Source organism: Carcharhinus amblyrhynchos, chromosome 34 (genome assembly GCF_965287045.1).
Source record: "Carcharhinus amblyrhynchos chromosome 34, sCarAmb.v2.hapA, whole genome shotgun sequence".
Taxonomy (NCBI): domain Eukaryota; kingdom Metazoa; phylum Chordata; class Chondrichthyes; order Carcharhiniformes; family Carcharhinidae; genus Carcharhinus; species Carcharhinus amblyrhynchos.
In genome coordinates, this window is record NC_137357.1 from 2,832,731 (window position 1) to 2,904,665 (window position 71,935).

Below are 71,935 nucleotides of genomic sequence, written 5' to 3' on the forward strand. Positions count from 1 at the left end.
GGTCGCAGTCTGAGGATTCGGGGTAGACCATTTAGGATGGAGATGAGGAGACATTTCTTCACCCGGTGAGCCTGTGGAATTCATTCCCACAGGAAGTAGTTGATGCCAAAACATTGAATGTATTGAAGAGGTGGCTGGATATAGCACTTGGGGTGAATGGGATCAAAGGTAATGGGGAGAAAGCAGGATTAGGCTATTGAGTTAGAAGATCAGCCATGATGGTGATGAATGGCGGAGCAGCCTCGAAGGGCCAAATGGCCTCCTCCTGCTGCTATCTTCCATCTTTCTATCAGTTCCCCTGAAGATCTTATATATGTTTCAGTAAGTATGGAGCAAGAGTCCTCTCAAGATTGTTGCACGATAGTGTTGAAGGCTGGATCAAATGAAGGGCCTGTAAGGCCTTTAAAAACAGTGCCAGCATCTGCCTCCAAATCCGGTGACACCAAGGGTAGTGCCTGTTCCTGCAGCCACCCCCCAACCCCCACATCTCCCTGATAATACTGCACGGGCCCTCAGCCTCCTATTCAGCTCTATAACTGGGGTCAAGGCGACCACATTGCTTCCATATGATGATGCACTACACACTGCACTATATACATTAAATTTCATTGTCTCAGATCCCAAGTGATTACATTTTCTACGCTTTTCTTCCCACTCCTTCTCCAAACGTCCGCAATTATCTTCAAACCGGATGGTCACATCCACCACAGCGATACATTGGTCTCTTTCCCTCTTGAAAATGATGTCAGGTTTCCAGAGGGAGCCATCTTTGGCAATGCGTTGCAGCTCAAGGTCCCAGCCGTATTTTCCGACATAATTGCGTAGTTGGTCCAAAATGTTATTGTGGCGCTTTATTCTTGACACGTGGGCAGAAGCCAGAAATATGTCCGATTGTTTCAGTACCTGCCTCAAATAGCGAGGGGGATTGAATATAAAAGTAGGGAGGTCTTGCTGCGGCTGTATAGGGCATTGGTGAGGCCGCAGCTGGAGTACTGTGTGCAGTTTTGGTCACCGTACTTACGCAAGGATACTTTGGCCTTGGAGGGAGTGCAGAGGAGGTTTACTAGGCTGATGCCAGAGTTGAGGGGGTTGAGCTATGAGGAGAGGCTGAATAAACTAGGCTTGTACTCGTTAGAGTTTAGAAGAATGAGGGGAGATCTCATTGAGACATATAAGATGATGAATGGGATGGATAGGATAGAGGTGGAGAGACTCTTCCCGCTCAGAAAGGACAGTAGGACTAGGGGGCACAGCCTCAAGATAAAGGGGGGGCGGTTTAGAACGGAGTTGAGGAAGAACTTCTTCACTCAAAGGGTGGTGAATCTCTGGAATTCTCTGCCCGTTGAAGTGGTGGAGGCTGCCTCGCTAAATATATTTAAGACGCGGGTTGATGGGTTTTTGATAAGAGAGGGGATTAAGGGTTATGGGGAGAGGGCAGGAATGTGGAACTGAGCCACGACAGATCAGCCATGATCTTATTGAATGGCGGGGCAGGCTCGAAGGGCTAGATGGCCTACTCCTGCTCCTATTTCTCATGTTCTTATGTTCTTATGTTAGGGTTACCCTTGTAGGATACAGATTGCAACGTAGCAGTAGGTTATTAATGAACCTGTTGGATTTCGACTGAAATGCAGTTTAATCCAGCTGTTAGATATTTTGTCATTACTGTAGTAGTGGATCCTGACACCTTGACATTGCAGTCGCTGGCATTTGTCAAACTCCCAGTCCCTCCCTCCTGCATCTTTATTCGGTGGCTTCTTGGGACCTGCCTCCTCCTCACCGAGTATCGGCATTACCGCCCTGATCATATACTGTAGTGTCATTGTTGCCCTCATCAGCATTGGGCAGAAAGTCATAAGAATATAAGAAATAGGAGCAGGAGGAGGACATCTAGCCCCTCCAGCCTGCCCCGCCATTCAATAAGATCATGGCTGATCTGAAGTGGATCAGTTCCACTTTCCCGCTCTCTCTCCCCTTGTCTATCAGAAACCTATCTACCCGTGACTTAAATATATTCAGCGAGGTAGCCCCCACCACTTCAACGGGCAGAGAATTCCAGAGATTCACCACCCTTTCAGTGAAGAAGTTCCTCCTCAACTCCGATCTAAACTGCCCCCCCCCCCCCCCCCCCCCGACTTATCTTGAGGCTGTGCCCTCTAGTCCTGCTATCCTTTCTAAGCAGGAAGAATCTCCCTACCTCTACCCTGTCTATCCCCTTCATTATCTTATACGTTTCTATAAGATCTCCTCCAGCCTTCTAAACTCCTACCAGGAGATTAGAATAGACCCAGTCTATTCAATCTCTCCTCATAGGCTAACCCCCTCATCTCCGGTATCAGCTGAGTGAACCTCCTCTGCACTCCCTCCAAGGCCAATATATCCTTCCGCAAATGCGACGACCAAAACTGCACACAGTACTCCAGCTGCGGCCTCACCAGTACCCTGTACAGTTGCAACAAGTCCTTGATTTCTCTCAAGCCAGTGAGAGATCTCAGTTCCTGGATGTTATCCCCGCTGTTCTGCTCACAATACTGAAAAGAAGCGCAAATGATCTGATCTGTGGAAGCAGATAATGATTCCCATTTACGAATAACTCTGATAAAGAAGTGCGAGTGTGTGTGCAGGAGTGTGGGTGTGAGTCCGTGTGTTCAGATGGAGCCGCATGGCATTTGCTGAGAGGATTAATTCTGGGCGCAATGCCAGGGCAGCTTCACATGACTTTGAGCTTGTGCACCAGTCTTCAGGGAAGGAGTATATTCTCTTCCTGCTCCCCAAGATCCGTCACACCCATTCCCTTCATTAGGGGAGGCGATGGCCTAGTGGTATTATCACTGGACCATTAATCCAGAAACTCAGCGAATGTTCTGGGGACCCGGGTTCGAATCCCGCCACGGCAGATGGTGGAATTTGAATTCAGTAAAAAAAATCTGGAATTAAGAATCTACTGATGACCATGAAACCATTGTTGGAAAAACCCACCTGGTTCCCTTTAGGGAAGGAAATCTGCTGTCCTTACCCGGTCTGGCCTACATGGGGTGTTAGCACTGCTGCCTCGCAGCACAAGGTTTAGTACCCTGCTTGGGTCACTGTACAGAGTCCGCACATTCTCCCCCATATCTGCATTGGTTTCTTCTGGATGTTCGGGTTTCCTCCCACAGTCCGAAAGATGTGCTGCTTAGGTAGACTGGCCATGTTAAATTCTCCCACGGGCGTACCTGAACAGGCGCTGGAGTGTGGCAACTAGGGGATTTTCACTTCATTGCAGTGTAAATGTAAGTCCTTGTGACATTAATAAATAAGCTTAGACTTAAGTTCAAACTTATGTGACTCCAGAGCCACAGCGATGTGATTGACTCTTAACTGCCCTCTGAAATGGCCTAGCAAGCCTCTCAGTTCAAGGGCAACTTGGGATGGGCAATAAGACCATAAGACATAGGAGCAGAACTAGGCCACTCGGTCCATCAAGTCTGCTCTGCCATTCGATCATGGCTGATATTTTTCTCACCCCCGTACTCCTGCCTTTTCTCCATAACCCCTGATCCCCTTATTAATCAAGATCCTATCTCTCTCTGTCTTAAATAGACACAGTGACCTGGCCTCCTCTGCAGCAAAGAGTTCCACAGATTCACCAAACCCTCTGGCTGAAGAAATTCCTCCTCATCTCTGTTTAAAAAGATCATCCCTTTAGCCTGAGGTTGTGCCCGGCCAGCAACACCCATGTCTCACAAATGAATATTAAAGAAAAACCTCTAATTTCCACCAAACACTTACTACCTTCCCCTGCCAGCCAGCTCTCCTATTCCAGTTGACTGCCCTCCAAAGACAATTAGGGATGGGCAATAAATGCTGGCCAGCCAGTGACACCCAAGTCCCACGAATGGGTAAAAAAAAAATCCATGTGCTAATGACTAAAGAAACCCTGAAAGTAAATAGAGACCTTAGCTGATTCCGGGAACACATGGTGTTGATCTTTACTGAGCCTCTAAGAGCCGCTCTGTATTTCCTCGGCAGTTAGAACATAGAACATAGAACATAGAACATTACAGCGCAGAACAGGCCCTTCGGCCCACGATGTTGCGCCGACCAGTTACAAAAACAATGACCCACTAGCCTATACCAATCCCTTTTCGTCCATAAACCTATCCAGAGATCTCTTAAACGCCCCCAAACTAGACGCATCTACAACTGCAGCAGGCAGGGCATTCCAATCCCTCACCACCCGCTGGGTAAAGAACCTACCCCTGACATCCGTCCTGTAGCTACCCCCCCTTAATTTAAAGTCATGCCCCCTCGTGCTAGCTTTCTCCATCCGAGGAAAAAGGCTATCACTATCCACCCTATCTAAACCTCTAATCATCTTATATGTTTCAATAAGATCCCCTCTTAGCCGCCTTCTTCCCAACGAAAACAACCCTAGATCCCTCAGTCTCTCCTCATAGGACCTCCCCACCATACCAGGCAACATCCTAGTAAACCTCCTCTGCACCCTCTCCAACGCCTCCACATCCTTCTTGTAATGCGGGGACCAGAACTGCACACAGTACTCCAAGTGCGGCCGCACTAGAGTAGTGTACAGTTGCAACATTACACTGCGACTCCTAAATTCAATCCCCCTACCAATAAACGCCAAGACACCGTACGCCTTCTTGACAACCTTATCTACTTGATTCCCAACTTTCAGGGATCTATGTACACACACACCTAGATCCCTCTGTTCATCCACACTATTCAAAGTCCTCCCGTTAGCCCTATACTCGACACATCTGTTGCTCCTACCAAAGTGAATTACCTCACACTTCTCCGCATTAAATTCCATCCGCCACCTCTCGGCCCAGCTCTGCAACCTATCTAAGTCTCCCTGCAGACTATGACACCCTTCCTCACAATCTACCACACCTCCAACTTTGGTGTCATCAGCAAATTTACTAATCCACCCAACTATACCCTCATCCAGATCATTAATAAAAATTACAAACAACAGTGGCCCCAAAACAGATCCCTGAGGCACACCACTCGTAACTGCACTCCATGATGAATATTTACCATCCACCACCACCCTCTGTCTCCTATCTGATAGCCAATTCCTGATCCAACTTCCTAGATTACCCACAATCCCATATATCTGCATTTTCTGCAGAAGCCTACCATGGTGAACCTTATCGAACGCCTTACTAAAATCCATGTATACCACGTCAACTGCCTTACCCCCATCCACCTCTTTGGTCACCTTCTCAAAAAACTCAATAAGGTTAGTAAGGCACGACCTACCTGCTACAAAACCATGCTGACTATTTCTAATCAATTCATTACACTCCAAATAACTATAAATCCTATCCCTAATAATTTTTTCTAAAACCTTGCCCACAACAGAAGTAAGACTCACCGGTCTATAATTCCCGGCAAAGTCTCTGTTCCCCTTCTTAAACAATGGGACAACATTCGCTATCCTCCAATCCTCCGGGACTACACCAGAGACCAATGACGACCTGAAGATCTGAGCCAGAGGCTCTGCAATCACCTCTCTAGCCTCCCAGAGAATCCTAGGGTAGATCCCATCCGGACCAGGGGACTTATCTATTTTCAGCCCCTCAAGAATTTCCAGCACATCCTCTTTATCAACCGTAATACTGTCTATTTTACACCCCTGCAACCCAATGTCCTCCTCAGCTATATTCATGTCCCCCTGCGTGAACACCGAAGAGAAATATTGGTTCAATACTTCTCCAATCTCCTCCGGTTCCACACACAACTTCCCCCTGCTGTCTGTAACTGGCCCTAATCTTGCCCTGACCAACCTTCTGTTCTTGACATACTTATAGAACGCCTTAGGATTCTCCTTAATCCTATCAGCCAAAGTCTTCTCATGTCCTCTTTTAGCCCTTCTCAACTCACTCTTCAACTCCCTCCTAGCCAATCTAAAGCTTTCTAGTGCACTATCTGAGCCCTCCAATCTCATCCGAACATAAGCCTCCTTTTTCTTTTTAACCATCGACTCAACTCTTTTAGTGCACCACGGTTCCCTAGATCTACCAAATCCACCATGCCTGACAGGGACATACCTATCAAGGACTCGCAGTAGCTGCTCCTTGAAAAAATTCCACATTTCAGATGTTCCCTGCCATTGATAAGCTCTGACAGACACTTGCAAGCCAGCGAGTCTCCCCTCTTCATCTGTCTCTCGGGCAGACCTGGCACAGAATTAATGGTTTTGTTTCAGAGCGCCAAGGCTGCGTGGCCAAGCAGCGGGGAGCAGTCATCACCATCCAGTGCACACAGCCCTCTCTTTATGTTGGTTACCCAGCCCAGTGAAGTTACTCACTTTACAGACAGCGACAGCAGCAGAAAGTCTGCCCCGCCGCAGACCACTGGGTTTGAGAAGGAAGTGAGATTTCTTTTTATTCATTCGTGGGACATGGGTGTCGCTGGCTGGGCCAGTATTTATTGCCCATCCCTCGCTGCCCGAGGGCAGTTGAGAGTCAACCACATTGCTGTGGCTCTGGAGTCACATGTAGACCAGACCGGGTAAGGACGGCAGATTTCCTTCCCTAAAGGGAACCAAAGGAGTTTTTCTGACAATGGTTTCATGGTCATCAGTAGATTCTTAATTTCAGTTTTTTTTTAATTCAGATTCCACCATCTGCTATGGCGGGATTCGAACCCGGGTCCCCAGAACATTAGCTGAGTTTCTGGATTAATAGTCTAGTGATAATACCACTGGGTCATCGCCTCCCCTTGATAAATCAGCAAGTTGTGCTGTATAGTGTGTGTTGTAAATTATGGAACAGAGAAATTCTGAGGCAGACAACAGATCCCACACCTTTGAACATTGGGGAGGTGTAAAATTCTATCCTTTGACTTTGGACAACTGACTGACTGACAAAAAAGTTTGAAGAGTGAAGAATATGGTGGTATTCTTTAAAGGGCCAGCTGGTGGAATGGACGGACAGCTGGAAGATTAAATTTAACACAAAAAAGTGATCTGTTTCTATTAGGAAGAATGGAGGGTGACAACTTAAATTTATTTCTTAGTGTCACAAGTTAGGCTTACACTAACGCTGCACTCCGGCGCCTGTTCGGGTTACACTGAGGGAGAATTTAGCACCTAACCAACACGTCTTTCTGATTGTAGGAGGAAACTGGAGCACCCGGAGGAAACCCACACAGACACGGGGAGAATGTGCAAACTCCACACAGTCAGTGACCCGAGCCAGGAATCGAACCAGAGATAGAGGTCTGAATTCTCCTACTCCGCCCGCCAATGCAATTGTAGTGGGCAGGTTGCAGACAGTGTGGAGGTCCATTGACAGGCTTTTAGACCAGCACGGCTGGAGAATTCCACCCTGAGAACCTGGTGAACTGGTGGTGATGACAATAATCTCTCCCTCAATGTCAGTAAAACAAAGGAGATTGTCATCGACTTCAGGAAACGTAGTGGAGAACATGTCCCTGTCTAGATCAACGGGGGTGAAGTGAAAATGGTTGAGAGGTTCAAGTCTCGAGGTTTCCAGATCAGCAACAACCTGTTCTGGTCCCCCCCATGCTGACACTATAGTTAAGAAAGTCCCACCAACACATCTACTTTCTCAGGAGGCTAAGGAAATTCGGCATGTCCCCTACAACTCTCACCAACTTTTACATATGCACCGAATGAAAGCATGGATGTATCACAGCTTGGTATGGCTCCTGCTCTGACTAAGATCGCAAGAAACTACGAAGTGAACTTAGCCCATGCAATCCAGCCTCCCATCCACTGACACCGTCTACACTTCCCACTGCCTCGGCAAAGCAGTCAGCATAATCAAGGACCCCACACACCCCAGACATTCTCTCTTCCACCTTCTTCCGTCAGGAAAAAGATACAAAAGTCTGAGGTCACGTACCGACTGACTCAAGAACAGCTTCTTCCCTGCTGCTGTCAGACTTTTGAATAGATCTTCCCTTATATTAAGTTGATCTTTCTCTACACCCTAGCTATGGCTGTAACACTACATTCTGCACCCCCTCCTTTCCTTCTCCCCTATGTACTCTATGAATGGTGTGCTTTGTCTGTAAAAACACACAAGAATGGGGCAATTCCTCAATCCCGCTGTGCTAATTTTTTAGTGCAGTCTATGCCGGGGGTTCAGGCTGGCGCTGCCAGGGTGTCAATACCCAGGGGGCCCCCGATACAATAAATCAAATCCTTTGAAGGATTACAGGGTCAATGCTTACCAGACCTCAGTGCGTGTGGGTCCTTCTAGCTTTCACTCTGAGACTCCTAGTGAGTACACGCAGAAAGAGTTTGGCAGGGACAGCTGTGGTGTATCCATGTCTGACTCTGCAATCCTCTCCAGGCTCAGCTGGGGAGGGCAGCTGCTGAATTCTGTGTCCAGCATTAAAGAGGATACTCGGAGAGGGACAGCAACGCTAACGGTCCTCCCACACACTTCCATCCGCTCCTGTGGATGGCGAGTCCAGCTTAAACATTGACTGACTCCGTACCATGCAACTCGAATTGTGGCAATCAAGTAAGTTACCCTAGGCCTGCACAGTACAAAATGGAGAAGTCTTTTGGGGTGGGGCCCCCTCATCAGCTTACGGTCGAAAACCCAGAAGCTGTTGGCCAAGACAGCTGTCGGAGAAGGGATCTGAGTAGCAAGTGTGGGTAAGGGGCAGTCACACCATGTAGCAGTGGTAGGAATGGGAAAAGGGTCACCCAGACTCGAAACACTAGCTCTATTCTCTCCCCACGGATGCTGAGAGACCTGCTGTGATTTCCAGCATTTTCTGTTTTTTGTGTGTTGAAAATACTTTGTTTTTCATGGATATGCACATTTTTGTGAAAATATTATGTCACCAAGCTCCCTTTTTGAAAATCAATTCACATAAAATGTATTCTGCCGTATTTCTGTGTTTCCCATTCTAGCTGATGACCGTGCAGACAAGAATAGATTTGGATTTATAAATGCCCCATAGAATGTATCCTTTCTGGATGTATCACAGCTCAGTATGGGCTCCTGCTCTGACCAAGACCGCAAGAAACTACAAAGGGTTGTGAATGTAGCCCAATCTATCATGCAAACCAGCCTCCAATCCATTGATTCCGCCTACACTTCCCGCTGCGTTCAAAAAGCAGCCAGTGTAATCAAGGACCCCATGCCCCCGGACATGCTTTTTCCAACAACTTCCATCGGGAAAAAGATATCCAGATTCAATTCACGGCTTGGGTCACTGTCTGTATGGAGTCTGCATGTTCTCCCCATGTCTGGGTGGGTTTCCTCCGAGTGCTCCGGTTTCCTCCAACAGTCCGAAATATGTGCCGGTTTGGCTGTGCTAAATTCTCAGTGTACACGAAACAGGCACTGGAGTGTGGCGACAATGCGATTTTCTCAGTAACTTCACTGCAGTGTTAATGTAAGCCGACTTGTGACACTAATAAATAAACTCAAACTTTAAAGTCTGAGAACACGCACCAGTCGACTCAAGAACAGCTTCTTCCCTGCTGCCATCAGACTTTTGAAAGGGCCGACCTTATATTAAGTTGATCTTTCTCTACACCCTAGCTGTGACTGTAACATTACAATCTGCACCCTCTCCTTTCCTTCTCTATATACTCATGAACGGTATGCTGTCTGTATAGCACGTAAAAAAACAATACTTTTCACTCTATCCCAGTACATGTGACAATAATAAATCAAACAATACTTTTCACTGTATCCCAGTACGTGACAATAATAAATCAAACAATACTTTTCACTGTATCCCAGTACATGTGACAATAATAAATCAAACAATACTTTTCACTGTATCCCATTACATAAGAACATAACATAAGAACATAAGAAATAGGAGCAGGAGTAGGCCATCTAGCCCTTCGAGCCTGCCCCGCCATTCAATAAGATCATGGCTGATCTGTCGTGGCTCAGTTCCACATTCCCACCCTCTCCCCATAACCCTTAATCCCCTCGCTTATCAAAAACCCATCAACCCGCGTCTTAAAAATATTTAGCGAGGCAGCCTCCACCACTTCAACGGGCAGAGAATTCCAGAGATTCACCACCCTTTGAGTGAAGAAGTTCCTCCTCAACTCCGTTCTAAACCGCCCCCCCCTTTATCTTGAGGCTGTGCCGCCTAGTCCTACTGTCCTTTCTGAGCGGGAAGAGTCTCTCCACCTCTATCCTATCCATCCCATTCATCATCTTATATGTCTCAATGAGATCTCCCCTCATTCTTCTAAACTCTAATGAGTACAAGCCTAGTTTATTCAGCCTCTCTCATAGCTCAACCCCCTCAACTCCGGTATCAGCCTAGTAAACCTCCTCTGCACTCCCTCCAAGGCCAAAATATCCTTGCGTAAGTGCGGCGACCAAAACTGCACACAGTACTCCAGCTGCGGCCTCACCAATGCCCTATACAGCTGCAGCAAGACCTCCCTACTTTTATATTCAATCCCTCTCGCTATGAAGGCCAGCATCCCATTAGCCTTCCTGACCACCTGCTGCACCTGCAAGCTGGGTTTTTGCGACTCATGCACAAGGAACCCGAGGTCCCTCTGCACCGTCGCCTGCTGCAGTTTTTCACCCCGCAAGTATTAGTCCTTCCTACCATTATTCCTACCAAAGTGGACCACCTCGCACTTGCCAACATTAAATTCCATTTGCCAGTTCCTGGCCCATTCACCCAGCCTATCTAGATGTGACAATAATAAATCAAACAATACTTTTCACTGCATCCCAGTACATGTGACAATAATAAATCAAATCCTTTCCTTCTCCCCTATGTACTCCATGAATGGTATGCTTTGTTTGTATAGCGCGCAAGAAACAATACTTTTCACTGAACCCCAATAATAATGTCAAATCAAATCAAAAGTTTTTCACACACAGGGTGTGGGTGCCTGGAACACACTGCCAGTGGAAGCAGGCATGTTCACAATGTTCAAGGTGTATCTTGATAGATTTGTGAATGGGAGGCTTTGTGCGTCGAATAGCTTGTTGCTACGCTGCTGTATTGTTCTTTGTTCTGTTTGCTCAGATAACCTTTGAGGCTCGGTATCACATATTGCTGCACATTAGCTAATAATAGCTGCTAATTGTTGTTACTTTGGCTGTACACAGTACTTGGTTGGATATAAACATTTGCTACAGGGTTTGTTCTGGCTCTTTGGGAGTTTGACTTATTTTTCCAGCAGATGTCAGAAGCGCCTGTTTGGATTCGTCGTCAGTGCAGCAAGCCCCTTTCTAACTGTCTTTCACAGGCACCTGTTCTACGAAGGCTTCCCAAAACAAACTTCCCCTTGTCTGAACGGACAAAGGTTGGCTCAGTGCTGCTCGATTAACCCCTTGAAAGCTTAAGTGAGAAATATTTGAATCTATTACACTGGGAAAATTGATCTTAAACCTGCAGGGTTGACAATAACTGCTGAGCAGAAAGCATTGATGACAATTTTGACTGGATGTCCTTGGTTAATATTTAAGGGATTGGAATTGTGTGCTTTTGCCTCGTGTTTTAAGTAGATAGCTTGACGTCTTTTGCTAATGGGGATTATAGCGAATTTGTCTTCACAGTTGTGCTGTACCTAGCTATGAAATTTCAGCTCAGTGCACCTGCCGACAGCTCAGTCATACATCAGAGCAAAGGAAAGTACAGAATAGGAGCTGCAGAACATTCGGCCCATTGAGCTCAATGAGAGATCATGACTGACCTGATTGTGGCCTCAACACTTTCCTGCCCGTCCCCCACAACCTGTGGCCTAGAATCATACAATCCCTACAGTGCAAAAGGAGGCCATTCAGCCATTGAGCCTGCAACAACAACAATCCCACCCAGGCCCTACCCTCACAAGCCTATGTGTTTACCCTGCCATTTCTCTTGACACCAAAGAGCAATTTAGCATGGCCAATCCACCTAACCTACACATCTTTGGACACTAAAGGGCAATTTAGCATGGCCAATCCATCTAACCTACACATCTTTGGACACTAAAGGGCAATTTAGCATGGCCAATCCATCTAACCTACACATCTTTGGACACTAAAGGGCAATTTAGCATGGCCAATCCATCTAACCTACACATCTTTGGACACTAAGGGGCAATTTAGCATGGCCAATCCACCTAACCTACACATCTTTGGACACTAAAGGGCAATTTAGCATGGCCAATCCACCTAACCTACACATCTTTGGACACTAAAGGGCAATTTAGCATGGCCAATCCATCTAACCTACACATCTTTGGACACTAAGGGGCAATTTAGCATGGCCAATCCACCTAACCTACACATCTTTGGACACTAAGGGGCAATTTAGCATGGCCACATCTTGGGACACTAATGGACAATTTAGCATGGACAATCCACCTAACCTGTACAACTTTGGACGCTAAGGGTCAATTTAGCATGGCCAATCCATGTAATCTGCACATCTTTGGACACTAAGGGACAATTTAGCATGGCCAATCCACCTAACCTGCACATCTTTAGACACGAAAGGTCAGCTTAGCATGGCCAATCCCCCTAACCTATACATCTTTGGAGTGTGGGAGGAAACCGGAGCACTTGCAGGAAACCCATGCAGACAAGGGGAGAACGTGCAAACTCCACACAGTCGCCCAAGGCCAGAGTTGAACCTGGGTCCCTGGTGCTGTGGGGCAGCAGAGCTAACCACTGACCTCTCTAAAGTTCCAAAATCTGCCTATCTCAGCCATGAATACATTCAGCTTCCACTGCTCATTGGGTTAGAGAATTCCAGAGATTCTGGGGAAAGGGATTCCTCCTCATCTCCATCGTAAACCAGCAGACCCTTATTCTGAAATTGTGTCCCCTAGCTCAAGATTCCTCATCAAGGGCAAACAACCTCTCAGCACCTACCCTGTTGAGCCTTTCAGGATCTTACATTTCAGTAAGATAACCTCTCATTCTTCCAAATTCCACTGGGTATAAATCTAACCTGATCAACCATTCCTCAGAAGACAACCTGTTCATCCCAGGAATCAGCCTCCAATGTGAGTATACGCCTCCATAAATGAGGAGACTAAAATAGTACACAGTACTCTAAGAGTGGTAGCAAAAAGTTCCATACTTTTGGAGTCCATCCCCCTTGAATCAAGGACAATTGCCTTCCTAACTACTTGCTGTACTTGCAAACAGTACATGCCAAGGATATTTGGATTGGGTGGCACAATGGCATAGTGGTTAGCACTGCTGTCTCACTGTGCCAGGGACCCGGCTTCAATTCCAACCTCGGGTCACTGTCTGTGTGGAGTTTGCACATTCTCCCTGTGTCTGCGTGGGTTTCCTTCCGGTGCTCCAGTTTCCTCCAAAAGATGTGCGGGTTAGGTAGTTTGGCCATGCTAAATAGTCCTTTAGTGTCAGAGGGATTAGCAGGCTATGTATGTGGGGTTACGGGGATAGGACCCATAGGTGGGATTGACATAAGAACATAAGAAATAGGAGCAGGAGTAGGCCACCTAGCCCCTTGAGCCTGCCCCGCCATTCAATAAGATCATGGCTGATCTGTCGTGGCTCAGTTCCACATTCCCACCCTCTCCCCATAACCCTTAATCCCCTCTGTTATCAAAAACCTATCAACCCGTGTCTTAAAAATATTGAGCAAGGCAGTCTCCACCACTTCAACGGGCAGAGAATTCCAGAGATTCACCACCCTTTGAGTGAAGAAGTTCCTCCTCAACTCTGTTCTAAACCGCCCCCCCCTTTATCCTGAGGCTGTGCCCTCTAGTCCTACTGTCCTTTCTGAGCGGGAAGAGCCTCTCCACCTCTATCCTATCCATCCCATTCAACATCTTATACGTCTCAATGAGATCTCCCCTCATTCTTCTAAACTCTAACGAGTACAAGCCTAGTTTATTCAGCCTCTCCTCATAGTTCAATCCCCTCAACTCCAGAATCAGCCTAGTAAACCTCCTCTGCACTCCCTCCAAGGCCAAAATATCCTTGCGTAAGTGCGGCGACCAAAACTGCACACAGTACTCCAGCTGCGGCCTCACCAGTGCCCTATACAGCTGCAGCAAGACCTCCCTACTTTTATATTCAATCCCCCTCGCTATGAAGGCCAGCATCCCATTCGCCTTCCTGACCACCTGCTGCACCTGCAAGCTGGGTTTTTGCGACTCATGCACAAGGACCCCGAGGTCCCTCTGCACCGTCGCATGCTGCAGTTTTTCGCCACGTAAGTAATAGTCCTTCCTACCATTATTCCTACCAAAGTGGACAACCTCACATTTGCCAACATTAAATTCCATTTGCCATTTCCTGGCCCATTCGCCCAGCCTATCTAGATCCTTCTGCAGACTCTCCACACCCTCCGCACAATTTGCCGTTCCACCAATCTTGGTGTCATCAGCAAATTTCGACACCATACACTCGGTTCCCTCCTCCAGATCATCTATATAAATGGTGAATAGCTGAGGCCCCAGCACCGACCGCTGGGGCACTCCACTAGTCACCAACCGTCAATCCCAATAGCACCCATTGACCCCCACTCTCTGCCTCCTACTTGACAACCAATCCTCTATCCACGCTAACACCCTACCCCCAACTCCATGCCCCCTGACCTTCTGCAATAACCTCTTGTGAGGTACCTTGTCAAACGCCTTCTGAAAATCAAGAAGACCACATCCACCGGCTCTCCTCTATCCACCGCCCTAGACACATCCTCATTGAACTCCAATAAATTTGTCAGACACGACTTCCCCTTAACGAAACCGTGCTGCGTCTGCTCTATCAAGCAATTCCCCTCAAGATGCCTCGCTATTTTCTCCTTGATCACAGATTCTAACATTTTTCCTACAACAGACGTTAAACTAATTGGCCTATAATTCCCCGCCTTTTGCCTGCCACCCTTCTTAAACAACGGCGTAACATTAGCCTTTTCCAATCTTCCGGCACTTCCCTGGAATCCAGCGACGTTTGGAAAATAACCACCAAGGCATCCACTATCACCTCCGCCATTTCCTTCAGAACCCTTGGATGCATTCCATCCAGTCCTGGGGACTTGTCCACAATCAGTCCCTTCAGTCTGTCGAGCACCGCCTCTCTAGTAACAATAATGTCATTCAGGCCCTCCACTCCTACCTTCTTTCCATCGCTAACACCCGGCAAATTACTCACGTCCTCCTCCGTGAAGACCGAAACAAAAAAGTTATTCAGGACCTCAGCCATTTCCCCATCCCCTACCACTAAGTCCCCCCTCTCATCTTCTAAAGGGTCCAACGTTCACCCTAGCCAGCCTCTTCCTTTTTATGTATTTATAAAACTCTTGCTATCCTTTTTTATATTAAGCGCTAGCCAAGCTTCATAGTTTATCCTACCCTTCTTTATCAATTTCTTTGTCATTCTTTGTTGACATTTAAACCTCTCCCAATCCTCTTCTCGCCCACTACTCTTAGCTACTCTAAACGCATCTGCTTTTAATTTAACACTTTCCTTCACCTCCTTCGTTACCCACGGCTGATTACCTCTCCTCCTCCGATCCTTTTTAACCATCGGAATAAACCATCGGATTGCTGTCACTGCAAGCTCAATGGGCCAAATGGCCTCCTTTTGCACTGTAGATTCTTTGATCATCCTGCCATAGCATTCTATAGTATCTCTCAACCCATTTAAATATTTTGTTTTTCTATGTTTTTTTCTATTCATTCTATTCAAAATGTTGAACTCACATTTTTCCAGATTATCTATTAAACCTTTGCCTATTTACTTAACTTCCTAACCCTTTATAAGCTCTTTGTATCATCTTCCACCTATCTTTCTATCACATTTGGCTACAATCCATTTGGCCCTTGAATGCATGTCACTAATATAGAACGTAAGTACTTGAGGCCGTAGTATTGATATCTCTGGTGCCCCGCTAGTAAAATTTGTTAACATGAAAATTACCCACTTACCTCAACTTTCTGCTTTCTATTAGTTAGCCATTGAGGCTGGCTTCCTGTTTCTGTTGATATAGTTCCCAGATGGCCTCATTGTAAATACTTGTTTGAGCTCCAAAACTCACTGATGGATAAGCTCAGCAGGGACCAGTTTACATAGGCTGAAATGAAGTGTAAGCTTTAATTGGTTGACACATTTATGAGGTTATATTAAGTAGTCAAATGATATGTTGGCCTTCATAGCGAGAGGATTTAACTATAGGAATAGGGATGTTTTACTGCAATTGTACAGGGTGTTGGTAAGGCCACACCTGGAGTATTGTGTGCAGTTTTGGTGTCCTTATCTGAGCAGGGAGTACAGCGAAGGTTTACCAGGCTGATTCCTGGGATGGCAGGTCTGTCATATGAGGAGAGACTAAGTCGGTTAGGATTATATTCACTGGAGTTTAGAAGAGTGAGAGAAAATCGCATAGAAACTTATAAAATTCTAGCAGGGTTAGACAGGGTAGATTCAGAAAGAATGTTCCCAATGGTGGGGGAGTCCTGTACTAGGGGTCATAATCTGATGATATGGGGTAAACCTTTTAGAACTGGTGAGGAGAAATTTCTTCACCCAGAGGGTGGTGAATGTGTGGAATTCACTCCCACAGAAAGTAGTTGAGGCCAAAACATTGTGTGATTTCAAGAAGAAATTATATATAGGTCGAGGCTAAAGGGATTTGGGGGAGAAAGAGGGGATCAGGATATTGAATCTGATGATCAGTAATGATTATAGTGAGTGGTGGAGCAGGCTTGAAGGGCCGAATGGCCTCCTCCTGCTTCTACTTTCTATGCTTACTCTTTAATATATTTTTCAATGTCTGCTTATTTGGATATGGGTAATGAAAGTGGAGTAAACCTCCTGTTACTAAAACAATTAATGGCAGTGTTTGACTCTTTTATAACGGTCTAAGACTGGCAGTTTTTTTTACAAAAGCATATTTTAGAATGAGTTTTTGTTTTAATCAGCATTTCACAGCTTGCTATTGTTATTACATGGCTCATTGGCTCTGTACACAGGGCATACTGAGTGAATGGGCATGGAGGTGGCAAAGGTGGGTGAAAGGCAAGGGTCTAACAGCCCCTAATACAACTGGGACAAAGTCCCAGAGAACCAAAGCTGTCTTTCTAACCAGCCCGCATTGGCACTCACCCGGCTCTGTGACTGTATCTACACTACTTCCAGGGACGATGGGCCAGATTCAACCCTGCAAAAACTCCTCGGAGTCAGGAAATTTCCTGAACATCTTCCTGCCCTGTTAATGAAAATCCAGATGAAAATATTTGATTTATTGTTGTCACATGTACCGGGATACAGTGAAAAGTATTGTTTGATTTATTATTGTCACGTGTATTGGGATACAGTGAAAAGTATTGTTTGATTTATTATTGTCACGTGTACCGGGATACAGTGAAAAGTATTGTTTGATTTATTTATTTACATGTACCGGGATACAGTGAAAAGTATTGTTTGATTTATTATTGTCACGTGTACTGGGATACAGTGAAAAGTATTGTTTGATTTATTATTGTCACGTGTACTGGGATACAGTGAAAAGTATTGTTTGATTTATTATTGTCACGTGTACTGGGATACAGTGAAAAGTATTGTTTGATTTATTATTGTCACGTGTACCGGGATACAGTGAAAAGTATTGTTTGATTTATTTATTTACATGTACCGGGATACAGTGAAAAGTATTGTTTGATTTATTATTGTCACATGTACTGGGATACAGTGAAAAGTATTGTTTGATTTATTATTGTCACGTGTACTGGGATACAGTGAAAAGTATTGTTTGATTTATTATTGTCACGTGTATTGGGATACAGTGAAAAGTATTGTTTGATTTATTATTGTCACGTGTACTGGGATACAGTGAAAAGTATTGTTTGATTTATTATTGTCATGTGTACTGGGATACAGTGAAAAGTATTGTTTGATTTATTATTGTCATGTGTACTGGGATACAGTGAAAAGTATTGTTTGATTTATTACTGTCATGTGTACTGGGATACAGTGAAAAGTATTGTTTGATTTATTACTGTCACTTGTATTGGGATACAGTGAAAAGTATTGTTTGATTTATTATTGTCACGTGTACCGGGATACAGTGAAAAGTACTGTTTGATTTATTATTGTCACATGTATTGGGATACAGTGAAAAGCATTATTTGATTTATTATTGTCAAATGTATGAGGATACAGTGAAAAGTATTGTTTCTTGTGCACTATACAGACAAAACATACCGTTCATAGAGTATGTAGGGGAGAAGGAGAGAGTGCAGAATATAGTGTTACAGTCACAGATGGGGTGTAGAGAAAGACCAACTTAATATATGGTAAGTCAATTCAAAAGTTGATGGCAGCAGGGAAGAAGCTGTTCTTGAGTCAGTTGGTATGTGACCTCAGACTTTTGTATCTTTTCCTCGATGGAAGAAGGTGGAAGAGAGAATGTCCAGGGTGCATGGGGTCCTGGATTATGCTGGCTGCTTTTCTAAGGTAGAAGGAAGTGTAGACAGAGTCAATGGATGGGAGGCTGGTTTCCATTGGGAAAACATACCAGCCATTGCTGGTCACAGCATTCTTCCCAGGGCTGCACCTGAAAAATAGTTACTTAGGCAAGGTGTCAGAGGGTGACTGGGGAAGGGGAGAAAGTGGGGGGGATACAAATGACAATTTCTGCAGCTCCATTAAATGTCCAAATGCATGTCAGAGGAGTGCTAGCAGATAAAAATTCACACCATTTCTCTTCGGAAGTTACTAGGAAGGGTGACTCTATGCTTGCTCGAAGAGGTAAATCTTAAGGAGTGATCTAAAGAAGGAGACAGATATGTAGAGGTTTCTAGATGAAATTTCAGAGCTTAGGACCCAGACAGCTGAAGGCATGGCTGCCAAAGATTAGAATTAGAGAGTGGGGGAGAGGTGGAGTTGTCAAAGGGCTGTCACTAGGAGATTATCGATAGAGAGGGGTGAGGAGGCATGTGCTCAGGAACGACAGTACCCCAAGCCAAGCCGTTCCTGTACAGCTGCTACGGACAAACTGGAACCTTTCTCTGGCGTGCCTTAACCACAGAGAGCAGCACAAATCTGTTCAGGCAGCTGCCACCCGATCGATCTTTTCTCAATCATTAGCGAAGGGATGGAAAGTCAAAGCCTGTCCACCATCTACAAGGCACAAGTCAGGAGTGTGATGGAATACTCCCCACTTGCCTGGATGGGTGCAGCTCCCTACAACAGTCAATAAGCTCGACACCATCCAGGACAAAGCAGCCCCGCTTGATTGGCCCCCCATCCACAAATATTCACTCCCTCCACCACCGACACTCAGTAGCAGCAGTGTGTACCATCTACAAGATGCACTGCAGCAACTCATCCTTAGACAGCACCTTCCAAACCCATGACTCTTCCAACTAGAAGGACAAGGGCAGCAGACACACGGGGAACACCACCACCTGCAAGTTCCCCTCCGAGCCATTTTCAGTCCTGACTTGGAAATATATCGGCGGTTCCTTCGCAGTCGCCGGGTCAAAATCCTGGAATTCCCTTGCTAACGGCACTTACTGCTACCTTCTCAAAGGGCAATTAGGGCCAGCAACGCCCATGTCCCACGAATGAATAAAAAAGGTACCTTCAACAGTGTTAAATAGGTGAATATGAGGTTTGTCGTATGAGGAACGGTTGAGGACTCTGGGTCTGTACTCGTTGGAGTTTAGAAGGATGAGGGGGGGATCTTATTGAAACTTACAGGATACTGCGAGGCCTGGAAAGAGTAGATATGGAGAGGATGTTTCTGCTAATAGGAAAAATTAGAACCAGAGGGCACAATCTCAGGCTAGAGGGATGATCCCTTAAAACTGAGATGGGGAGGAATTTTTTTCAGCCAGAGAGTGGCAAATTTGTGGAACTCTTTGCCACAGAAGGCTGTGGAGACCAGGTCATTGCGTGTCTTTAAGACGGAGATAGATAGGTTCTGTATCAATAAGGGGATCAGGAGTTATGGGGAAAAGGCAGGAGAATGGGGATGAGGAAAATATCAGCCGTGATCAAATGGCGGAGCAGACTCGATGGGCCAAGTGGCCTAATTCTGCTCCTATGTCTTATGGTCTTACTGAGTTAAGCAGAAAACATTTTGAAGATTCAAGATAATTTTATTCTGATACTATAATGCAGCACAAGTACGGATTCATACTCTTCCTTTCTTGATCCTGTCCCTGGGAAAAATTCCAACTCTTCAATCCAGGCATCAATGAGCATAATTCACTCTGAAGCTAGTCCTGATTTACTCTTCAAAGGGCCTGCGTTTCTCAGTTAACAAACAGCACCATCGAGCGACACAGTTCAGGAGAAGCCAAGGCTCAGTGTGGATTCTGCCAGAGCTGCTCAGCTCCAGACCTCACTGCAGCCTTGGTCCAAACGTGGACAGAACAGCTGAACTCGAGAGCTGAGGTGGGAGTGACTGTATTGGACATCAAGGCAACAGTTACCTGCATCAGGGAGCCCGAGTAAAATTGTGTCAGTGGGGAAAAGGTTGGAGAGCAACCTTGCACAAGCAGGATGATGGTTGTTCCTCAGTGCAGTATCCTGGGCCCTACCATCTTCAGCTGCTTCCTCAACCACCCTTCCTTCCATTGTAAGCTCAGAAGTGGAATGGTTCAGTACCATTCACAGCCCTTCAAATACTGAAGCACCTTGTGCCTGCGTGCAACAGGCCTGGACAACATTTGGAGTTGGGTGGCAAGTAAAATTCATGCCACAGAAATGGCAGGCAATGACTATCATGTCTCCCAACGAGCAAGAATCAAACCATCTCCCCTTAATGTTCAAAGCATTTCCACCTTGAATCCTCCACCATCATCACTGACCAGAAAGCTAAACTGGACCAGCTATATAAATACTGTGGATCACTCACAGTCAGGGACCTGGGTTCGATTCCGGCCTTGGGTAGAGTTTGAACGTTCTCCCCACATCCGCATGGGTTTCCTCCGGGTGCTCCGGTTTCCTTCCACACTCCAAAGATGTTTCAGCCCATTGAGTCTGCATCGAGTCTTCGAAAGAGCATCTGACCCAGGCCCACACTAAATTGTCCTTTAGTGTCCCAAAATATGTAGAATAGAGGGATCGGCCATGCTAATTGCCCTTTAGTGTCCAAAGATGTGATGATTAAGTGGATTTGCCGTGCTAAATTGTTCCCTAGTGTCCAAAGCTGCATAAATTATGCTAAATTGCCCCTTATTGTTCAAAGATGTGTAGATTAGGTATATTTGCCATGGTAAACTGTCCCGTACTGTCCAAAGATGTATAGATTAGGTGGATTAGCCATGCTAAATTATTACCCCTGAGTGTCCAAGGACTTATAGATTAGGTAGATTGGCCATGCTAAATTGTCTCTTAGTGTCCAAAGATGTATAGATTAGGTGGATTGGCCATGCTAAATTGTCCCTTAGTGTCCAAAGATGTGCAGGTTAGGTGGATTGGCTATGCTAAAATGCCACTTAGTGTCCAAAGATGTGCAGGTTAGGTGGATTAGTCATGGTAAATTGCTCCTTAGTGTCCAAAGATGTAAGTTAGGTGGATTGGCCATGCTAAATTGCCCCTCAGTGTCGAAAGATGTATAAATTAGGTGGACTGACCACAGTAAATGTGTGGGGTTATAGGGATGGGGTGGGGGAGTGTGGGCCTGGGTCAGATGCTCTTTTGAAGACTTGATGCAGACTCAATGGGCCGCGTGGCCTCCTTTTGCACCATAAGGATTCCGTGATCCTAAGAACAAGGCCGGGAATTCTGTGGAGAGTAATTCACCTCCTGGCTCCCCAAAGCCTGTCCCCTGTCTACAAGGCACAAGTCAGGAGTGTGATGGAATACTCCCCATTTGCCTGGATGGGTGCAGCTCCCAACAACACTCAAGAAGCTCGACACCATCCAGGACAAAGCAGCCCCGCTCGATCGGTACCCTATCCACCACCTTAAACGGTCTCTTATTAATCTTTGGAATTGTCTGCTCCAGTTGGTAATGGGGACTGGGTCACCGAATATATGTAAGAAGTCTCACAACACCAGGTTGAAGTTCAATAGGTTTACTGGATCACTGAACGTATAATATAGCCTCACTGCTACCTTCTCAAGGGCAATTAGGATGAGCAATAATCGCAAAACTGGTTTTGCCAACAATGTTCACACCGCACGAGCAAAAAAAATTGAAAATGAGGAGTATCTTAAATTTGGCCAGGAGCCAAGGGAGGCCAGGACGCAAGGGACACAAGTTAGCCTGCAGGAAGAAGAAGTGTTTGGATGTGAAATAAGCCCAGAGGGGGTAAGAAAATGATACTGCTTCAGAACAAAATTGGCTTGCAATAAAAGGATCAACAAGGTTTAGAAGTGTGATTTCCCTCTCTGCTGCCGTATCAGCTGAAGATGGGGAATGCTCCGTAAATGATCCATCCTATCCGCAGCACTTAAACAAGCCTGAGGGCTTTCAGCTCTTGGCATCAATGCTGTCAGTGAGAAACAAGCCGTATCTGTCGTGCCAAATCCCTTTATGGTGTGTAAGTTCTCTCACAATCCCTTGTTTGTGCACAAGCTAACAGTACCCCTCTGTGTAGAGCAAGGTGCTTCTAATGCCTGGGGATCAGGAGTGCTGGACCCGGAGTTCCTCAGTCTGCCCGAGGCAGTTTGCACGTTAACAGCAACTCAGAATTCCTGCATTTCCCACTTGCTGGGAATAGATCGGATCCAGAGGCCCAGGCTGGGGTCAAATCCCACCGTGGCAACAGGCAGGATTTAAATTCAGATCTTACATCTGGAATTGGAAAGCTAGTAGCAGTAATTGTGACCATAAGAGCTCTGTCAATTATCAGACAAACCAATCCCTGATGTCCTTTAGGGAAAGAATTACTGCTGTCCTTATCCAGTCTGGCTTCCATGCCCACAGCATGTGTGGCACGGTGGCACAGTGGGTTAGCACTGCTGCCTCACAGCACCAGGAACCCGGTTTCGATTCCCAGCTTGGGTCACTATCTATATGGAATCTGCACATTCTCCCCATGTCTGCGTGGGTTTTCTCCGTGTGCTCTGGTTTCCTCCAGTAGTCCGAAAGACGTGCTGGTTCGGAGCTAAATTCTCCCTCAGTGTAACCCAAACAGGAGTGTAGTGACCAGGGGATTTTCACAGTAACTTCATTGCAGTGTTAGTGTAAGCCTTACTTGTGACACCTTAAGCAATGCAGTTGCCTCTTAACTGCCTCTCTGTTAAGGTGCGGCAAGCAGTTTAGGGGAGGCAAAAATTGCTGGCTTTGCCAGTGATGCTTATCTCCCATGAAAGCATAAAGAGGAAGGTGTATCTCAAATGTGACGTCTAAGCAGACATATCATGAAAGGAGCTTCTGAATGGCCATGAAAGACAGAAGGGCCTACACTAGATAACAGAAAACTGGCAAAGAGCAAGTCACAGAGCTGGTGCAGAGCAGAGTGAGGGGGGGGAGAGAGGGGCGCTATCCTTGATCAGGGTGTTGACGGGTGATGTCCATTCTGACAACACTGACCTGAGACCAAACCATTCACATGACATAATCCCGTGATGCTGGCCAAACGCCAGCGCTGAACAAGGCAAGCAATTAACTGATCAGGAAAGGTGCAGCAAGCTGAGGTGGGGAATACTGAATATGAAAGGTGGCAGCGGGAGGCTGGAGGGAGCAGCACAGGATGCCTGACAGCTGGGTTAGCTGGGTGCAGATAGCCCAGTGTGTGCACCTTGTCCCTTGTGCTCTCCAAGCACTGCCTGAACCTGCCTTGCCCCTGTTACATTCCAAATGTGGGCAAGGTGCTTGCTAAAGCCGGTTTTCAGGTGTGAGCCAGTCCAAGAGCAGTCTCAGTAGCAACAATAATGTGTGACACTCCTGTCCCTTTAAGAAATGTATTTTAAGCATATTCTCTGCAGTTTTTTTTAGTTCATTCATGGAACATGGGCGTCGCTGGCTGGCCAGTATTTATTGCGCATCCCTAGTTGCCCCTTGAGAAGGTGGTGGTGGTGAGCCGCCATCTTGAATCATTGCACGTTCTGTGGGTTGACCCACAATGCCGTTAGGGAGGGAGTTCCAGGATTTTGACCCAGTGACAGTGAAGGAACGGCCAATATATTTCCAAGTCAGGATGGTGAGTGGCTCGGAGGGGAACTTGCAGGTGGTGGTGTTCCCCACGTGTCTGCTGCCCTTGTCCTTCTAGATGGGAGAGGTTGTGGGTTTGGAAGGTGCTGTCTAAGGATGAGTTGCTGCATCTTGTAGATGGTACACACTGCTGCTACTGAGTGTCGGTGGTGGGAGGGAGTGAATGTTTGTGGATGGGGGGCCAAACAAGCGGGGCTGCTTTGTCCTGGATGGTGTCAAGCTTCTTGAGTGTTGTTGGGAGCTGCACCCATCCAGGCAAGTGGGGAGTATTCCATCACACTCCTGACTTGTGCCTTGTAGATGGTGGATGGGCTTTGATATAAGCAGGCCTGTTTGTTTTTATTGTGGCACCCAGCTGTCGGAGTTGATGTGCTTTTATTATTGATGTAGCCTTTTGTTTATTTTTAATTTGGCCTAATGCACTGTTCTAGAGTTTATGACCCTTTTTTGAATTGTTGGGGGAGGAATGATTGACAGGTCAGGTGGGATTGATTTTCACAGGAAAAATTTACTTCCAGTTTGGCAGAAGCTGTTTGACTCCAGACTGCAAGCACCGTGTTTCTGTCTCTCTCCCTGGTATTGGAAATTTAGCTAGCTAGAGGCAAGCAGTGCCTCTGACGGTGGCCTGACAAGTAATAGTCGCTAGACTATTAATCCAGAAACTCAGCTAACGTTCTGGGGACCCGGATTTGAATCCTGCCACGGCAGATGGTGGAATTTGAACTCACCGGAAAGAATCCAGAATTAAGAATCTACTGATGACCATGAAATCATTGTCAAAAATCCCATCTGGTTCACTAATGTCTTTTAGGGAAGGAAATCTGCCGTCCTTACCCGGTCTAGCTGACACGTGACTCCAGAGGCTCAGCAATGTGGTTGACTCTTAAATGCCCTCAGGGATGGGCAATAAATGCTGGCCCAGCCAGCCACATCCATGTCCCACAAATGAATAAAAAATATATATCATGGTTGTTTTTCTTGTTTGTAATTGGTAAAAATTGTTATTTGTCTTATTATATGTTACTGTATTCTTAAATAAACTTTGTTTGGTAAAAGCTCCCTAGTGGGTCGTTTAAATCTTCCTAGAGTGAAACATCTTATGCTTATGCCAGATTTAAAGTACAAAACTAATGGTCTAGGCTGATTTCATAAAACACTTTGTGGTTTCTGATCATAACAGATGTCCCAGAACACAGATAATTCTCACAAGGGAAAGTCAATTTAACATCAAATAATCTCTTCAACACTTCTCATGCTAGGATATGACAATTGTAACTACAAACTCTGCTTGGCTTTGCTCCATGCCAACAACCCAAGAATATTGAGATGATTTGCTGTGGCTTTAATGCTGCCTTGGCTGAGATAAGATCATTCCGGGATCCAGTTGGGGAAAGGTCTGGTTTCTTTGGCTTAGTCTAGTTATATTTAGATAAAAGCAAAATACCAGAGGTGCTGGAATCTGAAACAAAAACAGAAAATGCTGCAAAATCTCAGCATCTGTGTTATATTCGCCCCCACTCAGCCTTCAAGGAGATTCAGAATCATAGGTTTATGGGTTTGAGCTCAATTCCAGGCAGTCCGAATGAATGCGAGACCACACCTCCAGCCTCTGGAATTAGTATTTTGTCAGGTAGACAATGGGAGCAGTGTGGTGATCTCATCCATCTCATCTGACTGGGAGTCTTGCGTTGGGCCAATATCTAAGTATTTAAATTTTTTTTTTCGAAAAGGGTTCGTTGGTGTGCTAAAGAGATCGTATTTCCCTTGCCGAAGGACGCATGGAACAAGGAGCGTATCAAGGGATATTGAGCATGATCACTACGATTCTCACTACTTTAACAGAAGCACCATAGAAACCAGAAATCTGGTTGTATCACAGCTTGGTTTGGCTCCTGCTCTGCCTAAGCCCGCAAGAAACTACAAAAAGCTGTGAACGAAGCCCAGTCCATCACACAAACCAACCTTCCGTCCATCGACCATCTACACTTCCCACTGATTCGGAAAAGCAACCAGTATAATCAAGGACCCCACGCACCCCGGACATTCTCCTTCCACCGGGAAAAAGATACAAAAGTCTGAGGTCACGTACCAACCAACTCAAGAACAACTTCTTCCATCAGACTTTTGAATGGACCTATCTTATATTAAGTTGATCTTTCTCTACACCCTAGCTACAACTATATCATTACAGTCTGCGTTCTCTCCTTTCCTTCTCTATGAGCGGTATGCTTTGTCTGTTTCAAGCACAAGAAACAATATTTTTCATTGTATACCAATACATGTGACAATAGTAAATCAAATCTGTATAGTGTGCAAGAAACTATATTCATTGTATATCAATATATGTGAGAATAATAAATCAAATCAAAGTAGTAATACAAAGATTTGATTTGATTTATTATTATCATATTCATTGAGGAAAGGAAAGCGTGCAAAATGTAGTGTTACAATCATAGCCATGGCATAACGAAAGATCAACTAACTTAGTACGAGAAACTCTGATTGCAGCAGGGAGAAGCTGTTCTTGAGTCAGTTGATACATGACCTCAGACTTTTGTATCTTTTCCCAATAGAATAAGGTGGAAGAGAGAATGTCCGGGGTGCGTGGGGTCCTCGATTATGCCGGCTGCTTTTCCCGAGACAGCAGGAAGTGTAGACAGAGTCAATGGATGGGAGGCTGGTTTGAGTGATGGACTGGGCTACAATCACGACCCTTTGTAGTTTCTTGTGGTCTTGGTCAAAACAGGAGCCCATATCAAGCTGTGATACGTCTGGAAAAGATGCTTTCTACGGTTTGCTGCCTTGGCTGGGATGAGATCATTTCGGGATCCAATTTGGGAAATGTTTGGCTTAGTCTGGTTATATTTAGATATAAGCAAAATACTGCAGATGCTGGAATCTTAAACAAAAACAGAAAATGCTGAAAAATCTCAGCAAGTCTAACAGCACAAAAGCGGAGTAGAATTGAGGTAAGATTGACCATCTGTCTGAATGGCAGCCACAGACAATCCCAATTAGAGAATTCAGGAGAAACTTCTTTATTCAGAGACACAAATGACAGCGAAATGCAAATTCATCAAATCAAAGCATGCCCAGAAGCTCTATAACTCCTCGTCTCTGGAAACGGGTGTGGTTGTGTCATTATTTTTGAAGACCCCATCCATTTTGCTTAAATATTTATACAAGCTCCTCAAACTGGGGTGGGGGGATGGGGAGGGTGGGGAAGCAATGACACAACCCCCCCTTGTTTAAGGGGACCACCTGTTTTATTCTGCGATCCCAGGGGTTGGGTGGGTGGCACAGCGGTTAGCACTGCTGCCTCACAGCACCAGGGACCTGGGTTCGATTCCCGGATTGGGTGACTGTCTGTGTGGAGTCTGCACATTCTCCCCGTGTCTGCGTGGGTCTCCTCCCACAGTCCAAAGATGGGCAGGTTAGGTGCTAAATTCTCCTTCAGTGTAACCCGAACAGGAGTGTGGCGACTGGGGGAATTTTCACAGTAACTTCATTGCAGTGTTAACGTAAGCCGACTTGTGACATTAATAAACAAACTTCAGATCAATCATTCATTGCCTGTCTAATTGAGACATCAATCTCAGTGCAGTGGTATTTACCATGTGGATTAGGGATAGTTGGGGTGGAGCTATCCTGCTAAACTGATAAGAGCAAATTTGAAAATTGCAACACAGAGGACAGCAAATGCTGGCACCCAGATGTTGTTGCTTTTCAAAATCAGTTTCAAACTGTGCTGAACATTGCATTCCCTGTTTGAATTGGTGGAGGTTTCTGTCAATCACTGCCTGGCACCATTTCCCGCCCTTCCCACTTACCGCCCGCTCATTGGCTGCCGGGGCTGTTAGTCAGAAGCGGTTCTGCCCTGCCATTGGGTAGCCCGTCCGTCCATCAAGCCTACGTTCCTGCTGATTGGACATCCCGCCCGTCAGACTCGCCTTCCATCCAATTGGACAGCCTGCCTGTCCATCAGAAACGCCTGCTCTCCGATTGGGCAGCATAGCCATCCATCAGAGCCGCCCCTTCTCTGATTTGACATCCCTCCCGTCCTTCAGACCGTTCATTCCGCCCATTGGATAATCTACTTGTCAATCAGGTCAACCACCCTCCTCTCATTGGACAGTCAGCCCAGCCATGAGACTGGCCTCGCATTGCGCAACACCCGCCTCCACATTAATTGGACGATCCAGCCATCAATCATGTCCGCCTCCCCTCCCATTGGACAAACCTGGTGTCATTCAGGGCAGCCTCTGGCCTTATTGGACGAGCCACCCGTCCATCAACCTCCTGTCATCCCGCCTCCCTGAATGAACCACCAATCAGGTTCGACCCGCCCATCTCTTCTCAGCCGCTCACAAACCAAACAAATGTAAACGAACGAACAGAAAGGAAAATGTCCATAATACCGGCGGCCGGTGGGCGGGAGGAAGGCGGGTAGCTCCAGTCCGATTGGTCATCCTCCAGTGCGCGTCAAAGACGGACCTAAAAAAAACTTGATTTTTTTTCCTCTCCATTCCTCTGGGGAGGTTTAAAAAAAATAAACGGAGGTTTAGATTTAGAGGGCGGGGGTTAATACTCGGGGTGGGTTTGACAGCGAGGGGGTGAGGGAGGGAAAGAAAATGGAGGCGGGAGGGAAAAGCCGTTGGGGGCAGCGCGGGGCAGGTGGGAAGAAGGCGGCCGCTGATTGGGCGGGCCGGCCGGGTTTGAATGAGTGAGGCGGGCGCTGATTGGACGGGCGGCGGGGCGGGCGGTTGCCCGGATGTTGGCGCGGGCCCCCCGCGCGCGCGCGCTGGCGGTTATTGTCTGAGAGAGAGAGAGGGAGAGGAGGAAGATGGTGAGTACCGGGGGCCGGGCAGGAGGGCAGCGGGCCCGGGGCGGGGGGGAGAGACACCCGGGCGGCAGCGAGAGAGGGGCAGGGAGCTCTCCGGCCGGCACACCCCCGCACCGGGCGGCCCAGCGCTTCCTTCCCCCGTCTCCAGCCGATGGCGCCTTTTTTGTGACAGCGGCGGCGGGAAGAGAGCGGCCCCGGGGCTGCAGCTCTCTCCGTCCAAATCAACCCCCTCCTGGGTGTGATAGAGACTGTGGGGTATTATCCATCTGTACTGCCCTGATTATACATCTAAAACTATAGGGTATGTGCATAAAACTACTCAGATTATCCATCTGTAACTACTCAGATTGAACATCTAAAACTATACAGAATATGTACATAAAACTATTCATAATCTATCTGTACTGCCCTGATTATACATCTGAAACTGTACAGAGTGTGTACATAAAACTACTGAGATTATCTATCTGTAACTTCTTAGTTTGAAAATTTAAAACTGTACAGAGTATGTACTTAAAACTACTCAGATAATCCATCTGTACTGCTCTGATTATACATCTAAAACTGTACAGAGTATGTACTTAAAACTACTCAGATAATCCATCTGTACTGCTCTGATTATACATCTAAAACTGTACAGAATATGTACATAAAACTACTCAGATAATCCATCTGTACTGCCCTGATTGTATATCTAAAACTGTACAGAGTGTGTATATAAAACTACTGAGATTATCCATCTGTAACTTCTTAGTTTGAAAATTTAAAACTGTACAGAGTATGTACTTAAAACTACTCAGATAATCCATCTGTACTGCTCTGATTATACATCTAAAACTGTACAGAGTATGTACATAAAACTACTCAGATAATCCATCTGTACTGCTCTGATTATACATCTAAAACTGTACAGAGTATGTACTTAAAACTACTCAGATAATCCATCTGTACTGCTCTGATTATACATCTAAAACTGTACAGAATATGTACATAAAACTACTCAGATAATCCATCTGTACTGCTCTGATTATACATCTAAAACTGTACAGAGTGTGTACATAAAACTACTGAGATTATACATCTGTAACTACTCAGATTGAAAATTTAAAATTACAGAGTATGTACATAAAACTACTCAGATAATCCATCTGTAACTACTCAGATTATATATTTAAAACTACAGAGTATGTACGTAAAACTACTCATAATCCATCTGGTACTGCTCAGATTATATACTTAAAACTATACAAAATATGTACATAAAACTACTCATATTTTACATCTGTAACTACTCAGATTATACATCTAAAACTGCACACAATATGTACATAAAACTATTCAGGTTATCCATCTGTAACTACTCAAATTATATATTTAAAACTGGAGTATGTACATAAAACTACTCAGATAATCCATCTGTACTGCTCTGATTATACATCTGAAACTGTACAGAATATGTACATAAAAGTACTGAGATTATACATCTGTGACTACTCATATATTTAAAACTGCACAGAATATGTACATAAAACTATTCAGAGTATCCATCTGTACTGCTCTGATTATACATCTAAAACTACAGAGTGTGTACATAAGACTACTGAGATTATCCATCTGCAACTGATCAGATTATATATTTAAAACTACAGAGTATGCACATAATACTACTCATTATCCATCTGCTACTGTTCAGATTATACACTTGAAACTATACAAAATATGTACATAAAACTATTCAGATTATCCATCTGTAACTACTCTATATATATTAACTGTACAGAATATGTACATAAAACTACTGAGATTATCCATCTACTATTGCTCAGATTATACACCTAAAACTGTATACTATATGTACACAAAACTACTCAGATTATACATCTGTAACCACTGAGATTATACATCCAAAACTATTCATTTTATATATCTATAATTATACAGATTATACATCTATAAGTATACAGATATGTCTAAAACTACTCAGATTATACATCTATAACTATTCAGAATGTACATCTGAAACTACTCATTATATACATAGAGCTATTTTGATTATATGTGTATAAAACTACCCATTGTAAATATAAATACTCAGATTATATATATAAATATTTAGATTACATATGTATAAAGCTACTCATTGTAAATATAAAGATGTTCAGATTATAAAAGTATAAAACTAATCAGATCATATGTATAAAACTACTCATTGTAAATGTAAAACTATTCAGATTATATATGTATGAAACAACTCATATTGTATATAAAACTACTTGGATTATGTATCTAAAACTATTTAGGTTGTAAATATAAAACTTGAAATTGTAAATATAAAGCTATTTAGATTATATATGAATGAAACTACTCAGATTTTATATATATAAAACTATTTAGATTACATGTGTATAAAACAACTCGTAAATATAAAACTATTCAGAATGTAAATATACAACTATTTAGATTATATATTTATGAAACTACTCATATTGTATATAAAACTACTTGGATTATCTAAAACTATTTAGATTGTAAATATAAAACTATTTAGATGATATATGAATAAAACTACTCATATATATATAAATAAAACTATTTGGATTATATGTGTATAAAACAATTCATAAATATAAAACTATTCAGATTCTTTGTGTATAAAGTTAGTCATTTCTAAAACTATTAAGAATGTATACCTAATTATATATTTAAACTATTCTGATTGTGGAGATAAAGATTGTACATAAAACTATTCAAATTGTATATATAAAACCATTCAGGTTAGATATGTAAAACTTCATATGTAAACTATTGAGATAAACATTACTTGCGATTGTATATAATTTGATTATATGTCATTTGACTATATATATAAAAATTTGTATATGACAATGGAGATATATGTAATTTGAGAGATATAATTTATGTCACTATTGAGAAATATATATAAAATCAATGTAAATATTGATATATATTATATTTATATATATATATCATTTGAGGTAATAGATATATCAGTGTTGCAGTATATGTATGTCACTAGTGGGATGATATTTGTGCCCCTATTCTCACTGCTGCCCCCGCCCCATTTTTTAATAATATTGTATTCATGTCCTCTCCGGGGTTTATTACCTCCCTCTCCATTTAAATGTATTTCCTCTCAAGATGCATTTAAAAATGTGGGTTTTTTTAAATGTCTTTTTGTCCTCTCAACTTGGGAGCGGCAACTGTTTTTATTTTCTGAAGTTGTTTCATTAATTTGCATTCTTTGCAACAGGAGATTTTCCCCTTCTTCCTCTCCCCCCTCCTTTCTTTCATTTTTCCCTCCCTTTTTTTTCTGCAAAGGTTTCTTTGCCTTTTTGCTCCCCTTGTCTCATTCTGAGTTTGTTGCTGTTTTATTTTGTTTTAATCCTCTGCCTGACAGAAAACTGGCGGGAAAAACTATACTTTTCTCTTTCTATTGCCCCACCTCATCCTCCTCTTCACGTCAGCTCAGATTTTGACATGTTTTGCAAATGTTGTATTGTTTTTTCTTCCCCCCCCCCCCCCCCCGCCAACAAAAGTGCTGATCTCACCTTGCTCAGCTATGTCCCTCCCCCTCTGCCCAGCTAACCAAGATTGCAGCTCAGAATTGAGTTAACTTTTAAGCTGGTATGTCTGTTTGGGTGACTGAATACAATCTAGGAGTCTCGATTTTCAGTTTTTAAGATTGCTAAGAGTTTTTTTTAAGAAAACAGACAAACCACAGATGTCACCCAGTGAGGTTTAGTTCCAAATGGCAAAATGTAACATTCTGCAAAATGCTCATTGTATCCAATTTGCAAAGAAATTGTGAGTGAAGCAGGAATATTAAACCTGATCCTTTTTTTAAATCTTCGAACGGACCGGTTTGATTTTTGTTTCAGGTCGAATGTTATAAAAGTTTTCTAAACTCTTGGATATGAGCAGTTGGAATGTTTGGAAATTACAGTTAATCTTAAGCAATGTCATAAAAAGTGGGGATTTGCTGATTTGAATGTGTCGAATGCACTATTGTTATCAGATGAGGGTGGAAGTCTCCTGTAACTACAGATATTTTAATACCTAAAATGGGTACTAATTACTGTTAAATTTGTCACAAGGTTTGATGTAACATCTAAAGCAACTTTATTCTGTAGTCGATTCTTCCAGTTTATGGATCTAAGATTGAATTCTTGACCACTTGGTTGAGTTAGACTGGCACGTGTAGAGGTTGGCTGGCTGCATTCCTTTTGCTTTTACACTGACCATTAGATTTAACTCAGTGTTTCATTTTCTGTCGCCTTAACTGGTGTTAGCTAACGCAAAAGTAAGATTTGATTGTTGTATTTGGGAATGGATGATTCAACCACTGAACAAGCTGCTAGTTGGGAATACTTTCCGCTCTCGAAATTTGGGGGTCCCAACTTGACAGCTGACAGATTCAAAACACGTCTCACTCACTAAAGGCTATGAAATGATTTCTGTGTCCAATTTCACGAGTTAGTCATGTGCAGTTCGTACAACACATGCTCCAGACAGCAAATAAAACACCTGAGTTTATTTAATCACTTTGGTCGTTAAGCTTTGAGAAACACAGTTCTGGTTAATGTTGTGAAAGTATGCATTATTTCCGAAGCAGTGCGAAATAGGATTAGAAATTATGAATTTCAGAGATGAGTTGTTTGTCATATGTAGAGATTGATCGGTTTAGGCCCATACTCTTTAGAATTTAGAAGAATGAGGGGAGATCAAATTGAGGTATACAAGGTGTGGATAAATTAAACATGGAGCGGCTGCTTCCTTGTGTGGGGCATTCTAGGATGCAAGGTCATAGCCTTAGGATAAGGGGCAGCAAAGTTAAAAAGAGTTGAGGAGAAAGTACTTCTTCCAAAGGGTTGTGAGACTGGAATTCGCTAACCCAAAGTGCAGTGGATGCTGGGACAGTAAGTAAATTTAAGGAGGAGTTAGACAGATTTTTAATTGGTAATGAGTTGAAGGGTTATGGGGAGAAGGCAGGAAAATGGGGATAAGGAACATATCAACCGTAGCCGAGTGGACTCGATGGGTCGAATGGCCTAGTTCTGCTCCTATATCTTATGAAAGCAGCCTCATTATTTTAAAAGTTCTTTACAGATACGTTTTGTTTCCTGAATTTCTTGGATACTTTGCTATGTTTGGAAGACTGAGCCAGTATCTCCAATTATGAAGTGCTCCCAGTTGCAAAATTAAAAGGTATTCTGTATACCTTGAGTGGGGTTTCTGAATAATCTTTTTTGGCAATTTGTTAAATACTTGTCTTGCCCAAATGAAGATGTAGTGATTTGTAAAACTCCTTTCTAGCTCTGTTCTCTACTACTGCCTGCTGTTTCAACTAGAGATGTTGAATTTGTATCATGTGATTCCTGTCATGAGAAATAAAATGCGTCTTGTCTCTCTCTTTAAAACACTAAAGTGTAGTTTTAAAATGCCGTGTGCTGACCAACACTAAATAAAAATATTCCGACTTTCGGGGAACATAAATTTGTAGTAATGTTGGTTTGGCTAGACAATGTTAACATTGTCTTAAGATCAGCTGTATACAAGAGAAGTTCAGTTAAAAGTCGAATCCTAGTTTACCCGTTTAAAGCAATAGAGCTGTCCTTTTATATGTGGAAGTTTTTGCATCTTTCCCTTGCTCCGTAGAGAGAGAAAATAACAGATGTTGTTTCTGCCTCTCTCTGACAGGCTGGCGGGAAAGCTGGGAAGGACTCGGGAAAGGCCAAGGCTAAAGCAGTTTCCCGCTCTCAAAGAGCAGGGCTACAGGTAAGCTGTTGTGTTCCCAATCGATTTTACACCGGAATCAAATGTGTTTTCGGAATTCGAACCATGTTTCCATCTTACTGAATTAGTAAAATGAGATGGGTGATGGTCCATTAATTTCTGTAAGAGCATCTTGAATATAAATATCCTCAACGGAATAATCAACAAACAACCTAATTCAGTCTGTTGGGACTTATTATTGGAAGGACATGTTATAGTGATTGACTTTCAGGTAATGTGTCAGCAACAATAGCTTTCCCATTGAACTGTGTATCAGTGTTCCTTGATGCCATAGGAGCAGGAGGAGACCTTTCGGCCCTTCGAGCCTGCTCCAGCATTCATTACATTCATGGCTGATCGCCTAATCCTGCTTTCTCCCCATAACCTTTGATCCCATTCGCCCCAAGCACTATCTCCAGCTGCCTCTCAAATACATTCAATGTTTTGGCATCAACTAATTCCTGTGGTGCTGAATTCCACAGGCTCACTGGGTGAAGAAATGTCTCCTCATCTCCGTCCTAAATGGTCTACCCTGAATCCACAGACTGTGACCCCCTGGTTCTGAACTCCTTCCCCCAGTGAGATGTAACACAAGATAAACTGAACTCCCCCCCCCCATCGGGAACATCCTCCGTTCATCTACCCTGTCTAGTCCTGTTAGAATTTCATAAATCTGAGAGATCCCAACTATAGGATGGTGCACGTCAAAGACGGCAATCCCTGCTTCTGTTGAACAAGTGTCAGCAGTAAGGCTGCAGTTGAGTTCTGAAGCAGCGATTCTAGAAGAAAGTGAACAGAACGCCTGAAATGTTGTTTAATGGTGGGAGCTGATTGAAGAGAGAACTGGTTTGGTTAGGTTGACCCTATTTGGTTAATTGTTCTTGTTGGACAGATACCAGCTGCATGGAAAGAGTAAAGGTCCAAGTGAGGCAGGTGATTCCAGTGCACAGATCTCTATTCCCATTGTCAGAGCTTCAAGTGTTTGCTGTGTCCAGTGATTTCCAGAATATATTACTGCCTAATGTCAGTTAATTGAATTTGGGTGAACATTGACATCTGTGATGTGGGGAGGGAGAGAAATCAAATCCATTCATTTGGCTGTTCATGAACCTTTATTTACCTTTATCCACTTCATGCTACCTCTCGCCCGTAGCCTTTGGTGTTTTCACATGCGGGGGTAACCTTGAGTCCGAGCTATGACTGATGCTGCTTTTGGCACCCCCTTCTACACTCCCTGTGGAGGGAGGGAGCTGACTGCATTCTGCAGGCCCACAGTGCCACATGAATGACCTGCGTTGGATCATTTCCATCTGTGGGGGTGAGGGTTACCTGCTGAATACAGCAGCAGCCCCTGACAGTCCTGACCTAGCTCACAAAGCAGGGTGGCATTATTTTCTTTGGGAATGAGATGTAACACACGATAATCAGCTTGCCTTGATTTGACCTGAAGCTATGCTTTCCGTGATCAGTGCAAGCTCACAAGTTTGTCATTGGCTCAACTCCATTAGGATAGGGCTGTTTATTTTCTAAAAGGTTCAGAAAATATTGTAAAGTTTGAGCCGGAGGCAAGAGGGTAGCATGTAGCTGGTGAATACTAGAGACTGCTGCTCGCCTGATGAAAATATGTGAAGTTTCCGACTGCTAGCAAAAATACTCCGATGATGGGCTCAGCTAAACTTTAGGGAGTCTTTTAACCTGAGCAGTTAAAAAGATATTCTAAGTTACAGAGAGATGGTTTGAGATTTGGCATCATATCATATGGTTGTCTTCATTTTCAAATTGTTTTTTTTAACTGATTGAGCAGTGAACTGAGATCTTGGCGTGTGCAAAGAAATTAAACAAGTAACCATTGCTGTTAGGAGCTGTTTAAACTGAGTATAGAGTTCTTAAAAGAATCACAGTGGGATTTGTGTGGCCATGGTTAAACTTGACTTCACCTCTCAGTAATTTACTCAGTGAGTGGGTCAGCTACAGGTTACGTTCACACAGTTTTTAAAAATTTCTTAGTCATGAGTAAGGCTTACATTAACACTGCAATGAAGTTATTATGAAAATCCCCCAGTCGCCACACTCCAGTGCCCGTTCAGGTACTCTGAGGGAGAATTTAGCACCTAACCAGCACGTCTTTCAGACTGTGGGAGGAAACTGGAGGAAACCCACGCAGACACGGGGGAGAGAACGTGCAAACTCCACATAGACAGTGACCCAAAGCCAGATATCGAACCCTGGTGCCATGAAGCAACAGTGCTAACCACTGTGCCACCGTACCTTTATCATGGTAAAACGTCCCGCTGTGCATTGTCAACTAAAATGACACTGGAGAGTTCCTGAGCCCATACTGAATTGAGTGTTACCAGTAGTCTCCTGCCTCCAGTTTGATTGGATCAGGGAGGGGTAAGGATTGAATTGCTTGTTCAGTGTAAGATTACTTGCTAAACGTTAGTGGATACCAGGAAGCTCCTGTACTTATTGGAAGTTTTAGTTTGTGAAAGTTCACAACAGGTTGATATCAAGTGTGTCAAATGGTGTGTTTATTAGGGCCGTGACATACTTTAACATCCATTTCCATGTTTAAATGGGCACGACATTGTGGCAGGGTACCTTTTGCTTCTACACTTGGCATGAGTGACATCTTAGTCAGAGTTTTACAGCATGGAAAGAGGCCTTTCAGCCCATCGTGTCTGTGCCAGCCATCAAGCACCTGTCTATTCTAATCCCTTTCCCAGCACCTGGTCCCTAGTCTCATATGCTATGGTGTTCAAAGTGCTCGTCTAAATTCTCCTTCAACATTATAGGGTTCCCACCTCTACCCCGCTTTCAGGCATTCAGAGGATTCCCCCCATCTCCTGCCCCTACCTTAAATCTGTGCCCCTTGGTTACTGCTCCCTCTAACTAAGGGGAAAAGTTTCTTCCTGTGTACCTATCCATGTCCCTCATCACTTTGTACACCTTCTGCTTTTTAAATGGTTCAATCTGGCCTCCTTAGTTAATTTTTAATTTGCCTCGAGAAGCTGCACGTATGTAGATAGTTTTATTTTTTATTCATTCGTGGGACATGGGCATCACTGGCTGGGCCAGTATTTATTGCCAATCCCTAGTTGCCCGAGGGCAGTTGAGAGTCAACCACGTTGCTGAGGCTCTGGAGTTAAATGTAGGCCAGACCGGTTAAGGACAGCAGATAGAACATAGAACATTACAGCGCAGAACAGGCCCTTCGGCCCATGATGTTGCGCCAACCAATTAAAAAAGCAATGACCCTCTAACCTAAACCAATCCCTTTCCATCCATAAACCTATCCACGGATCTCTTAAACGCCCCCAAACTAGGCGCATCTACAACTGCAGCAGGCAGGGCATTCTAATCCCTCACCATCCTCTGGGTAAAGAACCTACCTCTGACATCCGTCCTATAACTATCACCCCTTAATTTAAAGCTATGCCCCCTCGTGCTAGCTTTCTCCATCCGAGGAAAAAGGCTATCACTGTCCACCCTATCTAAACCTCTAATCATCTTGTATGTTTCAATAAGGTCCCCTCTTAGCCGCCTTCTTTCTAACGAAAACAACCTCAAATCCCTCAGTCTCTCCTCATAGGACCTTCCCTCCATACCAGGCAACATCCCGGTAAACCTCCTCTGCACCCTCTCCAATGCCTCCACATCCTTCCAATAAGAACATAAGAAATAGGAGCAGGAGTAGGCCTTACACAATACTCCAAGTGCGGACGCACCAGAGTTTTGTACAGTTGCAACATGACATTGCGGCTCCTAAATTCAATCCCCCTACCAATAAACGCCAAGATACCGTATGCCTTCCTAACAACCTTATCTAATTGATTCCCAACTTTCAGGGATCTATGTACACATACCCCTAGATCCCTCTGTTCATCAACACTATTCAGAGTCCTACCATTAGCCCTATACTCTACACATCTGTTATTCCTGCCAAAGTGAATTACCTCACACTTTTCCACATTAAACTCCATCTGCCACCTCTCGGCCCAGCTCTGCAACTTGTCCAAGTCTGTCTGTAAACTATGACACCTCTCTTCACTATCTACCACACCTCCGACTTTGGTGTCATCAGCAAATTTACTAATCCACCCAACTATACCCTCATCCAGATCATTTATAAAAACTACAAAAATTACAAGATTTCCTTCCCTAAAGGACATTAGTGAACCAGATAGGTTTTTCTGACAATCGACAATGGTTTCACAGTCATCAGTAGATTCTTAATTCCAGATTTTTTTTACTGAATTCAAATTCCACCATCTGCCATGGTGGGATTCGAACCCAGGTCGCCAGAACATTAGCTGAATTTCTGGATTAATAGTCTAGCAATAACACCACTAGGCCATCACCTCCCCTAGTGCGTAAAGATAATAGCCGTGCTGGAAGACTCAGTCCCTTGAGTCTGTCCCACCATTTGATTCAGTCGTGCTGATCTGTACCATCATTCCATCTGTGCACAGAAACTAGAAATTTATAGTAATGAAGATGCTGGAAAATCTCAGGTCTGGCAGCATATGAAGAGAGAGAACCAGAGTTAATGTTTCGAGACTCTTTGGAAGGGAGATTACAGCCTTTCTGCCAGTCATGTCTGTGCTGCCCAACAACTAACCATCGAGTTTAACCCAATTTTCCTGCCCTTGGATCTGTAGCCTTGTCAGTAAATGCACTTCATTTGCATCTCTAAGTACATTTGATCATAATGCAGTTTCACCTCATTGCCCCTGCTCTCAATCTTCTAATCTGCACACCCTCCAATCAGATTTCCTCATTTTTAAATACTCCCTGCTCAAGCTTCTTCAGTCGTTTGCACCCCACACACACACAACTGGCTTGGAACCTTTTGAGACTCCAATTTGCAACTTAATTCTTGGGTCTGTCACTCTAGTTTCTTTCTCTGTTCAGGGACCTTCATGTTCTTCCTAAGGACTGGTACTCAAATGGACGCAATACTTTTACAATGAAACAGTGCAGAAACATACAAAGGTGTTTGTGTAAAAGGAATAACCATTGGAAAGAGTTAAACATTGTGCACTTTTCTTTTGAGTTACTGTAAATGTGGGAAACTGAGTGGAACCAACACTGTAAAATATTTAAAGAAGGTAAACTTATCCAGTAGTCAAAATCCATGGTGTGACCTGCAGAAATATAGTTTGCATTTTTGAGTTGAGTTTGAGGTGAGGCTCTTTCTGTGTGGGGGAGGCAGTTCACTGGGATTTCCAATCCAGGTGCACTGGAGAGGATTCAGTGGTACTGTGGAACAGACCTGTGACCCAAAGCAGTGAGACCTGGAGGCAAGGCGTTTGCAGGTGAACGCGATGTGAAATTTAACATATTTCTGTAGAAAATGAACTTTTTTTAAAAAATCTCAGATCCACAGATTAAAATGCAAATAAATGCATTTGATTTGAATTTGTGTTGCAGTGAAAAGTTCCAGTGGATGGTGTGATCTGTACTTGGGATGTTGGTTTTCACTTGGTGTTCTTTTCCTTAGTTTCCTGTAGGTCGTATCCATAGGCATTTGAAGACTCGTACCACTAGCCATGGACGGGTGGGTGCTACAGCTGCAGTGTACAGTGCAGCTATCCTCGAGTATCTCACTGCTGAGGTAGGTGAGGATGGAATTGGCCTGTTTCCTAGTGTAGGACAAGGTTACAAACTAAACTGCCTGAGTTTGATTTGTTTGACATTCCTGATTATCTTGGTGTAAACTACCCCATGACTTGTTCTTCCTCACAAGCTTGTGTTCCAATCACATTCTTAGGCAAGAAGATTTAAAACAGCAAATAACTTATACCCGGGATAAATGGTTATGGTTAACATAAAGGAATCCAAGGATCTTCAGGAGAGTTTATCAAACTGAATAGGATGTGATGAAACAGAAATAAATACCTTTAGCATGAAAGCCCACAAGGGAAGGGCTTGGTGACCAGCAGTGATTTGGGTGATAAGATGTTTGAAAACACTGAGTTATTGGGAGGCATTCACTGAAGGTGTAGGGTGGGATGAGGCCATGCTTTTAGTGATGTCTCAGGATCGCAACAAGAAGAAAAGAACTTTAGCATAGAAAGAACCAAATAAAGAATTGGAAGGTGTTTGAGTTGAAGCGTGTTTGAGTTGAAGGGGTGGCACAGTGGTTGGCACTGCTGCCTCACAGTGCCAGGGACCCTGGTTCAATTGTGTCCTCAGGTCACTGTCTGTGTGGAGTTTGTACATTCTTGGTGGGTTTCCTCTGGGTGCTCTGGTTTCATTCCACACTCCAAAAGTGTACAGCTTAGATGGATTGGTCATGCTAAATTACCCCCTTGGTGTCAGGGGGATTAGCAGAATAAATGTATGGGGTTACAGGAATAGGGCCTGGGTGGGATTGTCTGTACAGACTTTGTGGGCTGAATGGCCTCTTTCTGCACTGTAGGGATTCTATGTTGGGTGCCAAGTGTTAGATTTATTTTCTCTTGGTTCCTCTCCAAATTCCTAACTCTTTCTGAGACTTGGGGATCAAGCAACGTTGGCCAGCTTTCATCTCATGTTGTTCACACTGTGGCATAAGTTGTAATAAAAACAGGAAATAGTGGAAAATCTCGACAGGTCTAACAGCATCTGTGGAGAGAGAATAAAGCCAGTGTTTCTGGATGACCCTTTCTCAGAGCTGAGAGCAGAGATTTATACCGGGGGGGCAGTGGGGGATTATAATTGGATAAAGGAAATCAAAATGGTGATGAGAAAGGCACTAAAAACATTCATTAAATGATCAGAATGTGTAACTGGCAGGACAGAGGTACGGATTGTGAAATGACCTGGGGAATGTGGCAGTTGTCCTCTGTGTTTGTATGTGTGTAAAAAGTGATAGAAATGGGTGAATGAGATGAAAGGAGGGTTAGCTTAGAATCATAGAATCCCTGCAGTGCAGAAGGAGGCCATTCGGCCCATCAAATCTGCACCAACCACAATCCCACCCAGGCCCTCTCCCCATACATTTACCCTGGCTAATTCCGCCTGACACTAAGGGGCAATTTAGCACAGCCAAATTCTCTAACTCACACATCTTTGGACACTAAGGGAGAATTTAGTATGGCCAATCCACCTAACATAAACATCTTTTCAGTGTGGGAGGAAACTCATGCAGACACGAGGAGGATGTGCAGACTCCACACAGTCACCAAGGCAGGAATTAAACCTGGGTCCCTGGCACTGTGAGGCAACAGTGCTAACCACCGTGCTACTTGAGTTGCTATTGCTGTTGAAATGAGTATTTTAGTGCCTCCAGCTTGAATCTATTTAAAAAACTTTTGTTTCTTTTCCAAACCACCTTGCTGCCTCACTGTTGGGTAGGTGTTGGAGTTGGCAGGGAACGCATCAAAGGATCTGAAAGTAAAGCGCATCACGCCACGTCACTTGCAGTTGGCCATCAGAGGTGACGAGGAGCTGGATTCGCTGATCAAGGCAACCATCGCCGGTGGTGGTAGGTGTCAGTTTTGTACTGTAAGAGTGATCTTTTGGGGAACCGCTGGTATACTGGAATAGGCTGATGTGCTACGTCACAAACAGTTATGTAATGTCTGAGTATCACCTTCATTTTGAGCCTTTTTTGAATTATCGAGTATAATGCTGGAACTGCCAGAGCAATTTAAGGGGATATGGCCTGTAAACTGAATGGGGAACAAACTTAAATGGAGGCTCCAAGTTATTTTGTTATTGTCCCAAGCTCTTCCTCGCAAGCTTGTTCTTGACTGAATGTTAATGTTAGGATTGTGGGGCTGGCGCTTTGGAAATGGATACCCTGGTTTTAAATTCCTGCCTTCAGCATGCTCCAAATAGATGGTTCTGAGATTAGACACGAGTGAAGATGCTGTTTGTCACCGTGGTTTGAGTGGCTATTGTCACTAATGTTTTCACTTCATCTGAAAATCCTCCTTTAGAAATTCAGTCCTATCTTGGCACTGGTAGAATGGATTTTTTTAAGTGTTTTGTTGTTTCGAAAGTGTGCTTGCTCTCGCGTTACAGACCACAAGATTTAGGAGCAAACTTAGGCCACTCAGCCCATCAAGTCTGCTCTGCTATTCACTCCTGGCTGATATGATTCTCATCCCCATCCTCCCCATAACCCTACAGTTTAGTGCAGCGATAACATTCTCTCTTTCCCCCGTCTGTTGAAGTCAGCTTGGTTGGGTATGATTTCAGTGCACCCTGATTTCCTGGTACAAACTCAGCACTCGCACTTGGTGAGTGTCACAGCTGACAAGGCAAGCGTTACGTTCGTCCAGATCTGTGTGTGTTCTGTGCACCAGCCAGCAAGATCTTACCCAAATGTCCTGATCAGTGGGTTAACCCAATCATTCCTGGATTCTACTCCCATCAAGCACGGTATTGAACGGACACGTTGATTAGGGACAGGAGCTGGAGAGAATCTTTGTTCCTGATTAGCTGGTAAATCCCCGTGCATGGTGGAGCAGTGAAGACCAGGCAGGTTTCACACTCGATTACTGCTGGAAAGGTTTACTCTGAGGGAAATCATCAGCCCCTATTCCTGATTGCTGAGCCTTAGGAAAGATATAGCCAGTGAAGGGACAGTAAAGTCCATTCTAATTTGCTTCTATTCTCAAGCTTCCTGTAGGATTAGGTATGAGAGGGTGGCAGGCAGTGGAACTGCAGCCCAGCAAGCTTTTATCTTGGAAAGATCAGAAAGATTACTTGTTCTAGCAGCACAAAGCCCTCCTTTACTTTCTGTCTCCTCCCATCCCGGCACACACCAACATACATGTGTATCGCACGGCAAAGTCTGTTCAGGTACCTGAGCAGATCTGTCAGTCCAGTCGACATTGCCCTGGTATACAGGTGGTCCTTCCCCTGTGAAACAGGCTGGGGACAGGCAAGCAAAGTTCCATTTCTGTGTCCATCACTTAAAGTACCTCAACTTCTAAATTTCAAAATTGCCTTCTCCAAAATAACTTGAGTTGTTTTCATTTGTCTTGCGTGTCACTGGTGTCAGAAATACGGAAAACATTCTTAGCTAGTTGTTTTCAATCTGGAGTTGTCAGTGTAGATGTTTCCGATAATCTACAGGATTTGACGTATACGAGAGTTTATGCATTAGACCCTAGTTGTGTCGTTTGTACGGCTTAGATACGTTGGCCATTTTAACATGTGGGCAGTGTTCCCAGGTCCCAGAATGGGAGGTGAGAGGAGAAGGGGGCAGGGAGTGTCACATCTGCACAATTTATTTTCTTTCTCTCTTCCAGGTGTGATTCCTCACATCCATAAGTCTCTGATCGGGAAGAAGGGACAGCAAAAGACGGCATAGAGCCCAGTTTTGAACCTACCCTCTTCCTCCCTACTGTCGTACTGTAATTTGGACAGAAGAACCTGGGGATACTTGGCATATTTTTTTTAAAAAAAGAGTAGTTAAAATAAAATGGGAAGAGTTTTAGGAGATGACTTTAGTGTTCAGTATAATCTGAAAAACCTGTTTGTATGTTCTACAGTCTAGATTTAAAGCTGTATGCAAATATAACTAGCAGATACAGCAGTTTGTCAACAATTAGGTTACGCAAGTGTGTTTTATACAATAAAACAGTTCACAAAACCATTTTTTAAAAATCATGTGTGTACCGTGTGTCCTTCCTAACCTTCGAAGCAATTAGCAGCCTTGGAAACTGGAAAATACTATCTGTCGCTATAGTTACTGAGGGCGGCACAGTGGTTAGCACTGCTGCCTCACAGCGCCAGGGACCCAGGTTCAATTCCCAGCTTGGGTCACTGTCTGTGTGGAGTCTGCACGTTCTCCCCATATCTGTGTGGGTTTCCTCCAGATGATCCGGTTTCCTCCCACAGTCCAAAGATGTGCAGGTTCAGTGCTAAATTCTCCCTCAGTGTAACCTTAACAGGCACTGGAATGTGGCCACAAGGCTAATTTCACAGTAACTTCATTGCAGTGTTATTGTTAGTCTACTTGTGACTAATATATAAACTTTAAGTTTATTTATTAGTGTCACAAGTAGACTTACATTAACACTGCAATGAAGTTACTGTGAAATTCCCCTTGTGGCCACATTTACACTGAGGGAGAATTTAGCACTGAACCTGCACATCTTTGGACTGTGGGAAGAAACGCACATAGACACAGAAAGAATGTGCAGGCTCCCCACAGTGACCCAAGCTGGGTTTGAATGTCTTGATACATTTCATTGCACTAGGTATGTGACCTGTGTAGCAACAAATTCCTGTTCCTGTGCTGTACAGCAAACTCTTGGGAGGTTCTTTGCAGAATTCTCCCAGGCGGATGACTTGTTCCTTGATTCTTATACCTGTAAGGTAAGTCTTTTGAACCTTAAAATGAGAATACCAGCTTAAAATATAGCAACTAGATGCAAGAGGAGGCCATCTGGCCCTTTGCCATTCATTTTGATCATGGCTGATCATCAAATTCAATATCCTGATCACCAATGCCCACCCCCACCAAGTCACGTTTTGGCCTCAACTTTCTGTGGGAGTGAATTCCACACATTCACCACCCTCTGGGTGAAGAAATTTCTCCTCACCTCAGTTCTAAAAGGTTTACCCCTTATCCTCAAACTATGACCCCCTAGTTCTGGACTCCCCCCACCATCGGGAACATCCTTTCTGAATCTACCCTGTCTAACCCTGTTAGAATTTTATAAGTTTCTATGAGATCCCCTCTCACTCTTCTAAACTCCAGTGAATATAATCCTAACCGACTTAGTCTCTCCTCATGACAGACCTGCCATCCCAGGAATCAGCCTGGTAAACCTTCGCTGTACTCCCTCTATAGCAAGGACATCCTTCCTCAGATAAGGAGACTAAAACTGCAATAATAACCAAAACACACACAATGCTTGCATGAAATTCACTCAAGGGGCCAAGAATTCTCAGGAACTACAGTTGAGGATTACGTTCTCAGAAGACTATCCCAAGTTATAATGGAGGTGGGACTGTCAGTTTATACAACTATAGGTCTAGGCCATGATCCACAATGTTCAGGTTCTTGATATGTATAATTTACCTCTGGAATTGTAAAATCCTACAGTGCAGAAGGAGGCCGTTCAGCCCATCGAGTCTGCAGTGACCACAATCCCACCCAAGCCCCATCCCCATAAGCCCATGCTAGCTAGTTCCACTGACACTGTGGGGCAATTTAGCATAGCCAATCCATCTAACCAGCACATCTTTCAGACTGGGAGGAAACTGGAGCACCTGGAGGAAACCCATGCAGACATGGAGAGAATGTGCCAACTCCACACAGACAGTGACCCGAGCCGGGAATCGACCCCAATGAAGAATGTTCATCGAGTGGCACGGTAGCACAGTGGTTAGCACTGCTGCTTCACAGCTCCAGGGACCTGGGTTCAATTCCTGGCTCGGGTCACTGTCTGTGTGGAGTTTGCACATTCTCCTTGTGTCTGCATGGGTTTCCTTTGGGTGCTCCAGTTTCCTCCCACAGTCCAAAGATGTGTGGGTTAGGTTAATTGGCCATGATAAGAAATTGCCCCTTAGTGTCTTGGGGTGTGTAGGTTAGATGAATTAGTGGGTAAATGTGTAGGGATATGGGGGTACGGCTTGGGTGGGATTGTGGTCAGTGCAGACACGATGGGCCGCAGGCCTGTTTCTGTATTGTAGGGATTCTATGGTCTATGTCCCCCCCATGATGGAGGGAGTCCAGAACTCAGGGTTGGGGGGGGGGCGCAGAGATTGAGGATAAGGGGTAAAGCTTTTAGGACTGAGGTGAGGAGAAATTTCTTCCACCCTGGGAAAAAGCTTCTGACTATCCACACCGAGGTCGTTTCCACCCCCCCAACCTTCATCGCTCCACTGAGAACAAATCAAAAGCTTGCTGCTTGAATTAATCATTGATTAATTCTGAACGTTTTGTAAAGTGGGCCATCATTTGTTATCCATTTCCTAAAGGCGGTCACACAGTGGTTAGCACTGCTGCTTCACAGTGCTATGGACCCAGATTCGACTCCCAGCTCAAGTCACTATCTCTGCTGAGTCTGCACATTCTCCCCGCTTCTACCTGGGTTTCCTCCGGGTGCTTCAGTTTCCTCCCAAAGACGTGTAGGTTAGGTGGATTGGCCATGATAAATTTCCCCTTACTGTCAGGGAGATAAGCAGGGGTAAATGCACGGTGTTGGATAGGATTGTTATCGGTCGGGCTGAATGGCCTCTTCCTGCACTGCAGGGATTCAATGAACTGCTGTGAATGGAACAAAAGCCAGACTGGGTAAGGACGGCAGATTTCTTTCCTTAAAGAGAACCAGATGGGTTTTTCCGACAATGGTTTCATGGTCATCAGTAGATTCTTAATTCCAGATTTTTTTTAAAAGTGAATTCAAATTCCACCATCTGCTGTGGCGGGATTCAAACCCCAGTCCCCAGAGCCTTAGGTGAGTTTCTGGATGAACAATCCAGTAATAATACCACCAGACCACCACCTTCCCCACTGTTTGAGGTATAATTAAATGTTAATTCATCCATTACATTAAGGCTGGCACAGTGACACGGCTGCCTCACAGTGCCAGGGACCCGGGTTCGATTCCCGGCTTGGGTCACTGACTGTGTGGAGTCTGCATGTTCTCCCCGTGTCTGCGCGGGTTTCCTCCCACAGTCTGAAAGACGTGCTGGTTAGGTGCTAAATTTTCCCTCAGTGTAACCCGGACAGGCGGCAGAGTGTGATGACTATGCAGTAACCTCATCGCGGTGTTAACGTAAGCCTACTTGTCACACGAAGAAATAAACTTTAATCTTAATGGGCTTTTCAGATAAAGGTTTCACGATCATCAGTAGATTCTTAATTCCAGAATTTTTTTACTTGAGTTCAAATTTCACTATCCGCTGTGGCGGGATTCGAACCTGGGTCCCCAGAACATTAGCTGTGTATTAGCTGAGATAATACCACCAGGCCACCTATTAGAACATAAAACCCTACAGTGCAGAAAGAGGCCCTTCGGCTTATCGAGTCTGCACCGACCACAGTCCCACCCAAGCCCTATCCCCACACATTTACCCACTAATCCCTCTAATCTACACATCCCAGGACACCAACGGGCAATTTTAGCCTGGCCAATCCACCTAACCTGCACATCTTTGGACACTAAGGGGCAATTTAGCATGGCCAATCCACCTAACCTACACATCTTTGGACACTAAGGGGCAATTTAGCATGGCCAATCCACCTAACCTGCACATCTTTGGACACTCAGGGGCAATTCAGCACGGCCAATCCACTAACCTGCACATCTTTGGACACTAAGGGGCAATTTAGCATGGCCAATCCACCTAACCTACACATCTTTGGACACTAAGGGACAATTTAGCATGGCCAATCCACCTAACCTACACATCTTTGGACACTAAGGGACAATTTAGCATGGCCAATCCACCTAACCTACACATCTTTGGACACTAAGGGACAATTTAGCATGGCCAATCCCCCTAACCTACACATCTTTGGACACTAAGGGGCAATTTAGCATGGCCAATCCACCTATCCTACACATCTTCGGACACTAAAGGGCAATTTAGCATGGCCAATCCACCTATCCTACACATCTTTGGACACTAAGGGACAATTTAGCATGGCCAATCCACCTAACCTGCACAGCTTTGGATTGAGGCGAAAATTGGAGCACCTGGAGGAAACCCGCAGTGACAGTGGGGGAACGTGTAGACTTCAGACAGACAGTGACCCGAGGCTGGGATTGAACCCGGGTCCCTGGCACTGTGAGGCAGCAGTGCTAACCACTGTGCCACCGTGATGCTCCAGTTGGATTTGATTTGTTTGACGTGGGTTGGTGGTGGACTTCAATTCTGGTGTCGGGGCAAATCCCGTTCCTCGTAGACTTGATGATGCAAACCTCCAGATATGGAGTTGAAATATGCAGGAGCCAGCCTGATAAATGAGATCAGCTCTTGTCTAGGTGCAGTCCTTGGTGCTTCCACCAGATGGCAGAATTTACCACCCTATAGCAGCCTCTCCTCCCTGTCCTGTTGGGAGTCAGGCAGCTAGAAACTGCACAAGGGAATTCTACAGGGAAAAAATAATGTATTTGTCGTTTAATACAGATACTTCTGGTAATTCTGCCTGATGAGGTGGAAATAATAACAATTCACCAATGAATCCATTCTATATTCTCATTTTCAAATAAAATCTAATTTTGAAATGTAATTTGATTTGATTTATTATTGTCACATGTACTGGGACACAGTGAAAAGTATTGTTTGATTTATTATTGTCACGTGTATTGGGATACAGTGAAAAGTATTGTTTGATTTATTATTGTCACATGTATTGGGATACAGTGAAAAGTATTGTTTCTTGCGCTATGCAGGCAATGCATACCGTTCATAGAGAAGAAAGGAAAGAATGCATAATGTAGTGTTACAGTCACAGCGAGGGTGTAGAGAAAGATCAACTTAATATTTGATTTTGTTTTTTATTGTCACATGTACTGGGATGCAGTGAAAAGTATTATTTCTTGCATGGTGTACAGACAAAGCATACCGTTCATAGAGAAGAAAAGGAGAGAGTGCAGAATGTAGTGTTACAGTCATAGCTAGGGTGTAGAGAAAGATCAACTTAATGCGAGATAGGTCCATTCAGAAGTCTGATGGCAGCAGGGAAGAAGCTGTTCTTGAGTTGGTGACCTCAGACGTTTGTATCTTTTTCCCAACGGAAGAATGTGGAAGAGAGAATGTCCGGGGTGTGTGGAGTCCTTGATTGTGCTGACTGCTTTTCCCGAGGCAGTGGGAAGTGTAGACGGAGTCAATGGATGGGAGGCTGGTTTGACTGGGCTATGTTCACAACCTTTGTAGTTCCTTGTGGTGTTGGTCAGAGCAGGAGCCCAGACCAAGCTGTGATACAACCAGAACGAATGCTTTCTATGGGGCATCTGTAAAAGTTGGTGAGAGTCGTAGCGGACATGCCAAATTTCCTTAGTCTTCTGAGAGAGTAGAGGTGCTGGTGGGGCTTTCTTAACTATAGTGTCAGCATGGGGGGGACCAGGACAGGTGACCAGGAAAATATTGGTGACCATCATAGCCGGCATGGCCAATTTCCCTACCCTTTTGGCAGTGATCAGTGGGTAAGATGCTTCAGTCAACATAATAACTAAAATGCTTAAGAATGACAGATAGAGAATCCTCAATCAGTGCCTTAGCAGGAATAATAAATTCTTTAGGTTCTCACAAGATCCAAACCAAACCCTGTTGGGAAGGAACTAAATATCCCAAAGACTTGGGGAGTTTGGAGGGGAGGGCATGAGGTCTTACCATTGCCAATCGATAGGCAGGAAATCAGGACTGTGCCCGATCTACTGGCTCCAGATGTCTGCCAAAGTCAGCCTTTGAAACCCAACTTGAATGGATATGGTGGGCTCAGGATGGAACGATCCGGGCTAACTTATCTCTGTAGCCTTGCTGGATAAGGTTCGGGTGAGGGTCACATAGGTTTCCCCCATCAATGGAGATCCGACATTCACACGTAGAACAGAAGGCTGTTGAGGACCCCCCAACCCAACTCAGGAGGTCAGGGGGCAGAGGATGGCGGGGGGGGGGGGGGGGGGGCTGCCCCGGCAGTGCCCACCGGGTATTGGGCAGTGTTGGGGCAAGGCCAACAATCAAGAGGGATTGAAATTTAACCACCCCCCATCTGCTTTTTTTAAAATTAATTCTAGTATTTATTGCCCATCCCTAGTTGCCCGAGGGCAGCTGAGACTCTGGAGTCACATGTAGGCCAGACCGGGGTAAGAACAGCAGATTTCCTTCCCTAAAGGGAGCCAGATGGGTTTTTTCCCCGACAACGGTTTCATCAGTAGATTCTTAATTTTTTTTATTGAACTCAAATTCCACCCTCTGCCGTGGTGGGATTCGAACCCGGGTCCCCAGAACATCAGCTGAGTTTCTGGATTAGCGATAATACCACTTGGCCATCGCCCCATTTCTGTGGTAGCTCCTTTGGGAAACTGGTTCGACTGGCCACTCAGAAGAGAGTCACAGATTGATACAGCACAGGAGAGGCCCTTCGGGCCATCAGGTCCACACCGACACATGAGAAACACCTGAACTCCCTCCTAACCCCACTTGCCAGCACTGGACCCGTTGTCCTGAGTGTTACGATGTGCCTAGTGCTCATTCAGGTACTTTTTAAAGGATGTGAGGCCTCCCCCACCCTCCCAGGCAGCGCATTCCAGACCCTCACCACCCTCTGGGTAAAAAACATCCTCAAATCCCTCCCTAAACCTCCCACCCCTCACCTTAAACCTCTGTCCCCTCGTGACTGACCCTCCAACTAAGGGGAACAGCTGCTCCCTATCCACTCTGTCCATGTCCCTCTTGTAATCAGGTCACCCCTCAGCCTTCTCTGCTCCAACGAAAACAACCCAAGCCTATCCAACCTCTCTTCATAACTGGAATGCTCCATCCCAGGCAGCATCCTGGTGACTGTCCTCTGCACCCCCTCCAGTGTAATTACATCCTTCCTATAATGTGGTGACCAGAACTGCACACAGTACTCCAGCTATGGTCTCACCACAGTTCTACACAACTCCAACACAATCTCTCTGCTTTTGTAATCTATACCCCGATTGATAAAGACAAGTGTCCCATGTTTCACCGCCCTACTAACCTGTCCTTTCCACCTTCAGAGGTCTGTAAACCAACACACCAAAGTCCCTCTGTTCCACAGGACTCCCCCAGTGTCAGACCTTTCACACAATATTTCCTTGCCAAATTACTCCTTCCAAAGTGCACCACCTCACACTTTTCAGAGGAGGAACTTCAGTTCACCACATCCGGCTAACTCCGAATGGAAATGGGGGGGGGGTGGGGGGGGGTGGGGGGGAAGTAAATCTGTCTGCGTGGAGTTTGCACGTTCTTCCCGTCTCTGCGCGAGTTTCCTCCAGATGCTCTGCTTTCCACCCACTCTCCAAAGAAATGCGGGTTAGGTGGATTGGCCATGCTAAATTGCCCCTTAGTGTCCAAAGATGTGCAGGTTAGGTGGATTGGCCATGCTAAATTGCCCCTTAGTGTCCAAAGATGTGCAGGTTAGGTGGATTGGCCATGTTAAATTGTCCCTTAGTGTCCAAATATGTGTAGGTTAGGTGCATTGGCCATGCTAAATTGTCCCTTAGTGTCCAAAGATGTGTAGGTTAGGTGGATTGGCCATGCTAAATTGCTCCTTAGTGTCCAAAGATGTGCAGGTTAGGTGGGTTGGCCATGCTAAATTGTCCCTTAGTGTCCAAATATGTGTAGGTTAGGTGGATTGGCCATGCTAAATTGTCCCTTAGTGTCCAAAGATGTGCAGGTTAGGTGGATTGGCCATGCTAAATTGTCCCTTAGTGTCCAAAGATGTGCAGGTTAGGTGGATTGGCCATGCTAAATTGCCCCTTAGTGTCCAAAGATGTGCAGGTTAGGTGGATTGGCCATGCTAAATTGTCCCTTAGTGTCCAAAGATGTGCAGGTTAGGTGGATTGGCCATGCTAAATTGCCCCTTAGTGTCCAAAGATGTGTAGGTTAGGTGGATTGGCCATGCTAAATTGCCCCTTAGTGTCCAAAGATGTGCAGGTTAGGTGGATTGGCCATGCTAAATTGCCCCTTAGTGTCCCAAGATGTGTAGGTTATTCCAAAAGTGGCCTAACCAACATTCTATAGAACTCAGGAGGGTGAAAATGTGGGAATACTGTGAAAGGATCATAAATACAGTCAGATGCAACGCCTTCCTCTGACAAGGGATCACCCCCTTTGTAAAATTAGACAGACAGCACTTTCATTGGGGGGGGGGTAGGGAAGGCGGGGGGTGGAGTTGCCTGGTCTGGGGGGTATTAGCTATGAGGAGAGATTGAATAAACGGGGATTGTTCTCCCTGGAAAGACGGAGGCTGAGGGGGTGACCTGACAGAAGTTTATAAAATGATGAGGGGTGTAGATAGGGTGAACAGTTGGAAGCTTTTTCTCAGAAATGACAATGACAAGGGGGCACAAATTCAACATAAGGTGGGGAAAGTGCGGGGGGGGGGGGGGTTACGCAGAGTGTTGTTGGGGGGGATGGTGCTGGAATGCACTGCCGAGTGAGGGGGTTGAGGCAGATGGGTTTAAGACTTATCTGGATAGACACATGAACAGGTGGGGAAGAGAGGGATACAGGAGTTTGGTACGGATAGGACTGGTAATGTTAAAATGGCAGTGCGGGCTCGTTGGGCCGAAGGGCCTGTTTCCCGTGCTGCTTTAGTTCTTTGATAGGAGAAAGTGATGGGGGCCGAAGGGCCTGTTCCTGTGCTCTACTGTTCTTTGTCCTTTGTACGGGTGTAGGCCTCACTGGCTGAGCCTGGCATTTCTCACCCCCCCCCCCCCCCCCACCGCCTCTTCGAGAGGGCGGTCCGAGGAGCTGGCTCAGCACTGCCCTCTTGAGGGCGGGAGGGGGTCAGGAATGCCGGCCCACCCCTGCAAAGGAATGGGAACAAACAAAATGGGGGTGAGCGGGCCTGTTACAAGATCTGACTGCCTCGCCGTAGACACTCCCAAATGGAAAATCCCCCTCCCCACCCCCTCCACCCCAAAGAATCTGGACTAAAAGTTGCCACGTATACAATAAACACATGGGGTATCCCTTTAAAATTGCTTCAAATTGGGGGTGGGGGGGGAGGATTTCCCAGTTGTGCCCATTCCCATCCGGCATCAATGGACTTTTAAGTGGGTCCGTCAAAGTGGAAAACTACTCCCCTCCGGCGCCGCAGCAATGCAGCAAAATGGCCGCCTTCAGTTGTCCCTCCCGATTGACCTTCTTGTCTGTGTCGTGTCAGAAAACTGGCGATGAGGACGGATAGTGTCTCCCCCCTCCCTCCCCACCCCCGTCACCGAAGGCGCTGCCCTCTGACCCCCCGCACCAGCGGAACGTCCGGCCCACCATCCGGAAGAAGTTGGCGTTGTGCGGCCGGAGGTAGCGGCAGAGTTGGGCCAGCGCCGCCCGGTCGACGGGCGGGTGGGGCCTCCCCTTGGAGGGGTCCAGGCAGCGTCGGAGGCCCCCACTCCTCAGGCAGTAGAAGCCCTTGGTCCGGTTGAAGTAGAAATTGGTGGGCCGGATGCGAGGGGGGAGCCGGAGGAAGTTCTCCACCCGCCGCAGCTCCGGGAACGGATCGGCTATCAGTAGGTCTCCGTCCACAACGTGGATCTGCTGCAGCGGGAACACCTCCAGCCAGTTTGCAACGTGGACGTCGTAGAGGCTCCTCTGGATGGCTTTGTACCGCCTGTTCAATTCTCCCTCCCGCACCAGGAACTCCTCCACGGGCCTGTAGGCCTTGTGTCGCTCCTTCCGGTTGTAGAGCACCTGGGTGTAGTCGGAGATCACTCGCTCGGCGGGGTCCCGGACTATCAGCAGGAGGTGCGTGGAACTGTCCATCCTGTGGATCCTCCGGGGTGCCTGGGCAGAGGTGAAATACCCCGGGGTTTTCTCCACTGTCACCTGGCCAGGGAGCGACCTCGGCATCTGCCGGCGGTACCAGTCCAGGCCCTTGGCATAGTTGGCATCCCAGTCGAAGAAATGGACCTCGGATTTCGCCACCACGACACCGGGGTGAAGGTTCAGCATCTCCAAGAGGGCCCGAGTCCCCCCTTTCCGTACCCCGATAATGATGGCCTGTGGGACCTGTCACAGACGGGAAGTGTAAGGTAACAGTAAAGTTCACATATTAGCCTCGCTTACATTAACGCTGCAATGAAGTTACTATGAAAATCCCCTAGTCGCTGTTCAGGAAGAATTTAGCACCTAACCAGCATAGAATCATAGAACCCTCCAGTGCAGAAAGAGACCCTTCGGCCCATCGAGTCTGCACCGAACACAATCCCACCCAGGTCCTACCCCCATATCCCTATATATCATACCCACTAATCCCTCTAACCTACACATCCCTGGACACTAAGGGGCAATTTCTTAGCACGGCCAATCAACCTAACCCGCACATCTGTGGGAGGAAACCGGAGCACCCGGAGGAAACCCACACAGACACGGGGAGAATGTGCAGACTCCACACAGACACTCTGAAGACTGCAGAGGGATCTGGGAGTACAGGTACAGAATTCCCGAAAAGTGGTGTCACAGGTGGATAGGGTTGTAAAGAGTGCTTTTGGTACATTGGCCTTTATAAATCAGAGTATCAAGTATGAAAGTTGGAGTGTTAAGGTTGTATAAGGTATTGGTGAGGCCGAATTTAGAGTATTGTGTACGGTTTTGGTCACCTCGTTACAGGAAGGATGTAAATAAGGTTGAAAGAGTGCAGAGAAGGTTCACGAGGATGTTGCCTGGGCTTGAGAAGCTGAGTTACAGAGAGAGATTAAATAGGTTAGGACTTGGAGCGTAGGAGAATGAAGGGAGATTTGATAGAGGTGCATAAGGTGAGATGGGTATAGATAGAGTGAACGCAAGCAGGCTTTTTCCACTGAGGCTCGGGGAGAAAAAAACCAGAGGGTAAGGGTAAAAGGAGAAAAGTTTAAAGGGAATATTAGTGGGGGGGGGATTCTTCACACAGAGAGTGTGGAATGAGCTGCCGGATAAAGTGGTAAATGCGGGGTCACTTTTATCATTTAAGAGAAACTTGGATGGGTACATGGATGAGAGGGGTGTGGAGGGATATAGTCCAGGTCAGTGGGACTAGGCAGAAAAATGGTTCAGCACAGACAAGAAGGCCTGTTTCTGTGCTGTAATGTTCTATGGTTCTCTCGAGGTCAATAAAATAATGAGGGGCACAGATCAGTGAGATAGTCAATATCTTTTCCCAAAGGTAGGGGAGTCTAAAACTAGAGGGCAGAGGTTTAAGGTGAGAGGGGAGAGATACAGAAGTGTCCAGAGGGGTATTTTTTTCCCACAGAGGGTGGTGAGTGTCTGGAACAAGCTGCCAGAGGCAGTAGTAGAGACGGGTACAATTTTGTCTTTTAAAAAGCATTTACATGGGTAGGATGGGTATAGAGGGATATGGGCCAAACGCGGGCAATTGGGACTGATCCCAGCTGCCTCTGCAAGTCATATCCCTCCTTCTTCTTCTTGACCAGGGCCTCAATATCCCGGCTCATCCACAATTCCCCACTTCTCCCAGCCTTGCCCTTCACTGGAAGGGGAATGTGTTCACCCTGAACCCTGGTTAACGCACTTTTGAAAGCCTCCCACTTCCCAGGCATCCCTTTGCCCTCCCACAGGCTCCCCCAAACTGAACTTTGAAAGGTCCTGCCTCATACCATCAAAAGAAAATCCCTCATCAGAAAATCCCTCCCTCCCCGGGATCGGCCTGGTGAACCTTCCCTGGACTGCCTCCAGTGCCGAGATATCTTTCCTTAGATAAAGGAACCTAAACTGTTCACAGTATTCCAGGTCTGGTTGAACCAGTGCCTTGTATAGTTTTAGCAAGACTTCCCTATTTTTAAACTCCATTCCCTTTGAAATAAAGACCAACATTCCATCGGCATTCCCTATTATCTGCTGACTTTTTGTGGTTGATACACGGGGACCCCTAAATCCCTCGGAGTTGCAACTTTCTGCAGCCTCTCTCCATTTAAATAATATTCAGCTTTCTTATTCTTCCCACCAAAGTGCCCAACTTCCCATTTTCCTGTACTATTTTCCACCTTCCAAATTATCCGACTCCATGCACTTACTCCGTTAATCCCCCTAACCTACACATTTTTGGCCACTAAGGGGCAACTTAGCACGGCTGATCCACCTAACCTACACATCCCATTCAAAGATGTGTAGGTTAGGTGTATTGGCCATGCTAAATTGTCCCTTAGTGTCCAAAGATGTGCAGGTTAGGTGGATTGGCCATGCTAAATTGTCCCTTAGTGTCCAAAGATGTGCAGGTTAGGTGGATTGGCCATGTTAAATTGCCCCTTAGTGTCCAAAGATGTGTAGGTTAGGTGGATTGGCCATGCTAAATTGCCCCTTAGTGTCCAAAGATGTGTAGGTTAGGTGGATTGGCCATGCTAAATTGCTCCTTAGTGTCCAAAGATGTGTAGGTTAGGTGTATTGGCCATGCTAAATTGTCCCTTAGTGTCCAAAGATGTGCAGGTTAGGTGGATTGGCCATGCTAAATTGTCCCTTAGTGTCCAAAGATGTGCAGGTTAGGTGGATTGGCCATGCTAAATTGTCCCTTAGTGTCCAAAGATGTGCAGGTTAGGTGGATTGGCCATGTTAAATTGCCCCTTAGTGTCCAAAGATGTGCAGGTTAGGTGGATTGGCCATGTTAAATTGCCCCTTAGTGTCCAAAGATGTGTAGGTTAGGTGGATTGGCCATGCTAAATTGCTCCTTAGTGTCCAAAGATGTGTAGGTTAGGTGTATTGGCCATGCTAAATTGTCCCTTAGTGTCCAAAGATGTGCAGGTTAGGTGGATTGGCCATGCTAAATTGTCCCTTAGTGTCCAAAGATGTGCAGGTTAGGTGGATTGGCCATGCTAAATTGTCCCTTAGTGTCCAAAGATGTGCAGGTTAGGTGGATTGGCCATGTTAAATTGCCCCTTAGTGTCCAAAGATGTGTAGGTTAGGTGGATTGGCCATGCTAAATTGCTCCTTAGTGTCCAAAGATGTGTAGGTTAGGTGGATTGGCCATGCTAAATTGCTCCTTAGTGTCCAAAGATGTGTAGGTTAGGTGTATTGGCCATGCTAAATTGTCCCTTAGTGTCCAAAGATGTGCAGGTTAGGTGGATTGGCCATGCTAAATTGTCCCTTAGTGTCCAAAGATGTGCAGGTTAGGTGGATTGGCCATGCTAAATTGCCCCTTAGTGTCCAAAGATGTGCAGGTTAGGTGGATTGGCCATGTTAAATTGCCCCTTAGTGTCCAAAGATGTGCAGGTTAGGTGGATTGGCCATGTTAAATTGCCCCTTAGTGTCCAAAGATGTGTAGGTTAGGTGGATTGGCCATGCTAAATTGCTCCTTAGTGTCCAAAGATGTGTAGGTTAGGTGTATTGGCCATGCTAAATTGTCCCTTAGTGTCCAAAGATGTGCAGGTTAGGTGGATTGGCCATGCTAAATTGTCCCTTAGTGTCCAAAGATGTGCAGGTTAGGTGGATTGGCCATGCTAAATTGTCCCTTAGTGTCCAAAGATGTGCAGGTTAGGTGGATTGGCCATGTTAAATTGCCCCTTAGTGTCCAAAGATGTGTAGGTTAGGTGGATTGGCCATGCTAAATTGTCCCTTAGTGTCCAAAGATGTGTAGGTTAGGTGTATTGGCCATGCTAAATTGTCCCTTAGTGTCCAAAGATGTGTAGGTTAGGTGGATTGGCCATGCTAAATTGTCCCTTAGTGTCCAAAGATGTGTAGGTTAGGTGGATTGGCAAACTAAATGCATGGGATTACAGGAATGGGGCAGAGGTGGGAATGGTTGTCAAGGAGTCGGTGTACTCTCGATGGGCCGAATGGCCTCCTTCTGCATTGTAGGATTTCTACGGTTCGAGTTGAATTGGATAGTAGAGCAGGCTCGATGGGCTGAAAGGCTTCCTCCTTTTCCTTTGTCCCTCCAATTGAGGAATTAATATTGGCCTATGCACTGGGAGGGGGTGGGTAGGGAGGGGGGAATCTACCCTCTTCTTCGAATTGGTGATCGAGAGATCCCTCAAGGCCCTATTGGGGGGGGTGCCCTGGGTTTAAGCAAACACCTCCTTTGCAAGATGGCATCTCTGGTCATGTGATCGCACAAATCTTTGAGATTGGTCCACGTTAGGTGTCGACTAAAGTGCTTGGTGGTCGGGTCACAAGAGACAAACCTTGCGTGTGGCATTAGCGTCCAAGTTGAATTGGAGGTGTTTCCTCGGAGTTGGCGGGTCCAGTCGACATCGCGGGTTTGAGAGCGCGGGGCCTGTGGACTGGGCATTCGGTACATACAGAAGTACCCCGAGGAGAACAGTCACCCCTCCGACAACTAACCGCCTCATGAGGAGGGATAGGGCAGGTTTCCGACCAGCAACACCTCAACAGGACACGGCGAGAGAGATGTCCATGGTGCTAATGTCCAAAATCTCCACCGACTCCCGCGGGAAGGCCCACAATCCAGGTCGAGCTATAAGTGAAAGAAAAAAGTCAAAATATCAGGATTATCCAACGGCTTTGCATTTGTGGGGCTGGAATATATCGTTGTATATCAGAATATTTTCACAAATGGGCCTCACCCTCGTGTTGGCCATTTTGTGTTATCAATTTGTGTCGTCCATTTTGTGTCGGCCATTTTTTTCAGCCATTTTGTGTTGTCATTTTGTGTCAGCCATTTTGTGTCGGTCATTTTGTGTCAGCCATTTTGTGTCTGCCGTTCTGTGGCTGCCATTTTGTGTTGTCATTTTGTGTCGGCCATTTTGTGTCAGCCATTTTGTGTCAGCCATTTTGAGTTGGCCATTTTGAACGCACAAAAGTAAGTCATTGACAGTGTTTTTTGCAGCAGGGGTCAAAGCTCACATAAGAAACTAGCCACGTGAGAGACTGGCTAAGAATGGATACTCAGAGTCATACAGCGGAATTTTCCCAAAGTTAACCGAGGGAAGGGTTTTCTGCTCGCACTCGCCCCCAAGGCCAGAAGTTCCCACCCGAGCTCCAGGGATCTTTGCATGGTCTCTCCCCACCAACTGCATCAGCGGCATGTTCCCCCAGCACCCCCCACTCCCTGACACGGGTTACTGGCCCCTCAATGGGTTCCCCAGCCTGACTCCCCAGCCAAATCATGAACCCCCAGTTGCCTGCCATCATCATCATCTTCATGGTGTACCATGACATGACTTCACCTCCCACCCCCCTCCACCATGGCCCCCACTCAAGCCCTAACCCCTCACTTCTGCCCCTGGCACACTGGTGATGCCTGGCTTGCACATTGACAGTGCTCAGCTGGCACTGCTTGGGTGCCTGGTGGCCACTGTTGGAGTGCCTGGTGGGCAAAATTAATAATGACTTTATTTTGTGCATTCAAAACGACCAACACAAAATGGCCGACACAAAATGGCCGACACAAATTGACTGACACAAACTGACTGACACAAAATGGCCGACACAAAATGGCCATCACAAAGTGGCTGACACAAAATGGCCTCCATGCGCCTCCCCACTCCCACAACCCGGTGTGACCATCACGCCAGATCTATGCTGGTGGAGACAAGTCGTGATTCTCACCGTTCCTGCACCATATTAATTGACCGGAGGATCCCGTGCGCTGGAACACGAACAGGCTGTGCAAGCTCGAATGTTGCTTTAAGTACACAAATTGGCTTCACGCTGTTTCTGGGCGCCATGACAACGGGTGACCAGGAGAATCGCAAACTGGCGCTGGGCTCAGTCCGGTCCGCTGTTCCCCGGGATTGGAGCGGTCTGTGTCAGGCTGTGCCAGATCGGAAAATCCACTGACCCTCCACAGCACAGACAGAGAGAGGCCCTTCAGCCCATCTGTACCAGCTATCAAGCACCTATACATTCAAAACCCATCTCCCAGCACACCGTCCGTAACCAAGTGCTTATCTAAATGTTGTGATTGTTCCCACCTCGAACCTCCCCTTACAGACATCAGATTCCCCCCACCCTCTGGGTGGGAAAGTTTTCCCTCAAATCCCCTCTCAATCTCCTGCCCCTTCCCTTAAATCCCTGCCCCCCCCCCCCCCCCGGTTTCTGCCCCCTCTACCAAGGGGGAAAAGTTCCTTCCGATCCCTCATCATTCTGTACCCCTCGATCGGGTCCCCCCTCAGCCTTCTCTGCTCCGAGGAGAACAAGCCCAGCCTGACCAGCCTCTCTGGAGAGCTGGAACGCTCCGTCCCAGGCTGGTGAATCTCCTCCGCACCCCCTCTCCAGCACAATCACATCCTTCCTGTACTGTGGCGACTAAAGGAGCAGGCAGCAATGGTGGAGTGGGTAAAACCGAGGGGATGCTCGAGAGGCTGGAATTGGAGGTGCGCTGAGGTGTGAGAGGCTGGTGAACAGACGAGGGATGAGACCGAGGACGAGAATTTCCAAAGCAAGGCTTGTTAAATTGACACGGAGATGGTTTTAGGGCAGTGGGTACAGTGTCTGGTAGAGGAACGGAGCTTGGTGGAAATTAAGATACGGGGCAACAGTGGCAGCGCCGACACTATTGTTAAGAAAGCCCCACCAACGTGTCTACTTTCTCATAAGACTAAGGAAATTTGGCATGTCCACTACAACTCTCACCAATTTTTACAGATGTACCAAAGAAAGCAATGTTTCTGGTTATATCACAGCTTGGTCTGGGCTCCTGCTCTGCCCAAGACAGCAAGGAGGGTCATAAATGTAGCTCAGACCATCACACAAACCAGCCTCCCATCCACTGACTCTGTCTACACTTCCCACTGCCTCAGGAAAAGCAGCCAGCATAATTAAGGACCCACACACCCCGGACATTCTCTCTTCCACCTTCTTGCATTGGGAAAAAGATACAAAAGTCTGAGATCACGGACCAACCGACTCAAGAACAGCTTCTTCCCTGCTGCTGTCAGACTTTTGAATGGACCTACCTCACATTAAGTTGATCTTTCTCTACACTGTAGCTATGACTGTAACACTACATTCGACACTCTCTCCTTTCCTTCTCCATAAGCAGTATGCTTTGTTTGTACAGCGCGCAAGAAACAATATTTTATACTATATCCCAGTACATGTAACAATAATAAATCAAACAATACTTTTCACTGTATCCCAGTACATGTAACAATAATAAATCAAACAATACTTTTCACTGTATCCCAGTACATGTAACAATAATAAATCAAACAATACTTTTCACTGTATCCCAGTACATGTAACAATAATAAATCAAACAATACTTTTCACTGTATTCCAGTACACGTGACAATAATAAATCAAACAATACTTTTCACTGTATTCCAGTACATGTAACAATAATAAGTCAAACAATACTTTTCACTGTATCCCAGTACACGTGACAATAATAAATCAAACAATACTTTCCACTGTATCCCAATACACGTGACAATAATAAATCAAACAATACTTTTCACTGTATCCCAATGCACGTGACAATAATAAATCAAACAATACTTTTCACTGTATCCCAGTACACGTGACAATAATAAATCAAACAATACTTCTCACTGTATCCCAATGCACGTGACAATAATAAATCAAACAATACTTTTCACTGTATCCCAATGCATGTGACAATAATAAATCAAACAATACTTTTCACTGTATCCCAGTACACGTGACAATAATAAATCAAACAATACTTTTCACTGTATCCCAATGCATGTGACAATAATAAATCAAACAATACTTTTCACTGTATCCTGATACATGTGACAATAATAAATCAAACAATACTTTTCACTGTATCCCAGTACACGTGACAATAATAAATCAAACAATACTTTTCACTGTATCCTGATACATGTGACAATAATAAATCAAACAATACTTTTCACTGTATCCCAATGCATGTGACAATAATAAATCAAACAATACTTTTCACTCTATCCCAATGCACGTGACAATAATAAATCAAACAATACTTTTCACTGTATCCCAATGCATGTGACAATAATAAATCAAACAATACTTTTCACTGTATCCTGATACATGTGACAATAATAAATCAAACAATACTTTTCACTGTATCCCAATGCACGTGACAATAATAAATCAAACAATACTTTTCACTGTATCCCAATGCATGTGACAATAATAAATCAAACAATACTTTTCACTGTATCCTGATACATGTGACAATAATAAATCAAACAATACTTTTCACTGTATCCCAGTACACGTGACAATAATAAATCAAACAATACTTTTCACTGTATCCCAATGCACGTGACAATAATAAATCAAACAATACTTTTCACTGTATCCCAATGCATGTGACAATAATAAATCAAACAATACTTTTCACTGTATACTGATACATGTGACAATAATAAATCAAACAATACTTTTCACTGTATCCTGATACATGTGACAATAATAAATCAAACAATACTTTTCACTGTATCCTGATACATGTGACAATAATAAATCAAACAATACTTTTCACTGTATCCCAGTACACGTGACAATAATAAATCAAACAATACTTTGCACTGTATCCCAGTACGTGTGACAATAATAAATCAAACAATACTTTTCACTGTATCCCAGTACATGTGACAATAATAAATCAAACAATACTTTTCACTGTATCCCAGTACACGTGACAATAATAAATCAAACAATACTTTTCACTGTATCCCAATACACGTGACAATAATAAATCAAACAATACTTTTCACCGTATCCCAATACATGTGACAATAATAAATCAAACAATACTTTTCACTGTATCCCAGTACACGTGACAATAATAAATCAAACAATACTTTTCACTGTATCCCAGTACATGTGGCAATAATAAATCAAACAATACTTTTCACTGTATCCCAATGCATGTGACAATAATAAATCAAACAATACTTTTCACTGTATCCCAATACACGTGACAATAATAAATCAAACAATACTTTTCACCGTATCCCAATACATGTGACAATAATAAATCAAACAATACTTTTCACTGTATCCCAATACATGTGACAATAATAAATCAAACAGTACTTTTCACTGTATCCCAATACACGTGACAATAATAAATCAAACAATACTTTTCACTGTATCCCAATGCACGTGACAATAATAAATCAAACAATACTTTTCACTGTATCCTGATACATGTGACAATAATAAATCAAACAATACTTTTCACTGTATCCCAGTACACGTGACAATAATAAATCAAACAATACTTTTCACTGTATCCCAGTACGTGTGACAATAATAAATCAAACAATACTTTTCACTGTATCCCAGTACATGTGACAATAATAAATCAAACAATACTTTTCACTGTATCCCAGTACGTGTGACAATAATAAATCAAACAATACTTTTCACTGTATCCCAATACACGTGACAATAATAAATCAAACAATACTTTTCACTGTATCCCGATACATGTGACAATAATAAATCAAACAATACTTTTCACTGTATCCCAGTACACGTGACAATAATAAATCAAATCAGAAGTTTGTGTGAGTTCAAGGTTACATCTTCAGTTATCCGGTCACATAGAGCAGAGGTGCTAATCTGTGCCTGGATTCAGGAGAACCTTTTGATTGTTATCAAAGACTTGAGCTAGGATGTGGTGCCCCCACAACTGAACTCTGCCAGTGTTCAGTGACTACAACTCGGAGGGCACGGTTTATAAAAAAAGATAAGGAGGGATATCTTCTCTCAGAGATCCTCAGAGGCGTGGCACTGTGGGTTAACACCGCTACCCCATTGCGCCAGGGACGTGGGTTCAATTCCCGGCTTGGGTGACTGCGTGGAGTTTGCACTTTCTCCCTGTGTCTGCATGGGTTTCCTCCGGGTGCTCCAGTTTCCTCCCACAGTCCAAAGATGTGCAGGTTAGGTGGATTGGCCATGCTAAATTGTCCTTTAGTGTCCAAAGACGTGCAGTTAGGTGGATTGGCCATGCTAAATTGTCCCTTAGTGTCCAAAGATGTGCAGGTTAGGTGGATTGGTCATGCTAAATTGTCCCTTAGTGTCCAAAGATGTGCAGGTTAGGTGGATTGGCCATGCTAAATTGCCCCTTAGTGTCCAAAGATGTGTAGGTTAGGTGGATTGGCCATGCTAAATTGCCCCTTAGTATCCAAATATGTGTAGGTTAGGTGGATTGGCCATGCTAAATTGCCCCTTAGTGTCCAAAGATGTTCAGGTTAGGTGGATTGGCCATGCTAAATTGCACCTTAGTGTCCAAAGATGTGCAGGTTAGGTGGATTGGCCATGCTAAATTGCCCCTTAGTGTCCAAAGATGTGCAGGTTAGGTGGATTGGCCATGCTAAATTGTCCCTTAGTGTCCAAAGATGTGTAGGTTCGGTGGATTGGCCAGGCTAAATTGCCAATTAGTGTCAGGGGGATTAGCTAGGATAAATGCATAGGGCTATGGGGATAGGGCCTGGTTGGTGCAGACTCGATGGGCTGAATGGCCTCCTTCTGCACTGTAGGGATTCTATGAATTTGGTAGTGCCATTTTAATTTCAAACTGTATTATAAAGTACTCCGGAGTTGGGCGTGGGGAGTTCCCCTGATCGTAACGGTATCAGTCTATCCTCCCATTGTCACTCCCTGTTGTCACTGAGGCCCCCCCTTAAGTCCATCTGTTCCTGAAGATAGCTAAAGAGACACACCAGAGAGAGAGAGAGAGAGAGACAATGTATGACGGAGTGATATCACTGTCCCAGGAGTGCCAAGGGGATTGCGAAAGGTTGTTTGCTCTTGGCTGAGTTTCTTGTTTGGGTGACTCACCTTTCCGACACTGCGGTTTCCATCAAATCCCTCCTGATAACTGTGTCACTCCCCCACCCTCTGGGTCTCACCAGGATTGCTGGAGAGGTTAAGTTGAGAGGCAAGTGTATCATTTTTTGCCCAGTGCATTAAGCAGGGTGTAACCAAGAAAGGCAATGGTTCCAAACACATTGAGGGAAACGTCACCTCTGATTGCATATTAGAGAATCACAACAGTGCAGAAGGAGGCCATACAGCCCATCGAGCCTCCACTGACAATCTCACACAGGTTCTATCTCTGTAACCCCATTATGGACTCCACTAGTCCCCCTAATTGTCTATGATAATGGACAATTTAGCATGGCCAATCCACCTAACGTACACATCTTTGGACACTAAGGGACAATTTAGCATGGCCAATCCACCTAACGTACACATCTTTGGGCACTAAGGGACAATTTAGCATGGCCAATCCACCTAACCTACACATCTTTGGATACTAAGGGACAATTTAGCATGGCCAATCCACCTAACCTACACATCTTTGGATGCTAAGGGGCAATTTAGCATGGCCAATCCACCTAACCTACACATCTTTGGATACTAAGGGACAATTTAGCATGGCCAATCCACCTAACCTACACATCTTTGGACACTAAGGGACAATTTAGCACGGCCAATCTACCTAACCTGCACATCTTTGGACGCGAAGGGGCAACTTAGCATGGCCAATCCACCTAACTGCACATCTTTGGACACTAAGGGGCAATTTAGCATGGCCAATCCATCTAACCTAAACATCTTTGGACACTAAGGAGCAATTTAGCATGGCCAATCCACATAACCTACAAGGGGCAATTTAGCATGGCCAATCCACATAACCTGCATATCTTTGGACACTAAGGAGCAATTTAGCATGGCCAATCCACATAACCTACACATCTTTGGACACTAGGGGGCAATTTAGCATGGCCAATCCACTTAACCTACGCATCTTTGGACACTAAGGGGCAATTTAGCATGGCCAATCCACCGAACCCGCACATCTTTGGACGCTAAGGGACAATTTAGCATGGCCAATCCACCGAACCCGCACATCTTTGGACACTAAGGGGCAATTTAGCATGGCCAATCCACATAACCTGCACAAGTTTGAACACTGTGGTCTAACGTGAGGATACTGCGCTGTCAGGGGATGTGGGTGAGATGCTGCAGTGAGGCCCAGGCAAGAAAACAAATTCGGTGGCAGAGAGAATAAGAGTGACAGAGATTGACACTTCCTAATGGTGCCAGCCTCGGAGAGCAGTGAAAGGCTGGTGATAGAAGGGCATTGACGGGCAGTTAAAATGGGCACATCAAATTTAATATTGTGAAGTGATTTATTTTGATAGGAAGAGCGCTGTGAGACTGTACTAAATAAAGGATACAATTCTTCAAGGAGCGCAGAGAAAGAGGGACCTTGAGGTCAAGTACATTAAGGGATTGCAATGGCCTCATGGTATTATCGCTAGACTGTTCATCCAGAAACTCAGCTAATGTCCTGGGGACCCGGGTTCGAATCCCGCCACGGCAGAGGGTGGAATTTGAATTCAATAAGAAAAAGCTGGAATTAAGAATCTACTGATGACCCATTGTCGGAAAAACCCATCTGGTTCCCTTTAGGGAAGGAAATAGAACATTGAACATTACAGCACAGTACAGGCCCTTCGGCCCTCAATCTTGTGCCGAGCTATGTCCAAACACAAGATCAAGCTATCCCACTCCCTATCACTCTGGTGTGCTCCATGTGCCTATCCAATAACCGCTTAAAAGTTCCTAAAGTGTCCGACTCCACTATCACAGCAGGCAGCGCATTCCACACCCCAACCACTCTCTAAAGAATCTACCTCGGACGTCCCTCCTATATCTCCCACTACGAACCTTATAGTTATGCCCCTGAGTAACAGCTACACCCACCCGAGGAAATAGTCTCTGCATATCCCCTCTATCTATCCCCCTCATCATTTATTAAGTCGCCTCTCATCCTCCTCCGCTCCAAAGAGAAAAGCCCCGGCTCCCTCAACCTTTCCTCGTAAGACCTACCCTCCAAACCGGGCAGCATCCCGGTAAATCTCCTCTCTCCAATGTTTCCACACCCTTCTTCACTCAAAGGGTGGTGAATCTCTGGAATTCTCTGCCCGTTGAAGTGGTGGAGGCTGCCTCGCTAAATATTTTTAAGAAGCGGGTTGATGGGTTTTTGATAAGAGAGGGGATTAAGGGTTATGGGGAGAGGACGGGAATGTGGAACTGAGCCACGACAGATCAGCCATGATCTTATTGAATGGCGGGGCAGGCTCGAAGGGCTAGATGGCCTACTCCTGCTCCTATTTCTTACGTTCTTATGTTTCCACATCCTTCTTATAATGAGGTGACCAGAGCTGCACACAATATTCCAAATGTGGTCTCACCAAGGTCCGGTATAGTTGCAGCATAACCCCACAGCTCTTAAACTCAAACCTCCTGTTAATAAACGCTAATACACTATAAGCCTTCTTAACTGCCGTCCTTACCCCGGTCTGGCCTACATGTGACTCCAGAGCCACAGCAATGTGGTTGACTCTCAGCTGCCCTCCAAGGGTAACTAGGGATGGGCAATAAATACTGGCCCAGCCAGCGATGTCCCATGATCCAGAAATGAATGAATAAAAAACTAAAAGAACAGGTTGAGAAAGTAGTTAAAAGGGGGGTGCGATCTCAGGGTTTTATTAATTAAGACACAGAGTACAAAAAAAAAGACTGTTACAGTTAACCTTTATAAAACACTTGCTTGGGTTTCAACTGGAATATTGTGCCCACATTCTGGGCACCACCCTTTATGACGGGTGTGAAATCTTTGGAGAAATTGTGGAAAAGATTCAGGATAGGGTTCCACGGATGAGGGACCTCAGTTATGAGGATAGATCGGAAAAATTGGAGAAGAGAAGGCTGAGGGCAGATTCGATCGAGGTGTCCAAAATCACGAGGAGGGTCTGGGACGGAGTCAAGAGGGAGAGAGTCTGAGGTCCCGTACCGACCGACTCAAGAACAGCTTCTTCCCTGCTGCTGTCAGACTTTTGAATGGACCTACCTCGCATTAAGTTGATCTTTCTCTACACCCTCGCTATGACTGTAACACTACATTCTGCACCCCCTCCTTTCATTCTCAATGAATGGTATGCTTTGTCTGTATAGCGCGCAAGAACCATACTTTTCACTGTATGTGGCAATAATAAATCAGATCAAATCAAGATTGTTCCCATTGCTGGAGGGATTGAGAACCAGAGGTCACAGATTCAAAGTGATTGGCTAAAGAAGAAATCTTTAGTTTTTTAAAGTTCATTTACAAGTCAGCTTACATTAACACTGCAATGAAGTTACTGTTGAAATCCCCTAGTCTGGCTCCTGTTCGGGTACACTGAGGGAGAATTCAGCACGTCTTTCAGACTGTGGGAGGAAACCAGAGCACCTGGAGGAAACCCACGCAGACACAGGGAGAATGTGCAGACTCCACATAGACAGTAGCCCAAGCCGGGAATCGAACCGGGTCCCTGGTGCTGTGAGGCAGCCATGCTAACCACTTGTGCCGCCTGAGAAGAGAATATTATTCATATCTCAACTACTGCACTGCCACGGTGAGGTCACCCTATTTTAGGCAGCAGCTTTCAGGGAATTTAGCATGATGTTTTGACATGAATATTTGAAATGGGTCAGGAGGAGGCCACTGGATCCCTCGAGCCTGCTCTGCCAATCAAGCAGACATTGAGATTGGCTTGGAATCTCAACCCCTATACTCCTGCCCGACAACCTTCCACCCACCTCCACACAGTGGGTGAGTCAAAGGAAGTACCACACCAACAAACCATTAGGTTCAACTCTGTTAATGTAGCCCAGTCCATCACACAAATTCCATCCATTGACTCCATCTACACTTCCCGCTGCCTCGGGAAAAGCAGCCAGCATCATCATGGACCCCCCACGCACCCTGGACATTCTCTCTTCCACCTCTTCCGTCGGAAAAAAAGATACAAAAGTCTGAACTCACGTACCAATCGACTCAAGAACAGCTTCTTCCCTGCTGCTGTCAGACTTTTCAATGAACCTACCTCGCATTCAGTTCAACTTTCTCTACACCCTCGCTGTGACAGTAACACTACATTCTGCACTCTCTCCTTTCCTTTTCAATGAACAGTATGCTTTGTCCGTATAGTGTACAAGAAACAATACTTTTCACTGTATCGCAATACATGTGACAATAATAAATTAAATCAAAATATATTAAGCTAATCTTTCTATAAACTCTAGCTGTGACTGTAACACTACATTCTGCACTCTCTCCTTTCGCTCTCCCCTATGTGCTCAACGAACAGTATGCTTTGTCCGTATAGTGCCCGAGAAATAATACTTTTCACTGTATACCAATACACGTGACAATAATAAATCAAACAATACTTTTCACTGTATCCCAATACACGTGACAATAATAAATCAAACAATACTTTTCACTGTATCCCAATACACATGACAATAATAAATCAAACAATACTTTTCACTGTATCCCAGTACATGGGACAATAATAAATCAAACAATACTTTTCACTGTATCCCAGTACACGTGACAATAATAAATCAAACAATACTTTTCACTGTATCCCAGTACACGTGACAATAATAAATCAAACAATACTTTTCACTGTATCCCAGTACGTGACAATAATAAATCAAACAATACTTTTCACTGTATCCCAATACACGTGACAATAATAAATCAAACAATACTTTTCACTGTATCCCAATACACATGACAATAATAAATCAAACAATACTTTTCACGGTATCCCAGTACACGTGACAATAATAAATCAAACAATACTTTTCATTGTATCCCAGTACATGTGACAATAATAAATCAAACAATACTTTTGACTGTATCCCAGTACGTGACAATAATAAATCAAACAATACTTTTCACCATATCCCAGTACATGTGACAATAATAAATCAAACAATACTTTGCACTGTATCCCAGTACATGTGACAATAATAAATCAAACAATACTTTTCACTTTATCCCAATACACGTGACATAAATCAAACAATACTTTTCACTGTATCCCAGTGCGTGACAATAATAAATCAAACAATACTTTTCACTGTATCCCAGTACATGTGACAATAATAAATCAAACAATACTTTTGACTGTATCCCAGTACGTGACAATAATAAATCAAACAATACTTTTCACCGTATCCCAGTACATGTGACAATAATAAATCAAACAATACTTTTCACTGTATCCCAGTACATGTGACAATAATAAATCAAACAATACTTTTCACTGTATCCCAGTACATGTGACAATAATAAATCAAACAATACTTTTCACTGTATCCCAATACATGTGACAATAATAAATCAAACAATACTTTTCACTGTATCCCAGTACGTGACAATAATAAATCAAACAATACTTTTCACCGTATCCTAGTACATGTGACAATAATAAATCAAACAATACTTTGCAGTGTATCCCAGTACATGTGACAATAATAAATCAAACAATACTTTTCACTGTATCCCAATACATGTGACAATAATAAATCAAACAATACTTTTCACAGTATCCCAGCACATGTGACAATAATAAATCAAACAATACTTTTCACTGTATCCCAGTACATGTGACAATAATAAATCAAAGAATACTTTTCACTGTATCCCAGTACATGTGACAATAATAAATCAAACAATACTTTTCACTTTATCCCAATACACGTGACAATAAATCAAACAATACTTTTCACTGTATCCCAGTACGTGACAATAATAAATCAAACAATACTTTTCACTGTATCCCAGTACATGTGACAATAATAAATCAAACAATACTTTTGACTGTATCCCAGTACATGTGACAATAATAAATCAAACAATACTTTTCACTTTATCCCAATACACGTGACAATAAATCAAACAATACTTTTCACTGTATCCCAGTACGTGACAATAATAAATCAAACAATACTTTTCACTGTATCCCAGTACATGTGACAATAATAAATCAAACAATACTTTTCACTGTATCCCAATACGTGACAATAATAAATCAAACAATACTTTTGACTGTATCACAGTACGTGACAATAATAAATCAAACAATACTTTGCACTGTATCCCAGCACATGTGACAATAATAAATCAAACAATACTTTTCACTGTATCCCAATACATGTGACAATAATAAATCAAACAATACTTTTCATTGTATCCCAGTACATGTGACAATAATAAATCAAACAATACTTTTGACTGTATCCCAGTACGTGACAATAATAAATCAAACAATACTTTTCATTGTATCCCAGCACATGTGACAATAATAAATCAAACAATACTTTTGACTGTATCCCAGTACGTGACAATAATAAATCAAACAATACTTTTCACCATATCCCAGTACATGTGACAATAATAAATCAAACAATACTTTGCACTGTATCCCAGTACATGTGACAATAATAAATCAAACAATACTTTTCACTTTATCCCAATACATGTGACAATAATAAATCAAACAATACTTTTCACTGCATCCCAGTGCGTGACAATAATAAATCAAACAATACTTTTCACTGTATCCCAGTACATGTGACAATAATAAATCAAACAATACTTTTGACTGTATCCCAGTACGTGACAATAATAAATCAAACAATACTTTTCACTGTATCCCAGTACATGTGACAATAATAAATCATACAATACTTTTGACTGTATCCCAGTACGTTACAATAATAAATCAAACAATACTTTGCACTGTATCCCAGTACATGTGACAATAATAAATCAAACAATACTTTTCACTGTATCCCAATACATGTGACAATAAT

General features: G+C 44.6%; 2 protein-coding genes across 2 annotated transcripts; one reads left to right on the forward strand and one right to left on the reverse strand.

Moving 5' to 3' along the window:
- The first annotated feature begins 28,825 nt into the window (after positions 1 to 28,825).
- On the forward strand, positions 28,826 to 44,311 carry h2az2a (H2A.Z variant histone 2a). Its single transcript, XM_080216794.1, has 5 exons — positions 28,826 to 28,915; positions 34,631 to 34,708; positions 40,209 to 40,322; positions 42,047 to 42,176; positions 43,954 to 44,311. The coding sequence occupies exons 1-5, from the start codon at positions 28,913 to 28,915 to the stop codon at positions 44,013 to 44,015; spliced, it is 387 nt and encodes a 128-aa protein (XP_080072920.1). The 5' UTR covers positions 28,826 to 28,912; the 3' UTR covers positions 44,016 to 44,311.
- A 9,210-nt stretch (positions 44,312 to 53,521) lies between these two features.
- Positions 53,522 to 58,635, reverse strand: LOC145361246 (heparan sulfate glucosamine 3-O-sulfotransferase 1-like). Its single transcript, XM_080216879.1, has 2 exons — positions 58,468 to 58,635; positions 53,522 to 54,367 (listed from the first exon to the last, which is right to left on the reverse strand). The coding sequence occupies exons 1-2, from the start codon at positions 58,633 to 58,635 to the stop codon at positions 53,522 to 53,524; spliced, it is 1,014 nt and encodes a 337-aa protein (XP_080073005.1).
- Between the last annotated feature and the right edge of the window lie 13,300 nt (positions 58,636 to 71,935).

Coding starts and splice junctions, on each gene's coding strand:
- h2az2a (XM_080216794.1), top strand. Junction 40,323..42,046: donor TCGAGTATCTCACTGCTGAG/GTAGGTGAGGAT, acceptor ACTGTTGGGTAG/GTGTTGGAGTTGGCAGGGAA. Junction 42,177..43,953: donor GGCAACCATCGCCGGTGGTG/GTAGGTGTCAGT, acceptor TCTCTCTTCCAG/GTGTGATTCCTCACATCCAT.
- LOC145361246 (XM_080216879.1), bottom strand. CDS start 58,635: ATGAGGCGGTTAGTTGTCGGAGGGGTGACTGTTCTCCTCGGGGTACTT. Junction 54,368..58,467: donor ACGCTAATGCCACACGCAAG/GTTTGTCTCTTG, acceptor CGTCTGTGACAG/GTCCCACAGGCCATCATTAT.